This window comes from Diceros bicornis, chromosome 11, assembly GCF_020826845.1.
Source record: "Diceros bicornis minor isolate mBicDic1 chromosome 11, mDicBic1.mat.cur, whole genome shotgun sequence".
In the NCBI taxonomy this organism is placed as follows: Eukaryota; Metazoa; Chordata; class Mammalia; order Perissodactyla; family Rhinocerotidae; genus Diceros; species Diceros bicornis.
The window spans coordinates 74,857,907-74,929,995 of NC_080750.1; the positions used below are offsets into that span (position 1 = coordinate 74,857,907).

The 72,089-nt window shown below is 42.7% G+C and overlaps 1 protein-coding gene across 8 annotated transcripts; it reads left to right on the forward strand.

Moving 5' to 3' along the window:
- Window positions 1–21,683: 21,683 nt before the first annotated feature.
- LOC131411579 (ral guanine nucleotide dissociation stimulator-like) lies at window positions 21,684–56,316 on the forward strand. Of its 8 annotated transcripts, none has more exons than XR_009221579.1 (8): window positions 21,688–21,803; window positions 22,573–22,752; window positions 23,163–23,265; window positions 24,198–24,322; window positions 25,602–25,673; window positions 26,758–26,939; window positions 27,481–27,571; window positions 56,026–56,316. XR_009221579.1 is itself a non-coding variant. In XM_058550600.1 (7 exons), the coding sequence occupies exons 1-7, from the start codon at window positions 21,753–21,755 to the stop codon at window positions 27,509–27,511; spliced, it is 744 nt and encodes a 247-aa protein (XP_058406583.1). In that variant the 5' UTR covers window positions 21,689–21,752; the 3' UTR covers window positions 27,512–27,776. The 8 variants fall into 8 exon arrangements, 4 of the variants coding, with proteins under 4 accessions (XP_058406584.1, XP_058406582.1, XP_058406583.1 ...); XR_009221581.1 differs by lacking the exon at window positions 56,026–56,316 and adding an exon at window positions 40,620–41,088; XR_009221580.1 differs by lacking the exon at window positions 56,026–56,316 and adding an exon at window positions 28,214–28,250.
- Window positions 56,317–72,089: the final 15,773 nt, after the last annotated feature.

Below are 72,089 nucleotides of genomic sequence, written 5' to 3' on the forward strand. Positions count from 1 at the left end.
GTGTGTAATCTCCTCCACTGTTTCCTGTGCTTTACCTACATATTTCTCCACCTGTACAAATAGGTTGGATATATTTTTGGTGTGTTTCTTTGCTATGTTTCTGATTTTCCTGCTCTCTTACAGTTTAGTAGTTGTAAACATTGGTTTCTCGATATTCCTTACATATTGAGGGTACCATCTTTTCCCTGTTATACATCCATGGAAAACATTTTCCTACCACATTGCTCATTTAATCTGGATCAGTGCTTGTCTTCCCAGATGTCAGTAACACTTCAAGAGGGAAACGGGTCTATGTGACAGGCTATTCAGGATCTCCGGGACCCCTGGGGCAACAACCAGTAGGACAACCCAAAACAAGAAACAAAACCCATCCCGCATGTTTCCAGATGCATCCTATGGGAAGGACGGCTCCAGTTGAGGACCACTGATGTCCTGGTCAGAGTTATCCACTATGTTCTCCTATCACGTTAAAGCTGTTTCTGTAGTTTCTCGTACCTGATGGTACAATTTGGTGCCTTTGTCTGTTCCTCTTGGTGCCTTTGTCTGTTCTTCTTGGTCAGACTGCCCAAGGTTTCTCACTGTTACAGGTCTTTCCAGACAGCCAGCCCTTGACTCCATTGCTCAGGTCTATGTTGTTGTTCCTGTCTGGTGAATTCTCCCTTCATTCTGCTGTCATTGGTTTTATTGTGGTGTTGTTCTGGCTCTTGGAGGGAAGTGCTCAGCTTGCTGTACAGGTGATATTCCCTGATACCTGCAGTGGAGGCTGTGTCCCTTCTTCCGTCCCCTTGTCCCCACGTCATGGATTTGCCTCATGCTGCTCTCATTGCTGTTCATTTCTAAAGAGTTTCTCCTGTCTGTCTGGATTCCCTCTTTAACCTGAGAGATTTAGAAGGGTGTGGACAGATTTTCAAGTGGCTATGTTGGGGGAGGGGAGCCAATATTTTGTGATTATTTTTTACTTTTATTGCTTTAAGTTCCAGTAATATAGTCACTTATAGATTTCTGCTTTTTGGACTCTTTAGAGATTTCATTGTGGCTTAGCACACAGTCCATTGTGGTGACTGTTTCATCGTGGTTTGAGGAGAATGTTCGCTCTCCACTAGATGCTTACGTTGTCCCTGGGGCTGAGGCTAGATCTAGCTTTTTTGTGTTTGTCAGCAGATCTGTTTCCTAACTTACTGTATCACTTGACCTGTGGCTTTTTAAGAGAGGTAAGGTAGGTTTCCCTGTGGAAAGGGAAGGCACCTCCCTTGGGGTGCCTGTGTCTTCTTGTTTGTCCAGTTTTGCTTTATGTTTCAAGACCATATTGTTAGGTGCATAAGTGTCCCTGACAGTTATCAACACAGAGAACCCCTTTTTGTCCCATTTAAAGTCTTATTTCTTTATCTCCTTATTTTCAACCATATTATATCCCTTTATTTTATAACAATATTTTAACTCAACTTGAGAACCTTCATGTTTTTATAGAGCAATTTGATCTATTTACAATTGTGATTATTGATAAATTGGAATGTGAGTCTACCATTTAATTTAATTTTTAATTTATTAGGTTTTCTCATGATTTTTCTATTCCTTTAGTGGGTGTCTTTCAGCTTTTAGGAACAACCATTTCTGCCTCTCTTTCTGTAAATGCTTAGAGTTGATCAGTTCCTGTGTTTTACACTCCCAACTCATCACCTTCCGGTCCCCGGCTTGAGAATATCTGATCTTAGTTCTGTGTTCTTATTTTCCCCATCAAGCAACCAGGATTGGATGTAAGTATACGTTTTATTGGTTACTTTGTTCACAACTGTTTATTGTATCCAAATTTTTCCTCCTTTTGGAAAGATTTGATGCTATTTTGGAACTCATATGACAGTGAAATTTTGAGACGAATCGAGTCTGAGATAGTCCTTAGGTACTGATGCTGGGGAGCTAGCACCTAACCTCTTAAAGTTGCATTGGTGTGTCAGCAGAGTCGGGATGAGGTCAGAGATATTTAAAAACGTGGAATTGAATGAGGTTTCCTGGAGACACTGTAGCTGTGGAAGGGCCCTGGGCCCAGCCTAGGAGCAGGCAGTGTTTGCAGAGGTGTAGCTGAAGAGGGTCCAGGAAAGGGGCCTGAAATGGTGGAGCATGAAGTTGCAGGAACCATGAGGGGAAAGGGTATTGCAGAAAGGAAGGGTGCTCAGCTGGATGGGATACAGCTCTGATCAGAATGGAGAAAAGATGGCTGGACTCGGCCACATGGGATCACTGGTGACCTCAGTCTCCTTGAGAGGGTGAGAATAAAGCTGGGTCTAGAGTGGGGGAAGGGAAGCCATGGGAGGGCAGTAGGTATGAGGCACTTTATTTAAGAGGTTTAGCCATGAAGGGGAGTTGGGAAAGTGGACAATAACCAAAAGGGAGCATGGGTCCAAGGGAGAGTTTTGTTTGTAAGGCGGAGATTAGCTACAAGGTGTCTGTGCTGCAGGTAGGACCAGATAGGGAGGAGGAGTCTGCTGGGCCCTGAAGAGGTGCCGGGCTGGACTCCTGTTATGAGAGGTTTGGGGATTCGATTGGAGAGGTAAAAGAAACTTTCCACTCCAAACAAATGGACTGAAGGTATATTTTATTATAGAGAGGATGGTAAAGGTGATAGTCCGCAAACAGATCTGAATAGGTCAAATAATAAGAGGGAAAAAACACCAGCTCGACTGGAAAGGGAAAACATCCCCATCGGCTGAGATAGCAGCACATTTGAATAGGTCATATAATAAGAGGGAAAAACATCAGATCTATCGGATAAGGAAACACCAGATCGACTGAAGTGAAATGACACAAATCAACCAGAAAGAGAAACACCAGGTTGACTGAAAAGAGAACACATCAGATCAATTACTTCACAATAAATCAATTACTCACAACATCCATGCCCCACTGCTGGGAGAGTCCTGTCAATTGACACTGCTGGGCGGGAATCACAGTCCTGGGCAAGGCGTCTCTTCCACAGGTGGAACTCTCACCGTGTCTCAGACTCCAGCAGTTTATATAAGCAGTTACAGAGTTTACAGAGAGAGCATTCAATGTTCCCATGCACAAATGGTTATCAGTGGCGTACTAGCACTGAGCCCCACCCTCTGGCTATTGTCCCAGCCCAGTAGTTGTGTACGTGCATTGTTTACCCTGCTTATCCTCCCAGCCCAGCTCAGATGGCCAGTCTGCCCCAGGCTGCGGCGCTTGAGGGGCCTTGAATTTTTTACACATTGCAACCATCTCCATGGGAGAAGGGCCAGTTCCCACCATGCAGAAAGCAGCTTTTATATTTCTTTTTGTGCTGGTGGCTGTAGGTCAATGGAGCGGCCAAACATGGCTGTACTAATGTCAAGAGAGCTCCGCTGCCTGGTGACGGGCAGAGAGCAAGAGGACAGATGTGGTCGTGGAAAGGGCGCCCTGTGCCTCTGCTCCTGTATTCCTGGAGCGTGAGGTGGGCAGTGGTTGGGAGTGGAGGGGCGATGCAGAAGGTGTTAGGTGAACGGCAGGGGGAGGAGGGAGAGGGAGAGAGGACACTGTGGCTTGGTCTTCATGGCTCACATGGAGCTCCCCACTGGGATCTCCGATCACCAACTGTTGACTCTCTTTGATGTTTTCATCAAAATGTCGGCTCTCTTGATGGTTCCCAAGGCTATTATGAATTTGTTCATCAATGAAGGAATCTTTGGGTCATTTTTAAGGGATTCTATGTCAAAGGGGCTCTACATGTGTTTATTCAGTCCATCATCTGTACCCAATCCCTTTGTTTTTGGACAGATTCCATACAACAGAGCAGCCGAGCCAGTGGCCTGCAGGTTCCAGGGTTAGGGAGATTTGCCCTCCAGAAAGCCGATGCTGGTTGGTATTCTCACAGGACGTGGTGCTCTGTCCCTGAGCCCGCTCTAATTCTGGGTGTCATGACATTATAAATCCTGGGGCAGTTCTGTCAGGGCCCATGGTTGGCATTTCTGTGATTAGTGAGGGCAAACATTTTTCTGTGATCATTATCTGTCACTTCCCTGACTGTGCTGTCACCTGCCTTGCTCACTGAGCTCTGAACTTTCCTGGTAGAACCAGGACGTTCACTCTCTATCCAGTGTGATTGCACGTTCCCTCAGTGTACTTGCTTCAAAAATATCTGTTTTCTTCACATTCTTTGATTCCTTGTACATATAATCTAGATTTAATCTGGAGCTTTAAAAATGTTTTATTGTGGAAAACCTTGAACATACACAAATTAAACAGAAAAGTGTGATAGCCCCCCATGTTTCTATTACCCATCTTCAACATTTATTAATATTCTGATATTCCTGTTTCGTCTATATTTCTACCCACTCCCTACCTTCCATTGATTATTTTTTAATTAATAGATTGTTTTTTAGGAAAGTTTTAGATGGACAGAGAAATTCAGCAGAGAGTGCAGAGCATTTCTCCCTCCTCCCCCACAGTTTCCCCTACGGTTAACATCTTGCTTGACCACCTGTGTTAGTGCAGTCCATTCCTTACAAGTGAGGAGCTGATGCTCATAGAGCGTTCATAACCAAGTCCGTAGTTTACATTAAAGTTCATTGTCTTGCTGTCATGTACTTGGATTTTGACAAATGCATAATCTCATGTATCCACCATGACAGTATCCTACGGAAGAGTTGGATTGCCCTAAAATCCCTGTGCTTTACCTCTTCGTCCCTTGCCCCCCAACTCCTGGCAACACTGATCTTTATACTGTTTCTCTAGTTTTGCCTTTTCTGGAATGTCGTGTAATTGGAATATATGAAAACTATGGAACAGTGTATATAGCCTTTTCCGGTTGGCTTCTTTCACTTAGCAGTATGTATTTAAGTGTCCACTATGTCTTTTTGTGACTTGATAGCTCATTTCTTTTTTTTTCCTTTTTGTATATTGAGTCAAAATATATATAACAAAAAGTGTTTCATCTTAACCATTTTTAAGTGTATACTTCAATGGCGTTAAATACATTTCCACAGTTGTACAGTCACCACCACTATTCATCCACATAACTCTTGTAAATCTGAAACTCTATACCTATTAAACAATAACCCTCCCTTCTCCCCTCCCCCAGCCCTTGGCAGCCACCATTCTACTTACTCTCTCTATGATTTGACTACTCTCAGTTCATACAGTATTTGTCTTTTTGTGACTGGCTTATTTCAGTTAGCATAATGTCTCCAAGGTTAATCCATGTATAGCATATTGGAGAATTTGCTTCCTTTTTAAGACTGAATAATATTCCATTGTATGGATATACTACATTTTGTGTATCCACTCATGTGTCAATAAACACTTGGGTTGCTTCCACGTTTTAGCTATTGTAAATAATACTGCTATGAACATGGGTGTACAAATATCTCTTCAAGGCTCTGCTTTCAAGTCTTTTGGGTGTATATGCAGAAGTGGAATTGCTGGATCACATGATAATTCTATGTTCAATTTTTTGGAGGAACATCCACACTGTTTTCCATAGCAGCTGCACCATTTTACATTCCTATCAACAGTGTACAAGTGTTCCCATTTTGCCGCATCTTGGCCAACACTTGCTGTTTTGTCTTTTCGATAGCACTCAACTTAGTGGGTGTGAGGTGGTGTCTCATTGTGGTTTTGATGTGCATTTCCCTAATGATTAGTGGTGTTGAGCATCTTTTCATGTGCTTATATGCCATTTCTAAGTCTTCTTTCGCAACGGAGTCTTCAAATCCATGCCCATTTTTGAATTGGCTTGTTTTTTATTTGTTTAATTTAGGACTTCTCTGTATATTCTGGATACCAGTCTCTTGTCAGAAATATGATTTGCGAATATTTTGTCCCACTCTGTGGGTGCCTCTTGATGTACCAACTTATAAAATTTTCATGGAGTTCAATTTTTCCATTGTTTTTCTTTTGTTACCTGTGCCTTTGGTGTCATATCCAAGAAATCATTGCCAAGTCTGGTGTCATGAAGATTTAATCTCATGTTTTCTTCTAAGAATTTTCTTGTTTGAGGTCTTACATTTATGTCCTTGATCCATTTTGAGTTAATTTTTGTATCTAGTGTTGGATGGGGTCCAGCTTCAAGATTTTGCATGGGGATATCCAGTTTTCCCAGCACCATTTGTTGAAAAGAAACCTTTCTCCATTCCATGGTCTTGGCACCCTTGTCAAAAATCACTTGACCATATATGTGAGGGTTTGTTTCTGGGCTTGCTATTCTATGCCATTGATCTCTATGTTTGTCTTTATGACAATACCATACTATTGATTACTGTAGCTTTGTAGTAAGTTTTGAAATCAGGAAGTGTGAGTCCTCCAGTTTTGTTCTTCTTTTGCAAGATTGTTGTTGGCTGTTCTGAGTCCCTTGAGATTCCATGTGAATTTTAGGACGGGTTTTTCTATTTCTGCAAAAAATATCATTAGGATTTGGATAGGGAATACATTGAATCTGTAGATTGCTTTGGGTAATACTGACACTTTAACAATAGTAAGCCTTCCAATCCATGAACATGGGATGTGTGTCCATTTATGAACGTCTTCTTTAATTTCTTTCTGAAATGTTTTGTAGTTTTTATGGTGTAAGCCTTTCACCTCCTTGGTTAAGTTAATTCCTAAGCATGTTATTCTTTCTGATACTATTATAAATGAATTGTTTTTGTAATTTCCTTTCCAGAGAGCTCATGGTTCGTGTATAGAAATGCTGCCGATTTTTGTGTGTTGACTTTGTATCCTGCTACTTTTCTGAATTCATTTGTTAGATCAAACGGCTTTTTTGTGGAGTCTTTTGGATTTTTCTACATACGACATGATATCATCTTCAAACAGAGACCATTTTACTTATTTCTTTCCAATTTAGATGCCTTTTATTTATTTATTTATTTTTATTGCCTCATGGTTCTGGCTTGAACTTTCAATACTGTGTTGAATAGAAGTGGTGCAAGTGAGCATCCTTGCCTTGTTCCTGATCTTAGAGGAAAAGCTTTCAGTCTTCCATCATTCAGTAATATGTTTGCTGTGTGTTTTTCATATATGGCTTATGTTATGTTGAGGCACTTTCCTTCTATTCCTAGTTTGTTGAGTGTTTTATCATGAAAGGGCGTTGAATTTTGCCAATTGGTTTTCTGCATCAATTGAGTTGGTCATTTTTTTCCCCTTCATTTTCTGGATGTGGCTTATTACATTGATCGATTTTTGTATACCAGGAATAAATTTCACTTGGTGGTAGTGTATAACTCTTTTAATATGCTATTGAATTCATTTTTAATTGGCTAGTATTTTGTTGAGGATTTTTGCATCTATGTTCATCAGGGATAATGGTCTGTAATTTTATTTTCTTTTAGTGTCCTTGTCTAGTGTTGGTATCAGGGTAATGCTGGCCTCGTAAAGTGAGCTTGGAAGTGTTCCCTCTTTTTCAATATTTGACAGAGTGTAAGAAATCTTGTTTTTAATACTTCTTTAAATGTTTTGGTAGAATTCACCAGTGCAGTCATCTGGTCCTGGGTTTTACTTTGTTGAGAGATTTTTTTTTAGATTTCTTTAAATATTAGTGACATATAACATATGTAAGTTTTAGGTGTTCAAGATGGTGATTTGTGAAAGGATTACCACAATACCCTGAGTTAACACCTCCATTCCCTCACATAATTAACTTGTTTTTTCTAGTGATCACTTTCAAGATCTACTCTCTTAACAAATTTCAAGTCTATAATATAGTATTGTTAATTATGATCACCATGCTGTACATTAGATCCCCAAAACTTGTTCATTTTACAGCTAGAAATTTGTGCAATTTGACTCACATCTCCCCATTTCCCCTAACCCCGGGACCCTGGGAAACCCATTCTTGTCTCTATTCCTTTGAGTTGGGCTTTTTTCGATTTCACATATGAGTGAGAATATATAGTATTTGTCTTTCTCCGTCTGACTTATATCACTTAGCGCAATGCCTCAAGGTCCATCCATGGTATCTCAAAATGCAGGATTTCATTCTCCTGCATGGCTGAATAATATCCCATTATATATTACATGTATACATATATCTCACATTTTCTTTATCTATTTATCCATTGAGGGACACCTGGATTGTGTCCATGTTCTCTGTTTGTGAATAATGTTGAAATGAACATGGGGGTGCAGATATCTCTTCAGAATAGTGACTTCATTTCCTTTGGATATACAAGCAGAAGTGGAATTGCTCATTTATATATATTTCTATTTTTATTTTTTTGAGAAAATTCCATATTTTTTCCATAGTGACTGTAGCAATTTACATTCATACCATCAGTGCACAGGGTTCTCTCTTCTATACAGCCTCGCCAACACTTGTTGTCTGTTGTCTCTTTGAGAATAACCATTCTAGCAGGTGTGAGGTGATATCTCATTGTAGTTTTGATTTCATTTCCCTGATGATGAGTGATTACGAGCATCTTTTCATGTACCTGTTGACCATTTTTATGTCTTCTTTGGAAAAGTATCTATTCAGGTCCTTTGACCATTTTCATATTGTTTTGTTGGTTTCTTTGCTGTTGAGTTGTAAGAGTTTCTTATATACTGTGGATATTAACCCCTTTAGTTTGCCGATTTTTTCATTTGCTATGCAGAAGCTTTTTAGATTGATGTCATCCCACTTGTTAAGTTTTGCATTTGTTGCTTGCACTTTTGATATTATATCCAAAAAACTCGATGTCAAGACCAGTTTCATGGGGCTTTTTTCTCTATATTTTCTTCTAGTTGTTTTATATTTGGTGTCTTACCTTTAAGTCTTTAATTCAATTTGGGATCATTTTTAGAGTGGTGTAAAATAGGGGTCCAATTTCAGTTTTCTGCATGTGGTTATCCAGTTTTCCCAACAGCATTTGTTGTAGAAACTATCCATTCCCCATGGAGTCTTCTTAGCTGACTTGTCAACTGTTAGCAAACTGTATGTGTGTGGTTTTATTTCTGGGTCCTTGATTCTGTTCTATTGGTCTAGGTGTCTCATTTTATACCTGTATCATACTGTTTTTATTACTATAGATTTGTAATAAAATTTGAAATCAGAAATTGTGATGCCTTCAGCTTTTTCTTTCTCGGGGTTCCTTTGGTTATTGGAGGTCTTTTGTGGATCCACATGAATATTAGGATTATCTGTTCTATTTCTCTGAAAAATGCCATGGGAATTTTAATAGGAATTGCAGAGAATCTTGAGATGGCATTGAATAGCATGAACATTTTAACAATACTAATTCTTCTGATCCATGAGCATAAGATATCTTTTCATTTCTTTGTGTCTTTGATTTCTTTCCTCTGTGTCTTATAGTTGTTAGTTTCTAGATCTTTCACCTTCTTGGTTAAATTTATTCATGAGTATTTTACTATTTTTGATGGCATTGTAAATAGGATTTTTTTCTTTATATCATTTTTTTTAATAATTTTTATTTATTTATTTGTTCCCCCAAAGCCCCAGTAGATAGTTGTATGTCATAGCTCCACGTCCTTCTAGTTGCTGTATGTGGGACTCGGCCTCAGCATGGCCGGAGACGTGGTGCGTCAGTGCGCGCCCAGGATCCGAACCCCGGCCGCCAGCAGTGGAGCTCGCACACTTTACCGCTAAGCCACGGGGCCGGCCCTTTATATCATTTTTAAATAGTTCATTGTTAGTGTAGAGAAAGGCAAGAGATTTCTATATGTTGATTTTGTCTCCTGCAGCTTGAGTGAATTTGTTTATTAGTCCTAACAGTTTGGGGAGGAGTCTTTAAGTATTTCTCTACATAAAATCATATCTGCAAACAGAGACCACTTTGTTTCTTCATTTCCAATTTAGATGCTTTATATTTCTTTCTCTGGCCAAATGTCTCTGGTTAAGACTTGCAGCAGTATGTTGAAGAGTGGTGTTGAGACTGGGCTCCCTTGTCTTGTTCTTTGTCTTAGCAAGAAAGCTTTCAACCTTTCACTGTTCAATATGATGTTAGCTGTGGGTTTGTCATGTAAACCTTTTATTATGTTTAGGTATGTTCCTTCTGTAACCCTTTCTTGAGAGTTTTTATCATGAAGGGGCGTTGAATTTGTCAAACTGCTTTTTCTGATTTGAGAGATTATTTTAGGATTTTTATCTTTCATTCTATCAATGTGGTGCATCACATTCATTGATTTGCATCATGTTGAACTTGATCATGTTGTTTGATCCTTTTTTTGAGTTTAGATAGTTTTGTTACAATGTGTCTTGGAGAAGAATGTTTTAGTTTGAAATTTTAGGGTGACTGATCGGCTTCAGGACCTTGGATGTCTACATCTCTCCCCAGATTTGGGAAGGTGTCAGCTGCTACTTTTTTAAGTCAACTTTCTTTTCCTTTCTCCCTGTCTTCTCCTCTGGTATTTTAATAATGCTTATCTATTTCTTTTCAAGGTATCCCATAATTCACACTGCCTTTCCCCAATCTTATCTGTTCCTTTTTATTCTTTTTGCTCCTTTGACTCGATGATTTCAGATGACACATCTTCTAGTGCACTAATTATTTCTTGTACATGGTTGAATCTGATTTAGAAGGTCTCTATTGAATTCTTCAGTTCAGTCATTGTGTTCTTCAACTCTAGGATTTCTGTTTATTTTTCCTTAACGATTTCTGTTTCTATGTTGAACTTCTCACTTGTTCATGCACTATTTCCTTATTTTATTTAGTAGTCTATCTTTGTTTCCTTAGAGTTTTATGAATTTCTCAAAGAGCATTGTTCTGAAGTCTTTGTCACATAGTTCCTATATCTCCATTTCTTTGTCGGTCATTGGAGTTTTATTCTTTTTCTTTGGTGGTGTCATGGATCTTTGATTATTCATGATCCTTGTGACCTTCCATTGGTGTCTGCAAATTTGAGGAAGTAGGCATTTCTTCCACTTATTACAGACTGGCTTTAGTAAACCAAAGCCTTCACATTCAGCCCATCTAGGGGTCCTGGGTAGGCCATCTGGTGGTGTCCAGGGGCAGGCTTGTTGCTGGAGTCCTTGAGCAGCCTGGTACTGGGGTGAGTGGAAAGCTTGGGTCCACGGTATTGTGTCTGGCCCTGGGCACAGCTGGGACCCTGAGTTCACGAGTAACCCCACTGGACCCTGGTTTGGCAGGTCCTCATTGAGAGCCTGTGACCACAGGAGTCATCCAGGGCCATGAGAGTTGGCCAGAGCTGGGATGATCTGAGAGTCTTGGCTCACGGGAGCCTGCCAGAAGCCTGTGCCATGAGAGACAGTTTGTGCTGGTGTGGGCCAGAAGTCTGGATTCCTGGTAGCCTGGGGCCACAGGAGCTACCTGAGATTGCAGGAGCCAGCAGGCGCTGGGTCAAGATGGAAGACTGGGTTCATGGGAACCTGCCAGTGCCTGGTGCCATGGGAGCTGCCTGGGGCCGCCTGAGTCAGCAAGCACCTGGGTGGGCTGGGGGCTTGGTTCTGCAGAAGCCTGTCAGAAGCCTGGTTCCATGAGAGCTGTCTATGGCTGCTGGAACTGGCAGGTGGTGTGCTAAGCCACAGGCCTGAGTTCCTAGTAGCCCCCGGGGAGCCTGGAGCCATGGAATCTACCTGGGGTAGATCTCTTAGAACTCAATTATAAAAAACAAAGAAGTTTGAAATGAAACTTCATTCAAAGAAATTTGAAATGAAACCATTTTCATTGGTTACCCAATGAAAATGGGTAACTAGCTGCAATGGACATGTCTCCAGGTGAAACACAGATGGCCAATAAGCACTAGATAGATGCTCAGTATCATAAATCATTAAGAAAATGCAAATTCAAAGCATAGTGTGATACTATTTCACACTCAAAATGAAGGCTATACTCCACATAATGGAAAGTAACAAGTGTTAGTAAAGATATGGAGAATGGGAAACCCACATACATTACTGGTGGGAAAGTAATTTGATGCATCCACTGCAGAAAACAGTTTGCCATTTTTAAAAATCTTAAACCTAGAATTACCATGGACCAGGAGAGTCACAAGGTTGGTATGTCCAAAAGACCATTGGAAACATATGTTCAAAGAAAAACTTTTCCATGGATATTCAAAGCAACATTATTCACAGTGGTCCAAAAGTGGAACAAACCCAAATTTCTATCCAGTTATGACTGCATAAACCAAATGTGCCCTATTCATAATATAAGACATTATGGAGCCATAAAAAGGAATAAGCTACTGCTACATGCTCGGCCATGGATGAACCTTGAAACATGTGTGCTCACTGAAGTCGTCCACAAAGGCCACAGATAGCATGATGCCATTTGAATGAACTGTCCAGAATAGGCAAATCAATAGGGAGAGAAAACAGATGAGTTGTTTTCATGGGCTTGGGTTAGGAGAAAATAGTGTGAATGAGTATGGGTTTGTTTGGGGGTGTTGAAAATGTTCTGGAATAAGTTAGTGGTGATAACCACACGACATAATCATTGTACTAAATGGCACTGAACTGTATACTTTAAATGCTTACAACAGTGTATTCTGTGTTAAGTAGATTCTCCATAAAAATTTTGAATTTTTTAAATTAATCAGGGTATTGATTAATTTTAATTTAGTTAATTTAAAGTTGGTTGGGATAGTTAATAAGGGTAATTAATAGAGTTATTAGGGATAGGGCACATTGTAGCCAAGAGAGTAAATATCCGATGATGGCTATAGTAACAGATCCTAAAATTGTACAAGCAACAGTCTAAAATCCAGTCTGTTTCCATTGTCGCCAACTTGGAAAGACCAGCCATGAAAATAGGTCAGTGATCTCGGGGGCCTTGGGTATCTTTTAAAAGATTTAGGTAACATTACGCAATATTTTAACCTCTTGGGCCATCTGGTGGAGGTAGGTTTGAACTTGTGTGTTGATGTACATTCAGCAAGTGGTTCTAAGAAAGGCAAAAACCCCTCCTTCGTTGGTTGGTATAGACAATCTAGGGCCAGGCCATTCTCTAAAACCATTTAGGCAAGAGACTCATGAGACTGTTCCACAAGGGCTAGGATAGGGTCTTATGGAGTTGTTGTCGATGTTGGGTTAAGGTTTTTGATACTTCTTGGTTGCCTCAGTTACCTGATTTTGCGTGGGTAGGGCCACCGCACCTGTGTCCAGTCCAGTCAGTCAGTCCTAGTAGAACTGAACACCCAGTCCTATAGGACTGACAGTGTCTCTATGGGTTGGTGGTAGCCAGTCAGGGCAGGAACCTCAGGGGACCTGCAACCTGAGGGAAGCAGGCTGAGATAGAAACAATGATGTATTGCAGAATATAGCTTGGAGAAATCTGCTCAGAGGGCTGGGGAAGAGAGAGCCTCACTGTGTGAGAGCCTTGTGATATCAGCCTACAGTAAAACCCAAAAGTGGATGTTCCTGGTGTGAAATATTCATTACGGCCTTTGGAAGTAAAACCAGTAATTTGCACCCATTCACTAGTTACCTATGCTATATGATTTCAGGGGGTATGGTTAAAGTGTTTGTCGGCCAAGATCTGTTTGGGCCTGAGCACAAAATCACCAAGGTGGTCTCGAAGGCTACCCCAAAATGACTCCTCAAGGAGCAGTTGGGGCAGAAAGTGGGTGGAGCATTTTGAAGGAAGCCTGGGGCAAAGATGTTGTGCGATTGAGTTGGGTAAAACTGAGTGTCTCCGCAGGGTAAGCCCTTCAGCTGGGGTACAATAGGTGATTGGAGGCCAAGTGACAGACCCTGCGGCTCCTGATTCCCAGTGCACGGGCAGGCCTCTCAGCCCATTGGACATAAATGGTGGTGGTGTTTGTGAAGCATCTTGATGGCAGTGTGGAAAGTATAGGCGACGTGTGGTGGGAGACGTCATGATAGTGTCGGGAGGAGCTGTGTGTGAGATTACGGTGTTGAAGGGGAAGGACTGGAGGCAGGTGCAGTGGGTGTGTGACCAACAATGGTCAGTGAAGGGACAGCCGGGGGGTAACTGGGGAAAGCAGGGACCAGCAGAAGTCATGTGTTTAAAACAAGACACCAGACCCAAATGGAGCCGCTTAGGCTATGCCTCACATAAACAAGTCGAGACTTAATTAGACTTTTGGCCCAGGAATAGAATCTTAAACCAGTCAATCAGGAATCACCTCATGCGCAGCAGGTAGGTCATCTTCCTGATAGAACCCTGCCATCCTCTAAAGGAAAGTAACCTTGCAGTAACCAACCCGCTTTTTTATCTAGTGTAACTTCCTTGTTCTTGCTCCCTTCTGCCTATAAATTCCTTCATTTTGTAGAACTCCTTGGAGGTCCTTTCTCTCTGCTAGACTGGATGCTGCCTGATTCATGAACTGTTGAATAAAGCCAATAAGATGTTTAAAATTTACTGAATTTTATTTTGTTTTGTACCAGTTTGGTGGCAGCAGTGGGATCCAAAGGAGACGCCTGATGGCTTCGAGGATGAGAAACAGTCATTGGTACCAGCAAAACCTTTGAGTTCTCCATCTTTTTCACTGTTTCTGAGGGCTGTGGGTAAGTTTCTCTTGGATCTGAGATCCACTCTGTTTGCCTTGACCTCCTGATCTACCTGGCTTTCCAGTCCAGGGTCAGTGGGTCAGTCTAGACTGACAGGATGCTCTAAGAGAGCATCAGTCTTAGCACTTGGTTAGTCAGCAGTGCCAGGCAAAGGCTTAGTGGTTCAGCTTGAGCTGCCAGATGGTTCTGCCAGGAACCCGAGTCCCTGGCCCTTAGTTAGTCCACAGTCCCCGTTTGTTGGGGTCTGCTGGGTGAGTCTGCAGTCTCCATGTGTTAGGGTCTGCTGCTTCAGTCCGTGGTTCTTGCTAATGGAGAGGAGTGGAAGAAATGTGTGCTCCATGCACATCCAATCTTTGAAAACTTCCTGCGTGCATTTTACATGCATTTTGACCTCTGTTGACTGTTGATGGGTTCTAAGGAAATGGTGAAGGCACAGTGAGGAGGAACTGTGGGTTTCTTCACGACTACCTCGAGGAGGGCCCCCCCCCACCTGAACAGCCATCCGGCACTATTAGAAATGAAAGACATCCGATCACCGTGGATTGGAACACTCCTTATTGTGACGGTGTCAACATTATCCAAAGAGATCAACAAATGCAGTGCAGTCCTTATCAAAATCCCAAGGGCATTTTGTGCTGAAATAGAAAAAAACCCATCCTAAGATTCTTATGGAATCTCAAATAAGCCCAGATACCAAAAATAATCTTGAAAGGAGATACTAAGTTGGAGGACTGATTCTTCCTGATTGAAAACTTACTATAAATCTACAGTATCAAAACAGCATTGTCATGGCATAAAGACAGCCATATTGAGCAATGGAAACAGAATTGAGAGCCCAGAAATTAACCCTCACCCATGTGATCAAATGATGTTTGACAAGGGTGCCAAGATTATTAAATGGGGAAAAGTCTTTTCAACAAGTTGTGCTGGAAATAGTGGATATCTACATGCAAAGGAATCAACTTGGACATTTACCTAACACTGTATACATAACTTGATTCCCAGTGAATCAAATACCTAAGTGTAAGAGCTAATGCTATAATACCCTTAGAAGAAAACATAAGGCAAAACTTGACAAGATAGGATTTGGTAATGATTTCATGGTTCTGACACCCAAGAGCAGCCAATAAAATAGGAAAATACATATGCTGGACTTCATGGATATTAAAAAGTTTTGTGCCTCAAAAGCCATTATCAACAGAGTAAAAGCACAACCCATAGGATGGGCGACCATATTTGCAAACCATGTATCTGACAAAGGCTTAATATCCAGAATAGTTAGAGAACTCCTAAATTCAACAACAAAAAACAAACAACTCAAATCAAATTTGAACAAAGTATATGAGTAGACATTTGCTCAAAGAAGATATGCAAATAACCAATAAGCATATGAAAAGATGCTCATCATCAGTAATCATTAGGGAAATGCAAATCAGATACACAGTGAGAGACCACCTCACATTCATTAGGATGGCATCTATCAAAAAGAAAAAAAAAAGAAGAAGAAAAAGAATAGAACCACTGTTGGCCAAGATGTGGAGAAGTTGGAACCCTTGTGTATTGTGGTGGGAATATATAGTTGCTGTAGAAATCAGTATAACAATTCCTAAAAAAAATTAAAAATATAATTATATAGGACCCAGCAATTCCTATTCTGGGTGTATACCCCACCAAGGAGTTGAAAGCATGTTCTCAAAGACATATTTCAACACTCATGTTCATGGCATCATTATTCATAATAGCTAAAACATGGAAGCCACACAAGTATTGTAATCAAGGAAGGGCTTACAGCCCAATGCACCCATTAGCCAAACAGGATACCCGCTCTTGTAGAAGGGGAAAAAGCTTTATTACGAGGTTGGCCAGCAAAGAGACGAAGGTTAAATCTTTCTCCCCAATGGGCTGTTGAAAAGGGCTTGAAAAGGGCAAAGGAGCGGGTGCAGTAAGTTTGGGAGCAGTCCTAGGCATTTTGTGCAAGCACAGATTTTCATGTTCTGTCACACATCCCACGTTCAAAAGATGGTGTCCTTAACATGATTGGCAGGGGAGTTCTTGGTCCCCCAGTTCATCCTCCAGTCACTTATTTTGTGCAAGCACAGATTTTCATGTTCTGTCACACATCCCACGTTCAAAAGACGGTGTCCTTAACATGATTGGCAGGGGAGTTCTTGGTCCCCCAGTTCATCCTCCAGTCACTTATGCAGTTGCAGTTTGAGTCTTGCAAGCCGTCTTGTTGTCTCATTGGTTCAAAGTAGTTGAAACTTGCTTAAGGAAGAGAAATGGAGTTTCTGAAAAGCAACTCTCGGCCCAAGATTAAATCCTTAGTAAATATCATATGGGATATGGCTTAAAAAAGTAGTCTCCAGGGTACTGTTGAGAAAAATCTGGCTGGGGCCCCATTTTATTTTGGGCTTGGTTGTGGGCCTTGCTATGGTATCTGTCCAGGGATGTATGGATGAGCAAAATGTGCTATATACATACAATGGTATATTATTCATCCTTGAAAAATGAAGGAAAGTCTAATATACGGCACACCATGGATGAACCTTCAAGATATTACTCTAAATGAAATAAGCTAGTCACAAAAATACAACCTTGTGTGATTTCCCTTCTAGAGCTTCCTGAAATCACCAGATTCAGAGAGACAGAAAGTAGAATGGTGTTTGCCAGTGGGTGGGAGGAGGGGGAATGGGGGATTATTCATGAATGGGTATAGAGTTTCAGTTTTGTAAAATGAGAAGTGTTCTGAAGATGGATCGTGGTGATGATTGCACAGCAATATTAATGTCTTCAATACACTTCAATACACATTAAAACATACTTAATGTATCTATGGGGCCTGATGACTTGTCCTGGCCGAGCACATGCTTGTGCTGTTGCACATCTTACCCCTCACTGTGCAGTTGGGAAACTGGCCTAGAAAGAGGCAGGTACTGTCCCAGACCACAGGAGGTCGTCAGAGTCCTGAAGACTAGAGAGAGCTCCAGCTTACTTGGCCAAGGCTCCACCTCTTCCCTCAGGTTTCCTTTGGCAATGAGTGGCTTTAAGATCCTAGAGGATTGCTGCGCACCCTTTTCCATATGGGGTCATTTTCCTCTCCTCATCATCACACCTGCACAGGCACACTCCGTCACACTTGACTTCTCATATGGAGAACACTGAGGTGCAGTCAAGAAAGAGCTGACACCGGGGATGTGACAAGAGGCAGGAGGGAGAGAGGTTGGAGGCAGCTCTCCCACGGGGCAGTAGCATCCGTTCTCCTAGATTCGTGCACAGGGGCCCAGAGATGGGAAGAGGAATCCCTAAGGTTCCTAGGTGTCTACCTGTTCCAGATCCATCCCTGGCCCAGCCTGGGGATCACAGGACTGGGGTCCTGCAGTCCACCTCTGTGGGCACCCAAAACTGTGATGAGCCCATCCTCCCTTTGTGTAGGCATTGGGAACAGGAGAGAAGATCTCAGTGAGGGTCCTCCTGTATAAAGTGGAGTGCATCCAGCGAGTGACTCCAAGTGTTCCATGCACTCACTACATGTCTGTTGGACTAGGTTCTCTGTTGATGACCTACTGTGCTCTGAAACCCTGAGAAAATGATTTCCAGCCCCTGGAGATCCTTTAGAACTGACGAGGCTAGGGGGCTTGGGTGGATGAGAACTGAGGATAAGGAAGAAGATGCCAGAGCACTGGACACCAAGTCCAGAGTCCAGGGAGAAGACTAATCCTTGTTGGACCCTTGCGGTCCTCATCTGGAAGTAGGGGAAATCATTGTCATGGCTGCAGTTAGGATGCCTTAGGAGTGAAGAGGACACCTGGTGGGGAAAAGCAAGAGAGGTGCACGGTAGGCTCCCGAGATTCCTCCCACTCCCTCGAAGCTGACAGGTCCTGCTGCTTTACCCCTGGGACCCTGGAGAGCATCTGCCTTGAGGACACCTGAAGAAAGATTCCTTTCTGTTTGGAGTTCCGGCCTGGGCAGCAGTGCTAGTTCTGGCCACGAGGGGGCGGGCAGCCTCTTGTGTCAGTGGTGGCCAGTGAGTTTTTGCTTTTATTTTTTTTCAGTTGTATTGAGGTATACTTGATATACAGCACTAAGTTAACATTGCTGTGTGGTATATTTGAAACTTGCTAAGAGAGTAGATCCTAAAAAGTCTCATCATCAGGAAACAATCTTTTTTTCTGTTTGGTGATTGATGTTAACTAAACTTATTTTGGTAACCATTACATAATATATATATATATCAAGTCATTCTGCTGTAATCCTGGAATTTACTTGGTGTCCACTGAACTATTCTTGAGCTCCTGGAGCAGCGAAGAGTCAACCAGAGGTCTTTCTGGCTGTCCCCCTGCCTCAGAAACAACTTGTACCTCCTATTACTAGTGTTCATCTCCACAATGAAAGTTGGTCAAAAGCAGGGGGCGGGGTGCAAGATCTACCCATATACTCATTCAGCAGCTGTGTCCTGAGCACTCACCCTGTGCCAGGTGCCCTGGTGGGCTGAAGTGCAGGATGAAAATGACCAAGTGGTCCCTGCCTGCCGGGAGCTCACAGTCTAGAGGGGAAATGGACAAAAGCAAAGACATGAGAAAGAAAAGAGCAAGTGCTGTAGAGAAACACATCAGGGGGCTGTGAGGGAGGGCTGGGCGTCACTGGGTAGGAGGGTCTGAAAGACCTCTCTAGGGTGACATTTTCTGGGACCGGAATGACAAGAGGGAGTCAGCCTTGCACAAGTCTGGGAGCAGTGTGTCAGGGAGATGGCACCACTGGTCCTGAGTCTCACAGGCAGAAGTGAGTTTGGCCAGAGGAGGTTAGAAAGGTGGCCAATGCAACTGGAGGGAGGCTGGGAGAAGAGAACAGGAGCTAGGGTGGAAGGTAGGGCCAGGGCCTGGTAGGCTGTGTTCGTTACCTTTCCCTCTCTGACTTCATTGCCCCTAACCTTGCATTTCAAAACAACAAATGTTGACAATCTCACAATTTGTGTGGATCAGCAATCAGGCATGTTTTAGCTGGGTGCCTCTGTCTCAGTGAGTTTAACAGATTGGGGCTGTGGCCTCAACTGAGGCTCGACTAGGGGAGGACTGGCCCACAAGTTCACTCTCAGCCTTCAGAATTCATTTTGTATTGAGAGCCTGAGTTCCTTTCTGTCTGTTGGCCCAGGCACTCCCTTGCTTCTCTCTTCAATGTGCCTCCACATTGGGCAGCCCCAAGACACCGGTATTTGATTCCTCACTTCCAGGGATTTGACAGAGTGAGAGAGAGAGAGATGGCACATGAGAGAGGGAGTAAGAGGAAGTGAGAGACATTTTTAGTTAAAATTTAGACAAGACATCCCATCACTTTGGCTCTTATTATGTTCAGAAGCCAGTTACTAACCTCTTTGTGGTTCCACGGGGAAGTGTATAACATGGGTGGGGCTTACTGGGTACCACTGTGGAGGCTGCCCACCTCATAGGCCAAGATGAGGCACTTCGGCCTCATTCTCCATAAAACAGGAAACAATTGAATGGTTTTATGCCACAGATGGCAATATCTGAATTTCCATTAGTTGCAACCCCCTCATGGTGTTGACCTGAAAATGAGGCCAAGTTGGAAGTGACTGTCCCAATATCACATTCTTGGAGCCCAGGCCTGTTTTGAGTGGTGTTCTGTACTACATCCCACCCCTCCTTGTTATTCTTCCATCTCTAAGTTTGTGCCTTAGGTACATGTGACACCAGCCCACAGGGGTAATAGATATTATCTCATATACACCGGGTGATGTCCCTAGGAAGTAGATTCTAGCTTGATTCCCATGGTGCAGGTTTAGAGACTGGGGAGGACCTGAGAGGCACAGGGACTATCCCAGGATGAAGAAATAGTAAGGAAAAGGAGGTCTGCATTCATCTCTGTCTCCTCAAAACTAGGTCCCTAGTTAGGTTTCCAGGGACCTGTGGGTAGGGCTATGTGGTCTCATTGTGTACAGTTCAAGAGATGACGTGGGGTCATAGACCTCAACAGATCTTAGAACTCTGGTAACCAGGCACCCACATTGCCCCATCCACCTCACTTGATTGGAGACAGTCAACAGGCAAAGATGTTTTGTTGTTGTTTCCCAACTTTTGGAGGATCTGGGCTCAAAAAATCCCAGAAAGAGAATCTTTTTGGTAGTTGGCGATGTTGGCTCAGCCTTAATTCTTGACGCCTCTGGGCATCTGGCAGGAGGCTGTGAAAGGTAACACGGGGCAGCCCAGGGGAGGCTAGTGCAGGCCAGGGCACAGCTGTGATCCCACCTGATCAGCCCCACACCCCTTGCCCCTCTTTGTGTGTGTGTGTGTGTGTGCATGTGTCTGTGAGGAGGAGAGAAGGCAGGACATAAGGTGCGGGTCATTCCTGAGCAGGTGCTGGTTGTTAGGTGTCGGAAACCTAACAGCTAGGTCATGTTCATACTTCAGGCCATGCCTGGCAGCATGAGAAGGTGAGCACCTCTACTCATATTGTTACCGAGCACTAGAGGATTCATCTCCTTCCCTCCCTGACCAGAGTTCTTTGCAGAGATGCCCCTCTGTGCCTGAACTGAGGAACAGATATTCTCTTGGTGGTTGGCCCCAGTGGCAGTGTGCAGGCAGCCCCTGATTTCTTCTGGCCCAGTTCCCAGGCAGTCTTTGCAGAACTCCACTCATTAGGTTGTCAAGTAACTGCCCAATGGTTTCAACTCCACAAACTCACTAGACAAGGGGCAGGTACATGAGGCCACCCACACTTTCCAGTGCTGCTCTGAGATGAGAGCAGGAGCAGAGGGTCTCCACACTCAGGAGCTTGAGATGATGAGGTTGGACTAGAACTAGGGAGGGACCAGACTCAGGCTGTCCCTTTTTGAAGCTAAAGGGGATGTACATGAATGTCACCTTGCCTGGCTAGGAGATGAGCTGCCGTGACCCTCTTACCCTTGTCCGGTGTGAGCTTCTGGAGGCCACTGAGGCAGAGCCAGATGGTAAGGGGGACTGCAGGCTGGGTATTCCTGGAAGGGAGTGGGATCTTTCTTGTGTTTAGAAGGTCACATGGAAAGTCAGCTATGTGGGTGAATCTTTGTTTTTATCCCACTCCAGCGTCAGCTGCTGAGCTCCAGCCAGCGGCAGAAGAAGAGCAGTGGGCAGTGGTGGAGGTAGAGCTGGCTCCAGCTCCGTTGACACCACCCCCTCTAGCACTGGAGCCAGTGTCCCCTCCACCAGCAGTGTTGGAGGTGGAGCAAGGGCCAACATGGGCTCCAGGAGGAGTAGGAGCTGCTTAGCTAGAGTCACCTGGACCATCATTTCTAGTGAGAAGTCCATCTCCACCTGTGGCTCTTAAGGAGCGTGAGAAGCTTAATCTCATGGCCTTCCCTCCTAAGCTGGTGGTGGAGCAGTTTACCATGATGGATGCGGTGAGCAGCTGGGCTTTCAGGGTGGTGTGGGGCAGGCCTTCCCTCTGCTATCGTTGCCCCAGACCTGATCCAGACTCCTATGATCTGGGCCCAAATCCAGGCTCCACCCTTTACCAATCATAAGACCTGGGCAACTTTCTGAACACCCAAGCCTTTGCTGTCCACCTGCAGACCGTGGAGGTGGACATTAAGAGGACCTGTTGCACAGAGTGACTGTGCCAACTCCATGAGGTAGAAGAGATGGAAAGCTGGGTGGGCCCTGGCCCATCTGTGCAGGGAAGGGCTCACTGTGTACAGCCTGGACCCTGGTGGCCCAACCGTCTGCTCAGGAGTCTCAACAGCCTCAGGACTTATTAGACGCCTGATGTGTACTCCACTACAAGGGAGACAGACAAGGCCTGTGGGTGTAGCTGCCACGCGGGGATGTGCATCAGAATGTGGAGTGGGACCAGAGGGGGGATCAGGGTATTGGAAGATGCCCCCTTGGGATGAGCCTAGTTGAGCCACCATCTGGAGCTTGGAGTTAGCCAGCACGGGCTGGGTTCAAATGCCCCTCTCCCTTCCCTGCCAGTATTGGGTCCTGGGTCATCCTGTGCTGGGTGTCCTCAGTGGACAGAGAAGAAAAGCCAGGGACTGTCACAAGGCTCAGGCCACATCCTGAGCTTTCTGAGCTCCAGCTCTAAACTGTGACTCCTGTGTGGGACTTTGGGGGCTGTAGGCACAGACCTGGGGTGTGGCAGGGCTCGGTGACACTCCCCCTGTTCTCCAGGAGCTCTTCCAGAAGGTGGTGTCCTCTCCGTGTCTGGGCTCCACCTGGGGCAAGAGGAACAAGCCCGGCAATGAGCACCAGACACCCAACGTCCAGGCCACCGTCGACCACGTCAGAAGGGTGGCCAGCTTCGTCATCATCCGCTGCCTCGGGGACCCGAGCAAGACAGCCCAGGACAGGGTGAGGGTGGTGGAGCGCTGGATCCAGGTGGCCCAGGTATGCTGTGGGAGGCCCAGTGGAGCCCCTCTCTGAAGCCTTGGGAACTGCCTCTCCACATTTATCAGCTCCCAGGATTGCAGTGTGTGGTCTAAGCCCCTGCACAGTCCCTAGGACCTTCCTGCCAGGGGCCCGCTGACTTTAACTCCAGGTCCCAGTGAGAGGATGCTCACTTCCTACCTGGCTCCTTCCCTGGGTTGAGCTAAAATCCTGCTCCCTGTGAGTGTTACTCTTTGGGTCCTAAATGTGCCCTTCTGGGACTCCCTGAGCATCTGTCTCATCCAGGAGGGGAGATTTAAATAGAAGGGTACTGAAGCTAGAGCAAGCTGGGCTACAGTGCCCCACCTCACAGCTCATTCTCTTCCCTTCCCCAGGAGTTCGAGATCCTGAAGAACTTCTTCTCGTCCTGCACTGTCAACTCTGCTCTGCAGAAAACCTTCACAAGCCACCTGAAGAACACACGGGGGAAGTTTCCCGGTGGGTAGGCCTCTCTCCATAGGAGGACCAGGGTGGATGGGGGATCTCTTGTATGTCTGCCATTGGCCCCTCAGTCAGCTGGGAACTCCTGGGAGGCAGCAAATGCTGGGGACAGGGCCTGGGCCTCGGCAGGGGGTCTCTAAACCTTCCGGGGTCCTTAATGCACCAGTTCTGCTTTAGGACTCGGCTTCCCTAAGTGTCAGGTACTAAGTTGAGCCAAATTGGAGATTTTCAAGTGTTTATAGCAACAGAACCCCATGCCCAGTTGAAACTCAAAGCAGTCAAAACAGAGCTGTTCTGTAGAACTGGGGAGTGGAGACCCCAGTGACCAACAGGAGAGCCCCCTCCCAGTACCATGAGACCTTAGCGCTCAGAGGAGCCCAGTGAGAACACTCCTTCAGGCAGTTTGAATCTCTTGGGTTTGCAAAGAAAAGGGATTTGCATTCAGACCCCTCACATTATTCCTAAATTTATCCCTCGTTCTTTCCCCTCCCCTGAGAGAGAGCCCTGAAAATCTTAAGGAACTCAATAGTCAAGACAAGTCCTTGAGCAGAGAACTGATGATCAAGGTAGAGTGGAGGCTGGGGGTCTGGAAAGAGAGGAAGGGTGCGGAGGAGGGGCACTGGGCAGGCTGTGGTTTTGATAGTTTCTCCCTTGAACTTTATCTGAAACATTCCCGTCTATCTCATCCAGATTAACAAGCAGAGGGATCTGTTCTGCCCATGGGCAGGTGGGGTGCCATTTGTGGGCGGGAGGCCCTGGTCATGAGACACAATGGTGTTGGCTGGGCTGTTCCAGGAGGAGTTGCCGAGCTGGCGCCATCAACAGGTCTCTGGCTTCCATGTATGTCCATCCTGCTGGATGTAGCTTCTTCCAGGCTGTTGGGTGGTTGGGGTGGGTTTAGCCCTCAGCCTAAACCTATCCTCAGGAAGCCAGGACCCTGCTGCTCCTTCTATCTTCACCACATCTCCAAGGGGCTGCATCCTGCCTGCCCCAGGGATGTGCGTGGCAGAGGATTCCCATGGCCCAGGTGGAAAAACAGGCTGCTCATCCTCAGGTGAGAGATGTGTGTGCATTCTGGGACTCCCCACTGGACCCCTAGAGCAGTCACTTCACTTGAATCAACCACAGGAGTCTAACCTGAGTGCCTGGTTGGCAATGACATATGCCCCCAGTGGCTTATGAGAAGCGTCTAGGCAACTGATGGATTCTTAGTGGATCCTGCTGAAAGGACCTTAGGAGCTTCATGTAAACGGGGAATCAAAATGTCCTCTCATCCCCTTCTCTGTTGATCAGAGGTGGCACCTTGGAGGTCCAGTTCTTGAGTGGATAAAGAAAGAGTTCAGGGGCCGTCCCTGTGGCGCAAGCGGTTAAGTGCGCGCACTCCGCTGCGGCGGCTCAGGGTTCGCCGGTTCGGATCCCGGGTGCGCACCGACGCACCGCTTGTCGACCTATGATGTGGCAACGTCCCATATAAAGTGGAGGAAGATGGGCATGAATGTTAGCCCAGGGCCAGTCTTCCTCAGCAAAAAAAGAGGAGGATTGGCAGATGTTAGCACAAGGCTGATCTCCTCACAAAAAAAAAAAAAAGGATTCAGTGCAGGGGAATGTCCTGAGGCGTTCCTTGGGGAGGAGAAGGCTTTGGCTTGGCCTCTGGCCCAGCCTGGGGCCCAGACACTCCACGGGACTGGGGCAGGCAGGAGCCACTCAACCAGACTCCCAAGACACCCCGTCCTCTCCATCCATGACTCAGCCCAGGACCAAGCTTTGAGAGCTCAAGGGACAGGACTCTTGTCAGTGGTGGGGCTGGGGGTTAGGCAAGGATGTTGGAACAGGGCCTCTGACTGAGAGGGGCAAGCGGCCTCTCTTCTGTGGGCCCCTGAGCAACACACTGCCTATGTTTGGGTCTCTGTCTCCTCATCAGGGAAATGGAGGGATGGTGATTGTGTGGTGCAGGCCTCACAGGGTGGTGTTGAGGTAAGAGGGAGGAAAGGAATGTGGGAGCTTTCTGCCTACTCCACCTGGAGGGGTGAGGGCCAGAACAATGATGACAGTCTTGTGACACTGAGTCCTCATGAGAACCTGTGTGGTAGCCGGAGTTCTCACACTTTCCAGATGAGGAAACAGGCTCAAGGAGGCCAGGCCACAAGCCCAAGCTCACACCCAGAGTGAGAGTTGGAGCTGGGCTTGTTCTGGAATCACAAGACCTTGGAGGATGGAATGACATTGGTACCAGTTGACTCAAGTCAGATGTCCAGTGTCGGAGGCCAGTGGTGCTGGAGAGAAATGGGGTGAGGGGAGTATGGCCTCACTGACACTGTCCTCGACCCTGGCAGGAGGGGCCCTCCACGTTTGCTCCCCCAGAGAGCAACCCCCAGAGAGTGCAGGAGAAGCAGCAGCAGCGGCAGGTTAGTGTGCCTGTGGGGGAGGGGCTCTGTGCTCCCAGCTGGAGGCCTGAAATCAAAAGATGAGGGCCCTTCATCTTGGTGCCAGAGTGTCTGAATCCCCCAGTAGAAGTGACCAAGAGGAGGGCCTGGAAGAGCTGGTGCAGGATGAGTGTGTTTTGGGGAGGGCAAGGGACTGCACACCCTGTGATTTGCCAGAAGCCGGCCCTGGGAGGTGAGGAGGAGGAGTGTGGTGTTCTTGGGGTGTGAAGGGAGTAGGAATTGACGGGAGGCTGCTGAGGGTCCTAGGCTGCTCCTCGTGGGAACCCTGGGGTGGGCCAGGTGGCTGAGTGTGGGGACTTTTCAGGAGAGGGTCTACATGGGGTCGACTTGAGAGCAAAGGTTCATCCCACCCACACCCCGATGTCACAAGGTGTTGTCCCCTATCTTGGAACTCTGCTCAGTGACCTGCTGATGCTGCACCTGGTGATGGGTGACTATTTCGAGGTGGGTGCACCTGAGGTCTAGGCAGGAAGGACCAGGATTCTGAGCCTTGGGATGCGGGAGCCCCCGAACTGAGCTCTGAGTTCTCAGCACTTGGCACATCTCCTCTCATGAAAGCCTTGCAGCCACCGCTGGCAGCTGGGGCACCAGGCCTATTTTAGCGATGAGTGAACAGAGTTTCTGCCAGAGAAACCCATTCCAGTTACCCAGGCTGGGGAAGCTCAGAGTTGCCTGATGGCAGAGCTGCGTGAGGTTTTATCTGAGCTGGACTCAGCCTGTAACTCCCATGTTGCCCATGAAGGGAGAAAGAAGTCGGCCCCCCCCAAGTCAGGAAGCACATAAGTGCCTGAGCAGTCCCCTCTGCCTGAAGCCTCAGCCTCCAAGTCTGTCATCAGAGAGAGTTGTGCTGCCAGGTCCCTCAGTTACACCCCCATGTCCTCCTCCTCTGGAGCCCAGAGGCAAGCCTAGGTCCAAGTCCTGTTTTCTCTGCATGCCTGGCCCCCTCTGGGGATCTGGCCGTAGTGCAACATGAGAAGGGGTGGGCATAGGGAGCTAGTCAGGCTAGGGGTCTTTGTCTGATGTACTCTGGCTGTCTACCTTCCAGGGGAATGGGATCAACCTTGAGAAGAGTACTGAGGAGCAGCTGTGGCACTCCCTGCAGGGGAGAGGAAGGAGGTGGAAATCAGAGACCTTCTGGGCAGAACAGTCCTTGGCTTCACCCGCTGTATCTTACATTGAGTGGAAGAGTTTGATACCAGAGAAGTGGGAGACCCATCCAATTGGCGGGTGGGTTGAGGGGAGGATGGCATCAAGGAAATCTTCCTGGAGGAGGGGCTGATTATTCCCATTCTGAGAACTGGTAGATCCTGGATGGAACTGGAGGGAAGGATGGTTTCCAGGACTGGTCCCCTGCCCCACTCCTCACCTCCAACAAGACCCCTGCAGCATCCCCCACCCAGGCCCTGTCTGCATCCTCTCCTTCCCTCTGGTCCCAGGAATACCGAGTCATGAGGGAGATCCTGCTGCTCCAGGAGGCTGCAAAGAATTACAAGCTAGAGCCCGAGGGAGCCATTTGGGGCCTCGTTCCAGGACATGGAGTTGCTCAACGAGAATGAGAGGTGAGGCTGGGCAGGAGTTGGGTGAGGGCAGGGGTGGACTCTCCCTGTTGGCCAGTCCAGAGAGCCTGTCTCCATGGTGCCCCACTCATCCCCCGGCCTGATTACATGGTGATCTCTGGGACACCCAGACTCCAGCTGCTGGGCAGGCAGTGGGGGGACCCCTGAGGTGTGGTTCCTGGTAGGCTCACAGGTGCCTCTCTGTCCTGTAGCTACACCTTGTCCTGCCAGCCAGAGCGCTAGACCTAGTTGGCCTGCAGAGTACGCAAGGCCAAGAAGAACCGGCCATCATCAAGGTCAGGGGTGAGTGAGTGTCTGGGCCGGGGTGACTGACTCCTAGGGGTTCAGTAAGGCTTTGGGCTAAGCGTGGCCTTGGGGAGTCGGATAGCTGGCACTGGGATCCCAGCTCCACTATTGACCAGTCCTGTGACTGGGGTGACTCTCTTCAGCTTCCTGAGACTCCGTTTCCCCCTCTGTGAAATAGGTAATACTAAATGATCGCTCACGTGGCAGGGACAAATGGGGTACTGGTGGCTGACAGCACTGAGCACAGGGTCTGGAGCACCCAGTGCAGTGGGGACATGGTGGGGGGCCATGATTCTGAGGGAGGCCACGCAAGATAACCCGACTCTTCTACTCAGCCCCCAGGCCCCAACCCCGAACCCCATACCAGTGGCCGATCACAGCCCCATCCTCAGCAGCGGGGACACAGCTGGGATGCTTGCGATGCACAGGGTCAGCTCCTCCCATTTGATGGGAAGGGGAGCATTGTAAGCTGATTCCTGGGGTCCCCTGAAGCCCAAGAGAGAAGGGATGACCCCATCCCAGCTCCCTGACATCTCTACCTCAGCACCTACTCACCCATTGGGGAGAGACAGTGGTTATTTGTTGTAAATAATAAATGACATATTTGAATATTATATTAAAGTCCTGTTCCCTTTACAGCTTGGGAGTTGTGGTGTGGTTCTGTCGCTTTCTGTAGGCATGTGAGTGAGACACAGAATCTCACATTTCTCCTTGAATCAAGAACTCTTCTGGGCCGGCCCCGTGGCTTAGTGTTTAAGTGCGCACGCTCCGCTGCTGCCGGCCTGGGTTTGGATCCCGGGCGCACACCGATGCACCGCTTCTCCGGCCATGCTGAGGCCACGTCCCACATACAGCAACTAGAAGGATATGCAACTATGACATACAACTATCTACTGGGGCTTTGGGGGAAAAAAATAAATAAATAAAATTATAAAAAAAAAAAAGAACTCTTCTGAGTCATCAACTTATTGTATGTTGGAGAAGGGAGAAAGGCCAGCCCCCTTTTTGGCTAGTGACATCACTCCCAATTCCCCCTAACTCCGAGAACAAGTTCATTTCAGTATCATTCAGCCGCTCCAGGGGCGGACACGGTCCCCGGCCCGTTCTCCTGGGATTTAAAGGTTAATGGTACTTTCACAGGCAAAGCAACAACCACTGAAATGTGGATGTCTTTAAAACAGCACTACCCAGGACCAGGTCGTGCCACAGGCAGGGGATGCCTTTCTACATTCTGGAGGAAGAAGGAATGTTTTCTGCTTCTCCTGTTGAGGTTTCTTTTGACCAAATTTTAGGAACTTGTAGTTTTCTAGTTCAATCTCTGGAATTGCATCAGCTGTAAGTGGGGAAAACAATGTAAAAAGATCAAAACATGCATGTGGAGAGGACAAGGCCCGCAAAGGTGATTTGCAAATGGACTAAAGGCAGACAGGACTTTCCCTCCTGATACCCCTCTAGTGCCTCCATGTTCACCACTGACCTAGAATTGAATCCTGCTGGGGTCCATGTCCAGGACTGTGAAATCTGTTTCCTGCTGTTTTGTATCCAATGGGAAAGATCTGTGACGCAGCTTTAAGTCTACCACTGGGCCTCATTCCATAAACACGACCGACCGCTCTCTGTGAACCAGGATTTCCAGCACAACTGCCTTCCTTATGCCATTCACTTTAGGGCAGAAATTCCCTAGAAGGCTCCCAGCCTCCTCCCTGGCTTGGTCTGATGGATCCCGGGTGAGCTCTGCTTTACCAGGATAAGGACCATAATCCTGGCCAGTGAGTGACCCCACACTGTCCCTTGCTGTCCAGGTGACATCTGAGGCCGTGTCATTCTGAGGTCCATGGTCTTGGACAGTCCTCCAGTTTACATACTCAGTGTTGATGTTGCCAACTTGTCCAAATGGGGCAATTTGGCCCGAACCATTAAAGTGTGTCACCCTTGGGTGGTTGTGTTTTTTTCCCCTGTCTTGCGCTGTGGTTACATTACAACCACCTGATGGGTTGTGAACCCTGTTTGGAGCTTTGAAAGATGAGGCATGACAGGGGTGTGGGGTGGTCCAGCAGGAAATGCCACGGAACAGATGATCCATGGTCGTGCATGAACACAGACTTAGCAATTAAAATACTGAAATGCTTCCCATCTGGTGGTGAATAGACACTGCTCTGACCACACACCGAGAACCCACCCCGTGACCAGGAGCTTTCAAGGGGTTACCAAGTGGCATTTTGAACCTCATCCCTTGGAAACACCCTGTAAGACAAGAGCCAGATGAATCGCTTGGCACTTGTGAGTTATCGCCTCCTTTCTGATGGCTGCAAGTGTCACCCAGACACACAGGCTGGACTCTGCCAGGGAAGCCTTCTCAGGACAGGCAGAAGCTGAGGATGAATCCTGGTTCCCGGCATCCCAGGCCCTTCCTGACAGGGCACAGCCACCCAGGAAAGTGGTTTGGTAATGGAAAGACTATGAAGGCAATACTTCCCCTCCAAAGAGAAAGAGAAGTACCAATAGTGAAAGCTTGATTCCTCAAATAGTCAATTAAATCTCAACAAGCAGTGAGTTCTTGTCAGATTACTGATGCCGAAAAATGGTCTCTTGATAATAGCATAATCCCCCAGCTGCCATGTCCATCTTCATGAATCAAATTTCCAACACATATGGATCTAAAAAACTGAGGGAAATCTGGTATTTCCTTAGATGCAACTCTGAAGTAGCATGCAAGAAGGAACACAAAAATGGAGACCTAGAAGTAAATATCTAATTTGAGAACATAGACATCGAAGTGCTTTGGAAATAATATTTTGGAATCTATTGGAATATTACACAAAAAGAATAATCCACTTTAAGTAGGTTTTACTGTGACTGTATGGGGAAAAACTGAATCATCCTGTGACGTTGATAACTCGCTGCTGACTTGAAAGTACAAATAAATAAAGTACATAGTAAAGGAAAATGAGAGAACAGCATGAAAAAGGAAGATCTTTCTCTCCTCACCTGCAACTCAACCTCTCACCTCAGAAAGAAACCACTGTCTATATTTTCTATTTCACGCAGCAGAGTTTAATAAAAGAAACGTATTGTTATATTTCAAAGTTTCAAGAGCTCAAAGCACAAAAACATTTGGGATGCTACCAAGAGACCTCACTGAGGTGCCTGCTCCATTTCATCTGCTGTCAAGACGGCCTTCTTGGCCCCTCACTTTCTCTGCCTCACTAGCAAGTCTGTCCGCCATCAGTGCTATCACCAGTCTCTCTCCTGTGCTCTTCACTGCCCTTTCCTCCTTCCTGATACCTTCCTCAGTCGCCAGAAATTGTTGGCAGTGGAGCTGTGGAATGCCCAGATCAGCTCCTGGAATCATCCCTGCCAAATCTGAAGACCGGCAGGAGTGGGCATGGGACCTGGAGTGCAGACCACCTGCGAGCACACCTGGCAGGGATTCACCTGTGTGACTAGGTGCTAGGTTTTGCAACCCTTTGGCAAGCTTGAAAGGAGTTACCAGTTGTCCTGCATTGCTGCAGGCCTGGAGTCCTTGCAGTCTCTCTGGCCAGCAGACCTGGTGGGGCTGGTCCAAGGTGTACTCCCAGAGACCCTTCATTGCCAGGATGGGATGGAATTCTAGTACCCAGCCTCTTGAATATGTCACTGGACATCCTTATAGGGATGGAGATGTTTAAACCAGGCTTTGGTTTGGACTGGATCCCACAGTTATGCTGCTTCCTCTGTGAAGACGTGGCTATCATCCTTCTTTTCCTCTTACCCTACAAAAGTAAATCATGAAATTGAGACAAATGATAAAGGAAGCCTGCCTTTTTAGGACAATTATCCTGGCTGTTTTGTACTTCCACCCTCCCTCTATCCTCTGGGAATAGATCTGACCTGTGTCCCGGGATGTCATCAGGCAGATTTGCATCAAGAACAGAAAGCTCAAGGTCAAAACTCAAGGCTACTCCAGATCATTTCTCCTCCCCCATCCTGTTAACACCCCCTCCTTGTTTGAGTGTGTTTCTATTCTTTTCTTGTCCTTGTCACTCTCAACCTCATAAGTCCTGGCACTCTCTCTCAGGACAGTCGGTCCCCAGTCCTTTACTAAATCCCAAATCCTACCATTTCTGTGTTTTCTGATTACTCATTTGCTTAATCCATTGACCACTTGGTGTTCATAGAAGTTAAATCAATAGTGATATTATCAACCACCCCCTGTTAACGACTTACTCCCATATCCCAGATGTTCACATAATCCAAATGGTTATGTTCAAAAGTAAATAATTCAGAAAACATATTCACCCACCACAAATTCCTGATCTCTAATATTTTTATTCAAACACTCATACAGTAGATACCTGTGCCTCATGATCAGAAGTAGTGCCAGATCACCGATCCTCACCTTAATTTCCTCCTACACCTATCAATCCTGAATTCCACGGACTATGATCTCAATAATTTCCTTGGAATAATAAAAAATTCCTTACCACTCATTTATGTTGTAAACCTCCAAACCCAGAAGATCCCAATTATCTGCCATGCCGCAGCTACTGCTGGTCTTATAACAAGCTGAAGAAAAAGCATGAAACATGATCTTTTGGTACCACTGTAAATACAAAACCATCTGTATCAACTGGGAAGCATCCATAATGCCTGGAAATCTTGTTCTCTTTTTTCGTGTTGGCTCAATAACAAGACGATAAATCAATTTAAAAAATGGGCAAAGGACCAGAGTAGACTTTTCCTAATGAAGACATACAAGTGGCCAACAGGTGTATGAAAAGGTGTTCAGCATCACTAATCATCAGGGAATGCAAATCAAAACCACAATGAGCTATCACTTCACACCTGTTAAGACTGCGATTATCAAAAAAACTAAAGATGGCAAATGTTTTTGAGAATGTGGAGAAAAGGAACCCTTGTGGGAATGTAAACTAGTAAAACCATTATGGAAAACAGTATGGAGCTTACTCCAAAAATGAAAACTAGCATATGATCCAGCAATCCCACTTCTGGTATATGCCCACAGGATTGAACTCAGGGTCTCAAAGAAATACCTGCACTCTAATGTTCATTGTAGCTAATTCACGATAGCCAAGATATGGAAGTAACCTAAATGTCACTGACGGATGAATGGATAAAGAAATGGAATATTAGTCAACCTTGAAAAAAGAAGGAGTTCCTGCCATTTTTGACAACATGGATGGACCTAGAAGACGTTATGCTAAGTGAAATAAGGCAGACAGACAAAGGCAAATACTCATTTATATGTGGAATCTTAAATAGTCAAACTTATACAAGCAGAGGTTAGAATGGTGGTTGCCAGGGGTTAAGGGGATGGAGAAATGGGGAGCTGATGATCAAAGGATACAGAGTTTCAGTAATCAAGATAAATAAGTTCTGGAGATCTAGGATATGGCATAGTGCTTACAGCTAACGAGACTGTATTGCGTACATCACATTTGCTAATAGTGTAGATACTAAGAGTTCTTACTACACAATAATAGTAATAAAGGAGGTGAGAGAAAACTTTGGGAGGTGATGGATATGTTTGTGGCCTTGATGGTGGTGACAGTCTCAAGGGTGTATACTTATGTCCAAATTCATCAAGTTGTATATGGAAAAGTATGACATCATCATTGATTCTTCTGCACCTTGAAGTACGCCGTGTCCTCATCACAAGAGAAAAAAATTTGTAACTATGTATGGGGACATATGTTAACTGGACTTATTGTGGTGATCATTTCAACATTTATACAAACACTGAATTATTGTGTTGTACCGCTGAAACTAATTTAATGTTGTATGTTAACTTTACCTCAATAAAAAAAAAAAAACAACAGAAAAAACCATTTTAATATTGTAAATGAGTTCAGTGAATCCCTGAAACTGCCTCATTCCCATATGAGAGTTACAGGAAGCAGAGAGGATGAAGTAAGATGGAAGAAAGTTGTACAAAACACTATTCAAATCAAAATCATTTAAGTTGATATCAACTCCTTGTGGCAAAGTTCTGTGAGCACCGATCTTCTTTCACATTTTTCCTGGAAAAGCATACCTTCAGATCCAACCCATAATAGTTTCCTCATTTGCTCTAATAAGAAAATTTTAACTTAATAAATAAAACCAAAAGCAACCCTTATGTATGAATAAAGTTAGTGAACTTTACAGAGAAAAAAGCATATTTGGACAATCTCAATAAAGGTAACAGAAGAACGGAATGATGATGAAGTCTCATTCAAGCTTACCTTTGAAAGCCAGTAAAACCAGGTTATCTTTTCAAGAATGTGTGTAGAGCTGACAACCTTGGAAGATAGAAATAGTGGCCTCCTCTGGAGCAAAAGGCAGGCTTGCTTACTCCCCAGTATAATAAAAATAACACCCTTCCCCAAACCAAAGGTCAGCAGATTTCCTGCCTCTTATTGAAGATTTGAGTTCCTTAAGCTCTGAGTTCTTGCAACCCTCTGCATGTCTCCTGACCCACTGTGTATCATCCTGCAGGAAGTGGGATTTAGTGAACCAGTGCAAATGTTGATACTCTGACCACTGCCATTGCTGTGTCATTAAGTCCTGTGTCTCTGACCCATGGGTCTCGTATCTTTTGCCAGCATCTGTAAGACCATGGTAGCTAACTTATTCGTTTGCAGGTAAGGTAAAATATCAGACCATTGACAGTTCCAGACAAGCCCTTAAAGTAGCTAGTAGTCTTAGGAACAGAGAGCTATCCAGAACAATATGCATGGATGGTCTTCATTGAAGACTTCATACAACCAAAACTTTAATAAGTCTCTCTGACCTCTTTTATTTCTACCTCAATTAGAAGGAGAGGCACCAAGCTTTATAGACCTAGGGCTTGTGCAAGCCACCTGGAGACCTAGTGACCAGAAACTTCCCATGGGGAGCAAAGACAGATGGGCATATTTCCAAAATGGACCCATATGCCTCCCGATCATCCAAAAGACAGTACATTATCTTAATTTATGATGATTTGATTCATTAAAATCTTGTGATGGGCCAAAGATACACTTCTAAGAGGAATGAGGCACATGGCAGTTGTAAGCAGATTAACACATTTGGTGAATATCAAACTCTGAATTAACTTTAGTGTTCTAATCAATCAAAAGGTACAACAAATTTAATTAGGTAGATTAAATGATATTTAATGGTATGCCTGATTATTACTCTGCAGTAATGAACAAGCAGCTCATGTAAATAACTATAATTGGTCTTTAAAATATGATAGTCAGGACTGTTTGAGATAAGCTGGAGAGAAGGAAGGGGAGAAATAGATAAAAGCTAGCTGCTCTGACACCACTCTCAAGACCCCTGGATCTACATGTAACCCAGGAGATCTAGGCAGATGGCTGTGTGCCTAGATCCTCCTGCACTGTGGTTCTCAGGGATGTCACAGGGCTGAAGCAGCTTCCTGAATCTTGTTTACACGTCCACGTGTACAATACCCTTGACCATGGGGATGAACCACCATTCATTCATACCTTACACCCCTCTAATTAAAAATTAGATTTCAGAATCATTGTACCATTACATGATAATTTATTCCTCAAACTTGTAGGATGGCGAGCTAAAAGAAAATCAAATTTCAATGGCTTCTTTTCTTTGAAGGACCAAGATGTTCTTTCACACTTAGAATCTGGATTAGAGGATAAATCCATAAAGTCAATGGAAACAACTTAAGAAATGGACAGAGGGATACTTCATTCATGTATACACAGTAATCACAGAGACTTGAGGATATCAAAGGAAATTCTTTATTAAGAACCAAAGTTATGGATTCCTATCTTGGGTTCATTACTTTGAATTTTTGACCCAAATCATATACATTTATTGGACCATGTTCAATTCTATGATCTTTAGAAGATGCAGCCTACAGCTGAAGAGAAACAGATACAACACCAATATCTTACCCTCTCTGAAGCACAACTGAGAGCCCCTGGAGTCAGATGTTTTCTAGACAAGAAAAAGTCATTCTTCCTCTGAACAGAGAGAGTAGTGGCTATTCAAACATTCAACTTTAAATTGTTAACATGACTTGTTAGATTGTGATGGAGCAAGCCTCATACCTTCTAAGTTTCATGATTTTTCTCCAGAATACTGAGATGGATGACCTTAAAGTCCAGTTTCCCCATAAATGTCTTTATTCAGTGATAAAATTAAATTCCCTATAAAATAATTCCCATAGGGCTGGCTCCGTGGCTTAGTGGTTAAGTGTTCTGCTACTGGTGGCCCGGGTTCAGATCCGGCATGCACTAACACGTCGCTTCTCCGGCCATGCTGAAGCCACATCCCACATACAGCAACTAGAAGGATGTGCATCTATGACGTACAACTATTTACTGGGGCTTTGGGGGAAAAAAAGGAGAAGGATTGGCAACAGATGTTAACTCAGAGCCAGTCTTTCTCAGCAAAAAGAGGAGGATTGGCATGGATGTTACCTCAGGGCTGATCTTCCTCACACACAAAAAATAATAATAATAATAACAATAATAATTCCCATAAAATTGTTAAAAATATATCATAGTCTCTGACCAAGAGGAAACAAGGAAAATTGAGCAGTTGAATAGCAGTGTAATAAACTCCATGCAAGGATCTTACTGTAGCATTATGTATAATAGTGAAACTGGACATAATCCCATCTCTATCAAAGAAGAGATAAACAGATCATGGTATTCCTGTTCTTTGGAGTACCTCTAAAACTTCTAAAAAACTAAGTTAGAGTGGCGAGCACTGATAAGGAGAGACATCTATGATATATGGTTTGGGAAACAACAAATTGCAAAATGATGTAGTTATGTCATTTATGTTAAAAAAACTTTATGTGTATTTATAAATTCATAGGAAATGCCCAGAAGAATAAGCTGCAAACTCTTAACAATAGTTCCTTCTGAGTAGGGGAGTGAGTTTGCAGGGAAAGGGATGGATGGGGGAGGTTTCACTTTGCTCTACACAGATCTGGGTAATTTCACTTTTTTTACAGTATGTAACTCTTTCATAATTAGAAAAATGAGTAATGTGACCGTTTGGTGCAGGGCAACAACATTATGTTCCCCAGTCTCTGTACTGTATGTTACTGCACAGCACGGACTGTAAGAGAAAGCCCAGAGAAGCAATGAAGACAAAGAAGACATGACACCTGCAAAAAGTCAGTGGAGTATTTCTACATAACAAACCTTCCAGGTGAGTGATGGTCAGTATCTTCCACTGCTCCAGCTCTCCCAAGAAACCTAGAACCTCCCCAGGGTAAGCTGGAGGACCATGCCCGACTAATCCACTCCCTGCATGGGGCCGGTTTGTGCAGGGTGACTGCCATCAAGCAGAAAATGGACTCAGGATGGGGCGTGTGCCTTTGGAGAGGCTGGCAGAGAGGCACAAAGTGGAACACCAGCTAAGTGCACACACCTGAGAGGCGGAGTTCCAGGTGGAGACTCAAAATGTACCAAGAAACTGTGTGAAGTGAAGGAAGCTACTCAACCTCTCTGAGCCTCAGTGTCCCCCCCCTGTAAAATGGGGATCACAGGCCTACTTCACAGAGCTGTTGGGGAAGATACATAAAAGTGTCTGTTAGAATCAGTGTCACATTATTAACAAAGTCGTCTCTGACTTCAGAAAATCGATGAAAAGAATAATGTTGATGACCAAAGATGAGATGCCCAGCTTCGTAAGCAGCCCCAGCAGCATGAGAATGAGAGGAGCTCCGACTAAGCAGGGTTCTTCACAGCTCCACTGGAGAGGATAAACATGGGCTACACCAGGATAAGGGGCTGTTGTACAGTGACTTGTGTAGTGAGAGTGGGTCCCTAAAGACACTGTGAAATAGAGTTACACACAGTGGCTCCTAGGAAACAACTACAAAGCAATCAACACAGCGGATAGGCGTGGGAATGGGGCAAGCAGAGGAGGGTCAGAGCGACAAAATCTGATGGAAGACACTGAACCACGATGAGTTCCCAGCTCTGTCAACAGCTGCTGTGGTTGCGCCAGGAGATCAAACGCCTGAGACTGCTATTGTGGGGACTGCTGGGAGCACAGTGGTCACTGCGGCCATACCCCAACAGCAGTGCATCAGAGCACACACACCCTGAGACTTTCCTCTCCATTAATCCTTGTTTTAAGATGATGAATATTCTCATGTTACAATGTCTCCTTCCAACACTTGTGGACCAGTGTCATCAGAACCCCCTGAAGAGGGCACAGGCCAGAGTAGGATGGAACACTGGGGGCTGGGGGAGCGGCGCTGCACCTGACTACACGGACTATCACCTGGGCCTATTGAACACGAGAGAAGAACCCGAGGATGTGGTCTAACAAGACTTCCCTATCTTACCACATTCAGAGACACTACACACTCTCATTCTTTCTTTACAAAACTGTTAAAGAATTCATGTGTCATTAATTCATAAAGAGGCAAATTCTTGACAAAGTGACAGGGTCCAGTTTCCATGACCAGGTTTTTCAGTTGTTTTGATAATATCCCACATTCAGGAATCAGAAATGTAACCTATTGGGATGTGTAATATAAACAGGGAGTTTTTTTCATGTAGATCAACGCCCAGATTTTTAGGGACGACATAAATCATGAAAGCTGCTAACCATTCCTCCACAGGTTTCAATAAGACATTTAAGTTAATTTACCAATCTCAGGAAAAGAGAATTTGGCAATTCAAGTTTTTTGTTTCTGCATTCAAACATACAGTACAGCTAAGAGAATGAGCAGAAAAAAATTAACAGGAAGGTCTTGCTTGCATTTTATCTTTTGCAAATAAGCAAGATATTTTATGCTCTGTTCCTTTCACAACTCTAATCAATTTTTAAAGAATATGGTACCTCTGACTATCCCTAGGCATGTTTATGTGGGAACCTTGCCAGAATCCAAAGCAGAGATGTTAAAGGTGACGGGTTTCAAATGCTGCCCAAGTGCTGTCTACCTTGAACATCCCTCTCCCAAAGCTGGATGACTAGTCTCTTCCTGAGTGATCAGAGTCGCCATTCGTGTCCCTGAGAGACTGGCCACTCAGGCCTGAGCTGAGATTAGGTGATCAATCTAAAGGGCAAAATGATTAAGCTATTCTCGTCTTAAGGTTGCTGCTTTGGAGGCCACTGCCCTGGAATGCGTTGGTGAAAATGGCCTACTAGATACTTGCCTGGGAATTGGGTTGTTCTCCTCTGCTCTTAGCGGATCCTGGGGAAACCAGTGATTAACCTCACAGATGCCTTAACTTCCACACCTGTGAAAAAGGCAAGAAAGAGCCAGTGTTACCACCCAGCAAAGCTCTTAAGTTGTACTTGCAAGACCAGCCACAAGGGGGAATCTCTCTCAAAAGCTGATGAAAGGATGGCACTTTGGCTGGAGAAGGCAGAGGGCAGCAGGCAAAGTGGAAAGTTTCTGGGATGTCAAACCAGTTCCCATAAGCATTTTAGAGAAGCACCTGGCCCTGGACTTGGTAGGGGGCTGTGGAAAGACCCACAGGCACGCAGGTGGGAGGAGGAATCAAACAACGGAGGAAGGCGGTGTGGAAGAGGCACGAGTCCGACTTCTATTTTGGACAAAACCAGTTGCACGCTGCAGGCCCTTGGCTGCCCATGCAGCCGCCACATCCTCCTAACTCCCTGGTCCCGCTAGTCCCGTCGCATCCCTCTGGGATTCAGTCCACGTGCAGCGGGTGCAGGACCAGAGTCCTGAGTCAAGGGCGGTGTGTCCCTCGGCCAAGCGCACACAGCCCTGTTCCTCCCCCCAGGGTTAGGCACCGCCCCATGCTCACAGCCTCCTGGGATTTGTAGTCCTGCGGTCCTGCAAGCTCCCAGCTGGGAGCGTTTAAGAGACAAAAGCTCCCAGCATACACAGCTAGGGGCCCCAACTCCTACCTTGTCCCCCCGCCCCTGGTCCCCATCCCTCTGCTTCTCCACCCCACTCTCTATTCCGCCTCTTCTCTATACCATGACCACTCTCTATGCCCTGCCCACCCCCCAGAGTATGCGCAGTGTGGTTGGGCTACATCCCTTGAGGCCAGCACTCAGGTAGGGGTGGGGCTCACCAGCCTGGCTATTGCTGAGGATGCTTGCAGCCCTCCTGGAAACTTCCTGGCCAGTATTTGAAGGGTAAATTCTATATCTAAAATGGAAATATTGGGTGCCTGGGATTCTGGAATTTGCCTTTACAAGGCCACCTGTCCTATCATCCCCTCCATCCCTCCAGGTTGCCATGATCCTCCCTCTGGTTCCCGTGGTCAAGGTCGCTGCAGAGATCTTTCCCTTGGACCTCGCCCACCTGAAGGGCCCATACCCATCATAAAAACTCAAAGCCATGCCACTTGCCAAATTGAGGCAAAAATGGAAAGACCCAGGGGGACACGCAAGGATGAGGGCATTAATAGATCCATCTGATGATGTCATGAGTGAACGTGTTCCACTTTAAAACAAAACATTGCTGTTATTCTGAGATATTGAGTTAGGATCTTTGTGCAAATATGAAGGATTTAAAATGTTTATTGATGTATAACATGAGTACAGAAATATATGCAGAAATCATCCATGTAAACCTCAAAGAATTATTACAAAGCGAGCACACTTGTGTGACCAAGAACTAGCACCAGCTTCATTCCAGCGCCAACAATCCATTTCTCCCTCCTTCCTCCCAAAAGGTAAGCGATATCTTACCAGCAAACACTGTATATCGAGTTTGTCTTCTTATACGAGTTTTTTATTACAGAACAATTTAAACAATATACAAAATAAACAAAATAGCATAGTAGGCCCGTCACCCAGCTTCAACAACTACTAACTGTCAGCCAATTTTGTTTCATCCACATTCCATCTCATTCCCACCTCACTTTATTATTCTTTTAGTCCTTTGTGTGTGGGGGGTGTAAGATGTACGCACACTGAAAGACACAACTCTCAACTGTACAGTTTTGGCAAATAAACATGCCCATATAACCTTCACCCCTTTAAGAATAGAATAGTTCCATCACCCCCAGAAAACTCCTTCCTGTTCCTTCCCAGGCAATTTTTTCTTTCCCCCGAGGCAACCACTGCTCTGGTTTTTTCATCATAGGTTCATCTTGGCTGAAATCATCCCAAGTGTTTTGTTTTCTGTCCAGCTTGCCTCCCTCAACACGAGGTTGATGAGACTCACCCAGCATGTGTGTGTCAGCGTTTGCTCCTTGGCATGGCTGAGGGCGTTCTGCTCTGTGGTTGCCCTACAGTGCGCTCGTCTTGCAGGTCATCTCCTGTGAACATTCTTGTACAAACGCTTTTTTTTGCTTCTTAATTCCTTTATTAGCATTTAAGTGACACACCTTTGCATTTTTTAGTGGTTGGTCCAGATTACAATATGCATCTTTAACATATCACTGCCTACCTAGACTTAATAGTGCACCAGTTTAATCAATGTAAAATATGGAAGCCTTGCTACAGAACAGTTCCATTTACCTATGTCTGTCCATTATGTTATTGTTGTCATAAATTTTACATCTACCCATGTTGTAAATCCCACAATACAATGTTATAATTTTTGCTTTAAATAGTCATAGGTCTTTTAAAGAAATTAAGAGAAAAAATTTAAGTATTTGGAGGGAGATGCTTTGAGGCTCTGCAAATGTACTGTTTCTTCTTTAAGTTTCACCCACAGTTTTTGCATTCTTCAGTCAGTCTTGCTCACAGTAATTATTACTGTGGTGTTCTAGTGGCAATTTTCTATTTCATGCTATCCAGCCACGTTTTTATTTGGAATTCTGTGAGGAAGATTCCCCCCCTACTTCTCCCTTCCTTCTTCCTCTCTTTCTCTCTTTCTCTCATTCTTTTTTTTTTTCTCTTTCTTTCTTCCTTTCTTATTTAATCTATTTCATATCAGTATAGACTCATGGATATTTATTTTGTTCTCTGGGTAATAATCCAATGCTACCATTATTTATTTTGTTGCTCACAATTTTCCAGCTTGAGCCATTGGGAAGTCTTTCAGATTGATTCCTTTTGACACATCTCATCATTTTCTGTGTTTTTTTTAAAGCACTTTCCTACTTTCTGGCATTACAAGGTGTTCCAGGTTCATCTTGTATTTTCCATCTCCAGCCCTAGAATTAGCCACTTCTCCAAGAAAACCTGCTTCTTTTTATTGGAGAATGATATAAATGCAGATCTGGGAGCTAGGTGTGCTCATTGATACTAGAGTGTAACTGCTTCTAGACCCACTCAGCAGAGCTTGGAAATGTATGTATGAATATAAACTCAGGTATACACATCTATCTGTTGATCTATCCATCTATCTATCAATCTAACTATCTATCTGGATAGAGATATTAAAAGAGACATGGATTTATACTGATACTTCCAACTCCAATCCAGCACCACAGATTTTATTCTAGCATTCTCCTTTTGTTTATATGTAACTTCTTTTACCAACAGTGAGAAACTTAACTCCAGTTATCTACAATATATTTACTAATGTGTCAACTAGTTTCAGAATTGCTAATCCATACCCTTATGAGAAACACATTTATCACCTAGTGTACAGTGTTTTTGTCCAGTACTTTAGATTTACAGTATCCCGTCAAAGCACTGTCTTCCAAAGTTACTTAGGTCAGGACCTTTCACCCCCACCCCTTCTGTGTGGTTATGTCAGGTGCTTGTAATACAGTGAGATTCATTTGTTGCTGCATTCCATCTGAGTTCCCCAGCATCCTGATTGATTTTTAAAATTTGCAGAGTAAAATTCACTCTTTGCGGTGTACAGTTCTACGGGTTTTGACAACTTTATGGTCGTGTATCCATCTCTACAGTACCATACAGAGCTGTTTTTTTCACCCCCAAAATTCTCTCATACTGTCTCTTTGTAGTCAACCGCTTCCCCCACTCCATCCCTTGGCAACCACTGATCACTTTCCATCTCTGTAATTCTGCCTTTTCTAGAAAGTCATGTAAATGGAATCATATACCATATAGCCTTTTGCATCTGGCTTCCTTCACTTAGAGAAATGCCTCCAAGATTCATCCATGTTGTTGTGTGAATCAAGAGTTTATCCTTTTTATTGCCAAGTACTATTCTAATGTCCCGATGCACCACAGCTTCTTTCTCGACTCACCTGATGAAGGACACTTAGTTTATTTCCAGCTTTTGGCAATTATGAATAAAATGGCTATAAAGATTCACACAAAGGTTTTTGTTTAAACATTAGTTTTTAATTTGTTTCAGTAAATACCTAGGAGGGGGATATCTGAGTCATATAATAAATGTATGTTTAACTTTATAAGAACCTGCTAAACTGTTTTCCAAATGCAACTATCATGTTGCATTCCTAGTTCTAGTTGCTCCTAGTCCGCACCAGCACTTGGTATTTGCAATTTGATTTTTTATTCTAGCTATCTAATATGTGTGCGGTCTCTTATTGTGGCTTCTGCTTCCTTTATGAAAGTGAGTTCTGCTAAATATAGAATCCTGTGTTGACTTTTGGGTTTTCATTTTGCACTTGAAGGATGTCATTTTGTTATTGATTTGTCTCTTTTGTGTTTGATAATGTATCATCCATCATTCACATTATTTCTCCCTGTATGTAATGTCTTCCCATGTATATATGTAGTTCCTTGACTGCTTTCAAGATTTTCCTTTATCTTTGGATTTTAGCAGCTTGACTATCACGTGCCTAGGTATGGTTTTAATTTGTGCTTTATTTTGTGGGTTTCCTGACTTTCTTGGATCTAAAATTTTAGATTTTCCACCAAATTTTGAAAGTTATGCTATTACTTATTGATTTACCTTTCTGCCTCATTTAATTTTTCTGTCTCTCCCCTCTGCTGGAGACTAAATCATCTCACAGGTTGTAAGGCTCTCTTCATTTTTCTTCAAAATTTTTACATTCTTTTCTTCAGGCTAGATAATTTCTATTGCTCTATCTTCATGTTTCTTCTACTGTTTCTCATCTACCGGTAAACTCAAAAGTATTTTTTTATTTCATCTTCTTATTTGGTACTTTTTTGTAATTTCCATTTCTCTGCTGAGTTTCAACATCTGTTCATTCATTATGAGAATATTTTTCTTTACCACCATGATCATCTTTATAATAGTTACTCTCTTATCCTTGTTTGCTAATTGCAACACCTTGAGGATAGCTTCTACTGCCTGCTTTTGCTCATATATGGATTACATTTTCCTATTTCTTCAAATCTCATGATTTTTCAAAATTGTGTACTGGAAACCATGAATGATAGTTATAGAGACTCTGGATTCTATTGTATTCCTTTGAAGAGTGTTGTTGTTTTTCTAGCAGAGAGTTAACTTGGCTGGACTGAAACTCCAATCCTGTCTCCTTTACAGTGAGCATAGCTGAAATCCTCATTCAGGTCTTTCATCTTCCAACTGTTGTTTACACAAGGCCCTCTGGGGCCTACCGTGCATGTGTGTTGTTCAAAGATCTGCCAATTTGGTGTGTGTTGGGGGGAGACATTCATACATATTTTGAGATTTTCCTCTTTGTGTGTCCCTCCCTTCCAGAATTTCTCCCCTAACTTTCCAGCTACTCTGCCAGCCCCAAAATATGTCCTGTAGCATTACAAGTAAGACTGTAGTTTTTCCCCTGTCTGGGCCATGTACAGATTTTGGAATGCTTTGAGGCAAAAGACTCAAGCTTGCAAATATCTCCTGGTGCAATTCCCATCACTTAAGGGAAGACGCTGTCTCAGTTCTGCTTGCTTTGGAAGAGATTTATACATACACACACATACACATTTATTATATGTATATTACATATAGATAAATGATTCTCTATAAATATATATAATATTTTATGCAGATTTTATCATTGTTATCTGTGAGAGTGTTAGTTCAACAAGCTACTCCACCATTACTGGAAGCCAGACCTTGTCTTTTTTGGATTTTATATAAATTGAATTATAAAATATATTGCCTTTTGAATATAATTTCTTTTATGCCGCATTATGATTGTGATAGTTATCTATGCTATTGCATGTAGCTAGTGTTTGTTTATTTGTTGGAAATAATTAATTTTTTTAAATGGTCATAAAATATGCATAACATAAAATTGACCATTTTAACCATTTTTAAGTGTACAGTTCAGTGACATTCAGTACATTCACATTATTGTGTAGCTATAACCTCCAACCATCCACAGAACTATTTTTACCTTGCAGTGAAACTCTGTGCACATTAAGCAACAACTCCCTGTTGTCTCTCCCTCTTGCCCCTGGGAACCACCATTTTCCTTTCTATTCCTATGAATTTGACTACTCTAAGTACCTTATATGAGTAGAATCATACACTATTTTACTTTTGTGGCTGGCTTTATTTCACTTAGCATAAAGTCTTTAAGGTTGATCCATGCCATAGCATGTGTCAGAATTCCTTCCTTTTTAAGGGTGAATGGTATTCCACTGTGTGTATCCAGCACATTTTTTTTGTCAATTCATCCGTTGATGGACACTTGGCTTGCTTCCAGCTTCTGGCTATTTTGAATAACACTGTTAATGACAGGGGTGTATGTATATGTCTTTTTACCTCTGCATTCAGTTCTTTAGGGTGTATACCCATAAATGGTGTTCTGAGATTCATTTTCTCCCATGTGGGAGGGTTCCCCAGACCTCCAACAAGCAATTCTTGGAATGTCAGCTGGTCGTCAGATAATTCAACTCAATTTGATGCTGTCAACACAGAGATACATCCGATTCCACAGGTTGAGGGCTCAGTCCTATAAGACTGCACACCCACCCAACCTCACTTCAACTTCATATGCTAGTTAGAAGCCCAGGTTGTTTCCTGTACTTCTGACTGACTGGCTGTAAACCAGAGCTTCCCACAACCTCCTCCTTGGGTTTGATTAATTTGCTAGAGTGGCTCACAAAACTCAGAGAAACATTTACTAGATCACCAGTTTATTATACAAGGATATAACTCAAGAACAGCCTGATGGAAGTGGCGCATAGGGAAAGGTATGTGAGAAAGAGCACAGAGCTTTTATGCCATCTCCAGGTGCACCACTCTCCAGTCACTCCTTGTCATTGGCAACCTGGAAGCTCTCTGAACCTCCTTCTATTGGGATTTTTACTGAGGCTCCCTCATGTAGGCATGATCAATTATTAACTCAGTTTCCAGCCCCTCTCCCCTGTCTGGAGGATAAGGAGTAGGGCTAAATATTCCAAGCTTCTAATCAGGGCTTGGTCTGTCTGGTGACCAGCCCCCATCCAGGAGCCATCCAGGAGCCCACCCAGAGTTGCCTCAATAGAACAAAAGATTCTCCTAGTGTTCTTATCACTTAGGAAATTACAAGGGTTTTAGGAGCTCTGTGTCAGGGATGGAGTCAAAGACAAATATTAGAACAAGAGATGCTCCTAGTGCTCTTATCATTTAGGAAATTACAAGGGTTTTAGGAGCTCTGTGTCAGGAACTAGAGGCAGAGACCAATAAATATATTTTCTATTATTTCAGAACCCATAAGTGGAAATGCTAGATGATATGGTAATTCTATTTTTAATTTTTGAAGGAACTACCATACTGTTTTCCACAGTTTTATATTCTCACCATCAGAGCACAAGGGTTCCAATTTCTCAACATTCTTGCCAACATGTTATTTTCTGATTTTGTGATAGTAACTATCCTAATGGGTATGAAGATGTATCTCATTGTGGTTTTATTTTGCATTTTCCTGATTCTTAGTGATGTTGAGCATCTTTTCATGTGTGTACTGGCCATTTTTTATCTTGTTTGGAGAAATGTCTATTCGAGTCCTTTGTGCATGTTTAAATTGGGTGTTTTTTTAATTGTTGAGTTGTGAGAGTTCTTTATATATTCTAGATATTAAGCCCTTATCCGATATGTGATTTGCAAATATTCTCAACCATTCTGTGGGTGGCCTTTTTACTTTGTTGATAGTATCTTGTGATACAGAAAACTTTTGCATTTTGATGAAGTCCAATTTGTTATTTTTTTGTTGCTTATGTCTTTAGTGTCATATTAAAGAAATCATTGTTGGCAATGGCATTTGGACTCAATGACACACAGCTTTTACCCTGTGTTTTCTTCTAAGGATTTTATAGCTTCAACTCTAACATTTACATCTTTGATCTATTTTGACTTAATTTTTGTATATGGTGTAAGGTAAGCATCCAACCTCATTCTTTTGCATGTGGGTATCCAGTTTTCCCAGCACCATTTGTTGAAAAACTTATCCTTTCTCCAATGAATGGTCTTTGCACCCTTGTCAAAAATCATTTGACTGTATAAGCAAAGGTTTATTTCTGGGCTCTCTATACTATTTCATTAGTATATTGTGTGTATTTATGCCAGTACCACACTGTTTTGATTACTTTGTAGTAAGTTTTGAAATCAGGAAGTATGAGTTCTCTAACTTTGTTCTTCTTCTTCTAGATTGTTTTGGCTATTCAGGGTCCCTTGAGGGTCCATATGCATTTTAGGACATATTTTTATATTTTTGCAAAAAACATCATTGGAACTTTTACCTCTTTGAATAAGTTGAGTCTTAAGTATTTTATTCTTTTTGATGATATTGTAAATAAAAATGTAATGTCTCTAGATTTCTTTTTCAGATTACTTATTATTAATGTATAGAAGAACAACTAATTTTTGCATGTTGATTTTGTGTCCCACTACTCTGCAGAATTTATTAGTTCTAAAAATTTTTTTCTGGAATTTTTAGGGGTTTCAACATATAAGATAATATTTGTAAACAAATATAATATTACTTCTTCCTTTCCAATTTGGATGCTATTTCTTTCTTTTTCTTGCCTAATTGCTTTGTCTAGAACTTCTAATACCATGTTGAATAGAAGTGGTGAATGTGGGCCTTCTTGCCGTGTTCCTGATCTTCGAGGAAAAGTTTTCAGTCTTTCACCCATGAATATGGTGTTCTGTGTGAATTTCTATATACGGCTTTTATTATGTTGAAGTAGCTTCCTTATATCTGAGGGTTTTTAACATGAAAGCATGTTCAGTTTTGTCAAATGCTTTTTCTGCATCCATTAAGATGATCTTTTTATTTTTTCCTTCATTTTGTTAATGTAGTTTATTACATTGATTTATTTTCATATATTGAAACATCCTTGCATTCCAGGAATAAATCCCACCTAAAAATGATGTATAATCCTTTTAATATGCTGCTGAATTTGGTTTGTTACTATTTTATTGAGGATTTTTGTATCAATATTCATCAAAGATATTATACTTTTCTACAATAGAAATTGTACTTTTCTCTTCTATTGTATTCTATTATAGTTTTCTATTTCTGTAGTTTCAAACACCTGTCATTTTATTTTCTCTTAGTGTCTTTGGCTCTGATATCAGCATACTGCTAACCCCACAGGAGGACTTTAGAAATAGTCTCTCCTCTTCAACTTTTTGAAAGAGTTTGAAAAGAATTGGTGTTATTTAATTTAAAAAAAAGGCTTTGTGCCCAGGAATAAATTCAGCATAAAATAAATACAAATATTTTTTAAAAATGTGAAAAAGTTGTTTTCCTAAAAGAAATTAAAAATGAAGCAAGTACATTACTTACCACTTTACTACTTAAAATTTTTTTAACCTAATAATAGGCATGAAAAAATTGTTAGAATTAAAATGACTCAAGTGTTCATTTTCTTCATTACAAATTTTCTGACAGAAGTATATGATACCATCATGTATGACATCTTTTATCAAAAAATGGTCATTTTTTGTAGTATTTGAGAACATTACGAATTTTCCCAGTAGCCTCTGACAATACTCTGATATGCAAAGTTATCTTTTCAACATATATGTCTTATCATCATCCTTACCAAATTAACAAACTCTGTCAGGTGCTAATTAATTAACTACTTTTCCTATGATTCAGGTTCTCCGCCATTGATTTCCCTAACCATCAGGAAATTCTACAACTTCTGCAAGATTAACAATTTTACCTTACACTGTATTTCTCTCATGTGGTCTAAAACATCCAAAAATCATTGATAAACTGACCCTGCCCAAACTAAAGCATGGTGAATTATAAAAGATGGTCTCTGTTAAGTGGGGAAGGATTTCAGGTTGAACTTAATTTTACAAGTGGTCAGTTTATTACAGTGTATTGTTCTGTTATGTATTTCACTTCTTTTTTTAAAAAAGTGATAGTTGAGGGCACTTAGATAATAAAAAGTTGAGAAAATAAGGAACTGATATACTTTGTAAGCTTCAAATGTTTTCAAGCATAAAATACAATAAGAACTAAAGCCAAGAAATGGCAGAGGAAATAGAGATAAGAGGATGAAATTGCAAAACCGAATCTATACTAATATCTCAATGGCTAGCGTTGTGGTGCCAAGAAGGTGGTGAAGTCAAAGAATTCGTAAAGATGATAATAAATAGACTGCAAAGAAAAAAGACTGAAATTTTTATAGAGAGAATTTTTACAGCGATATTACAGATCGAGAAGAGGGAAGAGAAGTTGGAGTGAGAGACTATCTGCTTGTTAAATTACTCCCACTGTAGAGAACAAAAATCCAATTTGCTGAAATATTTGTTTCCCTCTATGACCCTATCTTTATCTGCAAAATGTCAGCTCTGAATCAATGTCACAATCCAGCTTTTCCATCCCTGGGGAACAGAGCTCATCTGAAACCTCATCTGCCCAGCCTGTGAAATAAGGCCGGCCATCCATTCTCACAGAGGAGCCAACTGGAGGTAGGATTTTTGGTTCTGAATTCAGCTAAACATCTTCAAAGAATTGTATCTGGCCTTCCTCATCCAAAGCTATCAGTGAAGGGCTGGCTGGCTTTCAGAGAAGACCAATTCACAGTCAGCTGTGACATTTTCTGTTGAGCTTTCTAGAGAAGGCTGTGGGGCTTGTCAGTAAGAGTTGATTTCTGTACGGGTTATATTTTTTTATTTTATTCAGAGATTTATAAAGAAATTTATATGGTAAGTATTACTTATTATCAAGAAAAAATGTTGTCTATTCTTTGGTCATTTAAGCAAAATCCTCCTCTCAGGGCCCACCCATGGACAAAGACCAGATTTAATCTCCAAGCGTCTGCCAGGCACACTGTGGTCAGTGGGAAGGACTCAAGTTGGGAGCCTGTTCTCTTGTGTCCTGTGCTGGTACTTAATCTTCCATCTCTTCAGTGTACTACTAGACAGAGGCTCAAAGGACTTGACATTGGAGAAATGTACTTTTCATTGTCTTTAGACTTTTACACTTTTCAAAAAGACTCTCAGCATTTCCAGTAATTGTGCAGCAGTTTACCCAATACTAAGCTTCTCACTATTAAAAATTAAAATAAATAAACTTTGAAAAGGAAAAAAGTGATCTTTGCAATTTTGTACAGAATCTATATAATGGGTGCATCCTTATAAATGGAGGAAAGGTAACAAATTTAACTCTTTTGGTTAGTTAACACAGTATTATATTTTATATATTACCAATTTTGAGATTATTTGTATTTAAAAATACTGCTTCAAACCCCTAAATCATTGTAAGTGGTAGAGTCTGCCATCTGCCTTGGCTGAACAATTATATACAGTGTCAGCCAAAATTCTTCCATTCCTGTATAATCTTATATATGGGTGGTAATGGTGGGTTATTATAGATTGTTTAAACACGTGCGTATCACAAAATACAAGTGGCCATTAAAAATTAAAATATTCACCAAATACAAGGTTATCTGATTCCTAGAAAAAGAAAACAATACTGTAACATTAAGGCTAAAACTGTCAAAAAGGAAGCCAAGATAGACTCAAGTCAAGCTTTTGCTGAAAAGTTATTTGGCTCATCTTTGAAACTTTATCTTGTTTATTATGTAAGCAAGATACTTTCAGAGACTGGAATATGGAAAGTGCTTATTGGTAAGTTAACATTGTGATCATTTATTTTGTAAATGTTAATACGAGAGAAGTAATTCACTTTTGGGCCGGCCCCGTGGCTTAGCAGTTAAGTGCACGCGCTCTGCTGCTGGTGGCCAGGGTTCGGATCCCGGGAGCGCACTGACGCACCGCTTCTCTGGCCATGCTGAGGCTGTGTCCCACATACAGCAACCAGAAGGATGTGCAGCTATGACATACAAATATCTACTGGGGCTTTGAGGGGAAAAAATAAATAAATAAAATCTTAAAAAAAAAAAAGAAGTAATTCACTTCCTACTATATTAGGATTTTCAAGTTCTGCTAAATCTAAGGCCACATTACTGGCAAGTTGGGATACCTCTAGACATCTGAAAAATATGAGTCCTACAGAGAAACATATAAATTCTCTCTTCATCTTGTTCTAAATTCTAAAACATTCTAAGGTTTTGGAACAAACCAATGACATTCCAAATTTACAGTAAGGCTGCATGTGCCGTACATGATCCTATAAGAAGAGAAATCCGAATTTTAAATAGAGGAGATTGTGTACAAAAATAAAGTACATTTTCACGTCTGAAAGGGTATTTCAAGAAAGAAGGGATTCTCAGAACATGTGGTAAATGGTAAATAACTTACCAGGGGCTCTCTAAAGGAAAACATATTGTGGAAAAAAGATCTTAAATGCAGAGAGCTAAAAGATCTTAAATGCTGGAATCCTTATGATGAAACAGACGTTGAACTACTTTTTCTTAAAGTTTAAAATGCATCTTATCTTCCAAACAAATACCACCTCTCTGCCTTGTCGCTTACCTGGGCATGGTGACGTGTTTGAATCATTTTTCTAATTCATTGGCTCTTAAACTTGATGGGCAGCAGAAGCACCTGGAGGCCTTGTTGAAACCCAGATTGCCAGGCCCCACCCCAGAGTTTCCAGTTCAGCAGGTGTGCAGCAGCACCTGAGAATTTGCATTTCTACCCGGTTCCCAGGTTATGCTGATGCTGCTGGTCCAGGGACCCCACTTTGAGAACCACAGCCTAACTTACACCCTATATATGGTTACCAAATCCATTATTTCATCATTTGTCTGCTACTTTTCTTTTATCACATCAGCACCTTAGCTCCGAATCTCCTCATCTAGCATTGGCAATACTTGGAGAGTTTAACAACTGGTCCTCCTTTCTGGCTCAATTCTCCCTCTTCCTCTTGATACTACATTCTCTTGCTAGGTAATTCTTCCTTAAACATCAGTTCATCATAGATCTTCCTTGCTCAAAATCTCATGGCTCTTATGCTGAGCACAAGACATTTTAAATTCTCTACTTGGCTCATAAGGTCTGGAATAGCCTGTAGAATGTGGACAACCTATTCCCTACCCTGCCTACTATAAAGGAGTATGTGAGGATTACATAAGATATGCACAATGATGGTTGTTATGCACAGTGTGACATTCTATAAAGTCACTGTGAACACTGAGTCAGTGAATATGACCCACTGCTCCTACGAGAAATGCAGGGTTAGGTTGCTGCAAGCCTTAGTCACATTTTCTTCAACTGATCAATACGTAGCCTTATTCTCTGTGTGTTTCTCTTTAAAGTCACCTTATTTAAAATATATTGTTGATATATTAACATTGAACTCACACCAACAGCACTGTACCTTATGTCTGAAAGAAGCTTGTCGAACACACATACTTTCTCTGTAAAGGCATGTCACAATCTCTTGCCCTGAGGAACACCAGGCAGCATTGCAGCGCTACACATGGGGGACATATTGAACAGCAAAGTCACCAACACAAGGCACAAAAAGATGAGAAATGAGGCACTAAATAGACTGCAAGAAGGACACTTGTTTACAGCATGGGCTGAAACAAGAGGGCAGAGCGTCACCTTGTTCCCCTCAGCTGGGAACGTGCATGTCGAGTGACTCAAGTTTTTCACCACTTTGTGCATATCTGCAAATGGACATGAAAGCCCTGTGAGTGTTTATTTGGAGGCTGTCAGTACATTTTAGCTAGTGTGCAAGTGTGCAAACACGGAATCCACAAATAATGAGGATCAACTATACTATGAAAGCATCTTTTCAAAACCAGAGTATTGCTTATATATAAGAGCAATAATGATAACATAACAGCTAACATTTTAGTGCCTACTATGCGCCAGGAGCTCTTCTAAGCACTTTACATAAGTTAATGCATTTCAGTCTCACTGAAACCCTATGAGACAGGAGTTCTCAGTAGCCTCATTTTATAGATGAGAAAACTAAATCTCAGAGAGTAAATACTTTGCACAGGTTCCCCAGTTAAAAGTGGAATAACTGGGATTGGTGCCCAGACAAACTGGTCCAAAGCACACAGCCTCAACCACTGTGGTAGGAATGTGAGCGAATTTTCTAGCACGCCCCGAAAAGCCTCTTCTTCTCCAGTCAGTGTGGTCTCTCACATACATATTCAATCATCAAACATTTTCTGAGTGCCCCAAAGGTGTCAGGTACTGTGTTTAGATACTGGAGGGACAAATAGAATGTTGACACAAATAATCCATGACCAATCTATAAATCAAAATTGGGTTGAGTTTATGATGAGCCAACATTTGAGGGCCATATAGCCGGGGAGAGTCCTTTCACTAAGAAATGGAGCACTCCAAAGAAGTGGGGTGTACAGAGTGGTTATATACCATCAAAGAGCATGTTTCACATGTGATTGCAATGTTCCTTTCATAATAGCCGTGACATTGACCTTTCAGCACGTTGATTGATGGACACAGTAGGTATCAGGTCTGCTGTCTCCATGGATGTGGCTGTTGTCTCGAGTTGGGTGGTCACAGGATGAGCACAGCAATCAAATCCTAGCCTAGGGAGAAATGCTTATCCTTAAGGAAATGCCAATGTGGGAGAAGTTGCATTTATCACATCAGCACCTTAGGTCATTGTTTTTGTCTTTGGGACATGTTAATTGCTTAAAGCTGATATACAATGGATGAACAGAGGCTACAGGCCCCTTTTGGGGGGGAAAAAAAAACAAGGTCAAGCCTAATTAGTTTTACACCAAATGGCTTCCTCATATGCTCCAATATATCCTATTGCTTGCCATTTATTTATGAAGAAGAAGGATAGTCTCAGCTTTAAGGAGCTCACTGTCAATGAGACATGAAAAAAACAACAGTTAAGAAAAAGTAGATAAGTACAAGGTCCCCGAGTGGCGACATCAAAAGGGGTCTCTAAATGGAGACCTCCCAGGAAAAGTGTCCAAGAGGAAGGAACATTTGACATGAGTTTAGATTGAGAAATAGGAATTAAGTTGATCAAAAAAGAGGGTAGGAAGACAGAAGAAACACATATAAAAAGACAGATATAAAGGATGCTAAGGATTTCAGAGTATGGGGGTATTTTTAAGGCTGGAAAAAAGCAAACATGTAGGAAACAGTGGGTGATGAGGCTAAAGATGAGGACAGCAAGAGAAAGCCTGCGTGTCCAGCTCAGGAGTCTGAATGTTCTCTCGGATGCTCTGAGCAGTCATTGTAGCAGTCTAAGCAGATATCAGATTTAAGCAAATTTAGATTCTAGAAGGTAACTCTGGAGGTATTGTGGAGGAAAGATTAGAAGAAATTAAGACTGGAAGTAGAGGGACCTGTTGGGAGACTGGGCAGCGATCCAGATAAATAGGCCTTGGTTCAGGCCGGGGGTCTGCAGGTGGAGGAGGCAAGGAGGTGGGAAGCAGTGCTGGGCTCCTGGAGGAGGAAACTGAGCTGCCTCTCAGTCACAGGAAGACTGTGCCTGTCATGGCCTCCCCACCCCCATGCCCAAACGCCATGTTCCTTTCTACGTCTGTACCTTTCCCCTCTTCTTCCATTTGAAATCCTCATTCTTTCTTCCCTCCACCTGCCCAAAAGTGATCCATTTGAGGACTTGATCTAGTCTACCTCTCCTAAGGAGCTGTCCTTAATTACATTTTCTGAATAACATTCCCAATTTTTTTAGGTTCTGTAATACAACATACACTAAATACCTTGGCAGAACCTAATTACATCTTGCAAACAGTTTCATGTATGTGGAGGAGCTTGGAACCTTATAATTCTTTGTATTTTCTTCAATACCTACCACAAATATCTTGCACATATAGGTCAATGGATGTCCAGTAAAGTTCAATAAAGAAGAAGCACCTTTTATAAGCTAAGAACTTTTATGAGCTCAGTTATTCCTTTAGATCAGCTGCTGGAACCATTTGTCTTTCTCCACAGGTCAACAGTGTTGCCCAGCACAAATGAATTTTACACCTTCTCAAACTCAATAGAGCAAAGATGGAACTTCATTCCCCCTGCAAGCCCTACTGCCCCAGAGAAAAGCAAAAACAACGTGTGACATCTAATTCTTTCTTCACATTCTCATGTCAAATTGCAACTGTTTTCCAGATGCTAACTGGTTTTCATTCTTAAAACTGACAGAAAAGATTCTCATTATTTCTTTCTTTCCTTTTTTTTGGGGGGAGGAAGGTCAGCCTTGAGCTAACTTCTGATGTCAATCCTCCTCTTTTTGCTGAGCAATATTGGCCCTGGGCTAACATCTGTGCCCATCTTCTTCTACTGTATATGGGATTCCGCCACACCATGGCTTGACAAGAGGTGCATTGGTGCGCGCCTGGGATCTGAACCTGTGAACCCGGGGCTACCACAGCAGAGTGTGCGCAATTAACTGCTGTGCCACCGAGCCGACCCCTCTGTTTATTTCTAAAGCTGAAATGTCTAAATCGTTCTCCAGGCTAGTTGGAGTTTCCATAAAATGAAAATGTACATTCTAGAAAAATCCTTAACTTTCCAGAATAATCCTTAATATATTATGGTAAACACCTTGGCAAAATGTCACTGATTTTCAATGTCAGTGCCTCCACAAGGGTATCCTTGCATTGTGGTCCCTCCCAACCACCTCTCACTTTGCCCCTCCCCAGGCTCATGGGCTCAAAGTGTTTACTGAGCACTAAGAATGATCAGAGTCTGAGGGAGACTTCAAGGATTGTCTGTTTTCTGACCCCAACCATCTCTCTCCATCTCTCCTTTAACCTCTATTTTTCTTACTCTGGTTTCTACTTTAGTTCTTTACTTGTCTTGTGAATTTTTGTTTTGTGGCTTATAATTACCATGTAAATTCATATTACTTTTTGCCTTAGAGTTTAGAAAGAACTTACATTAAACAAGGTTTTTTTCCCAGCTCTTTGATGTGTCTAATACCTTCCAACGCAATTCAAGTGGCTTCTTGTTCTTATATCTCCATCATTATTCCTTCAGAATTATGTTCACCCCACACTTTTGATCTGACCAATGATGCTTTACTCTTTAAACTTTTCTATGCCAAGACTCCCATGAGGAATCCCTCAAGCACCATCAGCTAGGCAACCCCACATTCCTCACATCTGTTTCTGATACCAGCCCTGATATCTGTTCCCCAGCATTGAACCCACCATATATGGGGTTAAATCAAAAAGCACTCATTCCCCCTTCTCTGCTTCTCTAAGTTATATTCACATGTAGATATGGGTTGTTTTACCCTTTGTGTTCCTGAATTCCACAAGACAAATGGAGGTAATAAATTGTTGAAAGCCCAGGTGTCTACAAACTGAAACTCTGACTAATTACCAGTTCTTGTGGTTTGTTACAGGGAGACTGAGATCTCAAAATTATCAAGAAGCTGAAGCTCCCCAACTCCCGCTTCCTGGCGCCGAATCCACCATTCATCACAGGGACAGACAAACAGAGGACACCTGCAGCTCCCCTAACTCAGCTAAACGCAGGCTGATGGGAGGACGCCGAACTGCAAAGCCGCAGCTCCCCTCCCCCACCTAAAACCTTGTAAACTGTAATCGTTAATTGGCAGCAGTTGCCGTCCACACCCCAAGGCCAAATTTCTGGTGATGAGAGAAGATTGGTTGATGGAGCCCTAGATCTCCCGCTGTAGACAGAGATGACAGCGGCTTGGCGCCAGAAGACTGGGATCACTCCTCCAACAAATAATCAGTCACCAAGGATATATTATTTCCCACAGACTTTCCTTTAAAAGCCTCAACTCCTAATGCCTCAGGAGGACTGTGGATTTTGGGGCATGTGCCCACTACAGCCTCATTTTGCTGGCAAAATTAAACCACTTTTCTTTTCCTCGGTCCCTGGTCATTGCGTTCATTGATTCGGCTACGGTGACAGGGTCCTGGGTTTTTCTGGCTACATTTCCTTGATTTGTTCCTAAATAAAGATGTTTCTGAAACTAATAATAAATTGTACCAACTGGTCATTGTATAAAAATCACTATCACAGATATTTTAAAGAGAACAAATGGAAAAGAATATTAAATTCTTCAGATAACTTTGCAATCAAATGAGGCATTGAGGGGAGCAGGGGGCACTGATTAGACCAGGATCCTAAGAGAAGAATTTTAAGTCAATTTCAAATGAGGTTAAAACTGGAATGAGCAAGTATATTACCAGTTATCTGAAATCATAAGCATTTCTCTGACCTTTGAGAATTTATTTGCATATAAACTGTACCACATGTGGGGTAAGAGTGCTGATATTGTTTAATTTCTTTTTATTATTCAGCACTTGGTAATAGATGTGGCTATTCACAATTAATAAATATAATGTGGAGAGACTCAACTTTCAACTGCCTGATATTATCAATTCTTACATAAAGCTAGAGTTTTAAAGATCAAATTTCATTCTAGTTACCTCTCAACTAGTCCACTTATGTCAGAAAGATGTTGAGTTTTAGGAAAATACTTCAAAACACAAATTTTATATGTAATTTCAAAAGCAAAAAATTAGTTAAAAACTGGGTGGTAACCAGTTTTGCTACCATATATTAATATTTAGCATGGGAGCAAACATTTTTAGAGAATATAATTGATATTTGCCTGTTTGTATATTGTAGAATGTTAAAGGAGTTACAGTTTTAATAGTATTTCAAATACCAGAGAATAAAAAACAGAATTGTGTCAGTTTTATGAAATAGTTTTTTAGACATAGCAGATTTTCAGAGCACATTATTTGAAAATAAAACAATCAGTTAGTGAGGTTTAAGCAATGTGGTTTTATTTTAAACTTGCTCATTCTATAGGAGCATCAATAAAAGCCCTCCAGGAGTAGGTGACCCTCTTTCTTCCTCATGAGCACCAGCTGTATTTTCTTTAAGCATCAAACTCTCTGGCAACACCACAACCCTCAACTCCGTTTAGTTGAGAAAATTCTTTATGAGTCATGTGTTTTTTCTAGGGGTATGGAGCTCCCAGACTTATTAACTACAGAGAGAGTAAGAGTCAGAACACATTCAACAAACTCCATTGTACTCAGGTGAGAGGGCAGGTGACTGAACGCACATCTGAAGAAGAACTTAGAGGATGCTTTCTGACTCTGCTTCGTGCCTCTGACTAAGCTGTCCTAGACATCCCCGTTACGGCCACGGAAAAACACAGGCAGCCTTGATGGACCAGAAATCCTCCTATGGCCATCATTTGTACAGAGTAAACTGGCTTAAGACCTCTCGTTTCCTGCTGCAGTGGTAATTTACAGACATACAGAACTGCCATCTAGTGACTAAGAAGAAAACAGCAAGGTGCTTTACAAGAAAAGTGAAATTGTGAGTTTTTTAAAGAAGAACAGTGAAGCACTAAAGTTGGTAAAGTTGACACAAGGTGGCACACGAAAGTTATAGTGAACCTGAAAAATGTGTAGGTGAACTAATCAGTTGCTCTCTCTGCCTCTAAAACATGTCTTGACATCTGACTCATAAATAATATAGTTTAAATATAGTAGAATAACTTTGGAAATAAACTTCTCATCTCATCTCATCCAATGCTGTTGGCAGGACCTGGTATTAAATAGCCAGACGGTGAGTACCCATGTTGAAGTACCATTTTTATCACGGTGGAGAGAATATGAGGCATAAAACCCAACAGACTGATGTTCAGATCTTCCCTCTTATCCTTGATCAATTTTGTAAACATGGTTTTCTTTATCAGTTAAATATGAATTATAATAGTTACTTTAAAAGATTACTGTAAGAATTGCATGAGATAATACAATAAAGGAACCGGTGCACAGTAGATTGACAGTTAATTCTCCTTCTTTGTCTCTCTTCTATGACACATACACAAATCATCTAAGAAGAGAACCCGCCTATACAATAAACTCATAACAAAGAGTCAATAGCTCCAGAAGTAAGGAACATCATTGTCGAGTGCTTAACCTCAACTGCTTCCAAATACTGTTAACTCTCAATTAGTTTTATGTGTTTTCTGTCTTCCAGACACTTCACTGGCTACAAAGAAAGGAGAAGCTGTGAAATTTAAATTCATCCATTTCACCCTCGAATGGCCAAGCTGTAATATCAGGTGTTTTAAATCACCTAGTTCATCAGGTTTTCTGCTTATTACTGTATATTTTACCACGGTTCATAGCCCGAGAAAAATAGAAAATCATCACAATTTTACACACGTGAATATATATCTTGACTATTACAGCTGGAATCTTAATATATAATAATAAATATAAAATTATATAATTATATATATAAATTATATAAAATATAATAAATAATATAATAATAATAAATTAACATGTTGTACATGTTTTGTCCTTGTTGATAATATAGAATACTTTTGTCCAGATTTTCTTTGGCATTTTCATATATAATGAAGAACTCAGTAATATATGCCCTGGAGATAAGGATTCAGAAAAATCTAACATACTATCCTAGTCATGCCTCAAAAAAAAAAAAAAAGCTATAAAAATAATGAGAGGATATTTTGAAGGCACTATTATTCTTATTTCCAGCTTTGTTTCCCTTTACCTCTTTTTAATCTTTCTCCATCTTATTCGCTATTTGCTAATCATCTCACAGTAATTAAGTAACCCTCAGCTGAGTCCACCATGCCTCTTCAAGTGCCCCAGCCTGATGTAGGTCTCAGCTTTGACAAAAAGAAGCTGGGAAAACCTGTTTTGTGGCACTATTCTTAAGAGTATCTTTACTCTTACAATAATAGCTATAGTTTTGAGAGGCACCAATGGATTACAAAATGAAGTACTCGACCAATGTTGTATCCTCATTTTCCCTCCAGGGGAGCACAACTTTCATGTGAAATGCAGGGCTGCTGGTTTATTGTTTTTTCCTTTCAAGATATTTTATTACTTGTAAAACATAATAGGGTTAATAGTGATATGTGAGTAACAATATAAACTTACAAACTGGAAAAACCTGCTATTTTAGTGTCATAATTTTATATACTGTAATAAGCAGTAATACTTTCATAATGTAGTATCTTGATTGATCATAAATTTTTTCCTGGATCATTTTTATGCTAATTCATTTATTAGATTCCTAAATTTATACTTTTATGATCTTTATTTTCAATAAATATAATTAAAGGGACATCAGTTGTTCTTGACAAGTGAAAGGTCACAAAACATTTTTGATAATTTTTAAGTTTAAGGAGGATATGTCTGCTTCTTTTTAAAAGAGAAGTCATTTAATATTTGGAAAAGTTTTCAAAAATCATCAAATTCTTTAATTTTACAGAAAGGAATACTACATTCCAGAGAGCCTAAGTACATTTTCACACACTACCCAGAAACAGACCTGGGCCTAGAACTCATGTCTCAGTCGCCTGACTTCTACTGGACCACACTCAAGAGAGCACACCCTCTTCTTACTGGTAATTTCTAATACTAAGTTATTTTCAAAAGCCGAGTTGGGAGAAAGTATAAATAAATTAAACAGATAGTTTTATATAAAAAGTAGCAACTGCTATCCACAATTTCTATCCCATATGAGTGTTTCCTTTCTTGCAGGTTTCCTTTTTTTAATAGTGAGTCCATTTTGGTACAAGAAAAAAAGACATAAAATGTGGCTTCTTTAGTAACAGAAAAAAAAGCTGTGAAAATTAAAAAGACACTAACTAATGTTTCATCTACTAAAGCAACTTAAGAATATTATTTGATTTTAGAAAAGCTCTGAGAGATTTTGTTAAAAATCATATCCTTGTCATTATTAGTCCAACCAAGCACATTTCCACATGACATCGCCTAGAGTGGCCAGTTTTCTGCTGGATCCAGTTGTTGTCAGGTCCAATGTTCTGGCTGGGTAGAGAATGATGCAGCTTCTGAAAAGCATGTGCTCAGTTCCACTTCAAGGTTGATTTCCTCTGCAAAGTCTAAGTGGAAGAAAACATCCCCTTCCACCTGATTGGATTCCCCTGCAGGCTTAGAGAAACAAGGTGGCCTAGCCAGCTGGGCAGACAGGAAGATAAATCAGAGTTTGTCACAATTTTATGACAAATAAGAGAGAAAAGGATTCCACATCCTAACAAGATCTTCTTACTTGTTGAACAACATCTGAACATTTTTTTCGGAGTTTCCAAAATAGCAGATTGAGATTCTATGTTGGAAAGGAAGAAGATAGTCAGTATACTAAAAAATAAATTTTCTCATTTTCTCAATCAGAAAATAGAACTAAATAAAATATATCTTTAGCTATAAGTACCAAAAACATCCAGTTTATCTTCCAGTTATACTTCTGTGTTATGAGAACATGACTGCTTTTCAATATATTTAATATGTACAGTGACTAACACTCATGCAGTTAATTACTTTTGGAATTAGAATAGCCCTATGCCCTTATTGACAGACATCAATCATAATTACTTTTCTCAATTCCTAGTTTCTATTTTGTGCCAGAAAGTACCTGCTGAGACATTCACTTTTTATATTATTCACTTATCGTAAGTCTGTACAATGATAGATGACAACTCAGCCATCTTGAAGGATGGGGTCTCAAATGCCACATCTCACTATTGACAAATCACCTTCTGGTTTGAATGAGAGATGATGAGCACTGTCACCAGAGACATTCGGGAGAAAGGGATTGTGCTCCTTTAGTCTGTCCTTTAGGAGTCTGTGAGACTGCAAATTCTTCATACTGGAAAACCTGAGGGATAACCAAGTCTAGGAATCTTTTTAAAGCTAGGGGACACTTTCTTCTACGTGAAGCTTGCAGCGATGTTTACAAACATAAGAAGAAAAACAAAAAGCCTTCAGGAATCCCCAGTGCTCCATGGATCGGAGTCTGAAAACCACTCGTCTTTTCCATCCTCCACGTTTTACAGATGAGACATAACACAAGCAGTTGGTGGCAACCTGAAGACTAGACTTCATCTCCTGACTGTCACGTCACTCCCACCTCCGACTGCTGTGCAGACTAGACACCTGACAAGATACAGCAGTCACTCCTGGGGATAATTTAGACATTCCCAATTTAGCAACATTTTAGTTGATGTACGTGACAAGGCTATAGAAAAACAAAAGGTATTTACTACCTAAATTGTATAACGTATAGTTAAATGACATTGAAAGTTTTCATTTCACTTACAGCACAATTTTGATGGGCCCAGGGGCCTTCTTTCATCTGCTCACCCTCCCTGACACCTCAAACCTTCTCTGCATTTCTGCTCTTGCTCACTGTGCTCCAGCCACACTGGCTTCTTGCTGCCCACTGACATCCGAGTCACAGTCCCTCCACAGCATCTCTGCATCCCTGGGACATCTGCATGTCCTCCTGCCCTGTCTCTTCCCTCTGGGCCTTGCTCCAGCCTCCCTGGGCTCTCTAAAGTAGCAACCCACTCATTCCCTAGCTCTCCCCATTGCCTGTCACTTACCTTCTTCATGAAACAGATCATCACATGATAGACTATGTAATTCACTTGTCTGCCTACTTAGCCATTATCTCTCTTACCCAACAAAAACAAACTCTGTGAAGACAGAGATTTTGTAGAAAATTTTTTCCTTAGTGTATCCCAAGCCTGGCATAGAGTAGGTGTTTAAATATTTGTTGAGTAATTGTAGGAGGGAATGAAAGGAGTAATCAGAAGAATGAGCACAGCATGGAAGTAGGTGAAACCATGAAGAGTGGGCATCCTGGGAAGGGAAAGAGGGAGGAAAGATTTTATATCTGGCAACACAGATACCACTGTGCCTTTACTACTTCCTGCATGTCAGCTTGTCGATGTAAATAATCCATAATCAAACTATAAATCAAAATTGGGGTGAGTTTATTATGAGCCAACTTTTGAGGACCGTGGCCCGGGGCCTTCCTTCCCTAAGGAAGGAAGGGCAACAAAGAAGTGGGGTGTACAGAGCAGTTACATACTGTCAAAGAGAAAGTATCACATATGATTGCAATGTCTCTTTTACTATAACAAGATCCGCCCTGCCAGGTTGCCCTGCCAGAATAGATATAGATGGACACAGCGGGGAGCAGGTCTGCTGTCTCGATGGGCTTGGCTGGTGTCAGGTCTGTTGTCTGGAGCTGGGTGGTCACAGGATGACTGCAGCAATCAAATCCTAGATTAGGGAGAAATGCTTATCCTTAAGGCAATGCCAGTGGCGGGGAAGTTGCATCCTTATCTTAAAGGCATTTACTCTTCTCTTTGGGACATGGCAAAGCAGTTACACAATGCAGGCCACAGGCCTTTTTGGAAAAACAAATTCAGGCCGAATTAGCTTTACCCCAAATGGCTTCCTCATATACTCCAATATATCCTATTGCTTGCCATTTATTTATCAAGCTCAAGGTGTGTCTTTCAAACAGAAATGATTAAGAATAACATGAAGTAGTCACTTACCAACAGATGTCACTGTGGCAACAGAATATTAACAAGTGGCCTTCAAATATAACCATTTTCCCAAATACTATATTTCACTGAGTTAATCAAAAAGGGATTCTTCTCTCTTATACTGACAAATCTCCACTCTGAACTTAGCACTAGAGGTAGTCAATTTTGAATAAAGACCTTTAACATCAAAGCCAGCCAATAGATCCTATTAAAGCAAATCCAAACTCTGGAACACTTGTGTTTTCAGTCACATGCAAATCCTCTCAAACTCAAGATAGGGTCCCGGCTTTGTGCAGATTGAGAAAAGCTTCTCTTCCTCTGTTTCTATTCAGATAGTGCAGGGAAGAGCCCAAAGGGTCTCCTGGTGGAACACGAACAGCTCTTTACATTAGAAATGCAGGCAGTGTTTCCTAGAGTCTTTTCTATAGGCCAAGACATGCTGACTTGCCCAGAGGAGCAAACTTCTGGGCTCCAACAGTAAATAAGACTGTGTGCAGTTTACCACACCAATGAACTACAAAGATGTATCAGGAAATATTTTGAACACCCACACCTAAGCTCTCAGTTTCCCTCTGTCTTATTTCATGACTACCTGAACTGAATTCATTCTCCATCCCCATCCCTTTCGTGATAGTTTTTATTTCCCTGAATCAGCATGTTATAACATCTAAGAGAAATTTATCAAAATACTCTCTTCAAAATAGCTAGCTGAAGTATAGGAGTTGTAGAGGGTCAAGATTTTAAGATGAAAGTGATGTACAGAGTAACTGTACTACAAAATAAAAAGAAAATGAATGAGAACAATGAGAGAAGAAGAAAAAAATGATAAGGAGAAAGAATATAAGATAGAGTAAAAGTAAGAAAGAGAGAAAAAAGAAGAAAGAAGGTGTAGGAAAGAGAAAGAGTTAGGGGAAGCATGAGAAATGGCAAAAAGGGGCACGAGCAGAGAGAACACACTGTGGGAAATCAAAATTGACCACCCTGAAATATATCACGTTACTTTGATTATTTTCTCTGGCGGACATTTGACCTTCCCCACTAACTGCCTAAGGGAATTTAACTCTGGGTATGGACAGCCTGGCAGGGTCCTCAATAAGGCCATTCTTTTCAATGTTCTGTTTACCAAATATTTACATTTGTAAAGGTATCTCCCTCCATGTACTGGGAAGGGGGGGTATGGCCTTGTCTCTGGAAACTCTTATCAGTACAGAAGGAGAGGTCTTAAATGTACATACTTTTTTTGTGTGTGTGAGGAAGATCAGCCCTGAGCTAACATCGATGTTAATCCTCCTCTTTTTGCTGAGGAAGACCGGCTCTGAGCTAACATCTATTGTCAATCCTCCTCCTTTTTTCCCCCAAAGCCTCAGTAGATAGTTATATGTCATAGTTGCACATCCTTCTAGTTGCTGTATGTGGGACGCGGCCGCAGCATGGCTGGACAAGTGGTGCATCGGTGCGCACCTGGGTTCTGAACCTGGGCCGCCAGTAGCGAAGTGCATGCACTTAACCGCTAAGCCACGGGGCCGGCCTTATATACTCTTGATTACTGTGATTTCTGTCTCTCTAACCACATTCTCTATAGGCAGCCCTGTAAAGAATTTTCTGACAAATATTTACATTGCCCTTTCCTTGTGAATTGCATTCTTCCCCTCTGAAATCCGAAAACACTACCTACACCAACATCCTCCTTTGTCTTTAGCTGAAGATGGTATTTAAGATGAGAATCGCTGCCATTGTGTTGAGAAACTCAGTTTCCCTGGTTTCTCCCATGTATACGTGTTATTATACTTGGTATTATTTTCTCCTGCTAACCTGTCTTTTAATTATTTGGCCAGCCCGAAGAACCTTAAGGAAAAGGGAAGAGGGGCTCCTCCCTCTTCCCTGACAACACCATGCTCAGAGCAAATGACAACTCAACTGGCTTCTGAACAGGGCTCAGGTCTAGAGTCCCTGGGCTGCATTTGAGAACTCCACTCAGTTCTAACATCTTGAGAATGACCACGCTTCATCCAAGCTCTGATGGCACTGCTTATCAGTGCTCTCCTCTCCCAGTACCTGCTGGAGCTTTAGGAACTGCCTCTCTCATCTCTGGGACTGACAGAGTCCCCATTAAATATTCATCAACTGGGATGGTTGCTTTGAAAGAGTAACTCAGAGAGAGCTCTCTCAAGGGTACATTTAAACCTGCCAAATCCTTCACTCACCCTTCTGAAGAATTAAGAAACTAAACAGTTTTTTTTTTTTAATTACTGTGAAGCAAAGTAGGAGAAAACTTTCCTGGCAAAACTTTAAATGTTCCATTTTTTTTGAAGTTACATCACAAAATTCTGAGCATAATCTAAAATTCTGGGCTCCCCACAGTTCTAAATATGTTTCAGAAATGATCTCTGTATCATCACAAAGTAAGCCTATGCCTTAAAAAACAAAATAAACTTGGATGAGTTTTATCTTGTAGAGAGAGGGCAGCAAGAAAAAGACTAGGATGTGCCTCTCTGCTATGAAGGAAAATAAATAAAATCACACCAAAATATACAAAATACACCTCTAAAACTGAATGAAGCTGTCTCTAAAGAGTTTTACATTTTAAGTAAAAATGCACCTATATGAAATTATACATCAGGTTGACTAAAGTCTAGTCAACTTAATAGAAGAAGAATTCATTAAATTTCATTTAAATAACATGATTTATGATTAACTACATAATAAATGGTAGATATTTTAATTCTGGTATACCATGTCCTCCACCAATGAAGGTGGGGTTGAACCTGTAATTTTCCTGAAAGGGCCCAACCGTATGTTCTGCCTATTTGATCATTTAATAGCATGGATCTGCTCCTCATTGCCAACAAAGGATGTCTACACTCAGGCTTTAGCTTGCATATGTAAGGGGAAATGTGGGCTGAGTTTACAAAAAGAAAAATTGAAGATGGAGCATTATCTTTAGGAGACATGGTCATTCTGTTCAAGAACATTTTCTCCCTTCAAGTGAGAAGCTGAGAGAGGGAATGCTGTCAGCCTCTTCCTTGGCCCCTTATAGAATTCTGCATTGCCTCAACCGAACGTGTCCTAAAGTGTTTGAACTAAACTTGAAAATGAGCTGATGACACTGTATTTGCATTACGTCACACAGAATCTCTTTCATTAGGCACCATTCAAAACACTTTTTTGGGACATTAGAGGCCAGAAAAGTTTTGCTTCTCTGAGAGACTGTTGCTTTTAATCTCATGGACATGAGATGATAGAGAATTGTTCCCATTTCCCTTTCTACTTTAAACCTGAGGGATACATTTCCAACTACTTTTAAAAACTGCAGGTCCTCGGGCCAGCCCCATGGCTTAGTGGTTAAGTGCCCAAGCTCTGCTACTGTCAGCCTGGGTTCGGATCCCAGGCACGCACCGACGAACTGCTTCTCTGGCCAAGCTGAGGCTGCATCCCACATAAAGCAACTAGAAAGATGTGCAACTATGACATACAACTATCTGCTGGGGCTTTGGCGGAAAAAAAGGAAGAGGATTGGTGACGGATGTTAGCTCAGGGCCAGTCTTCCTCAGCAAAAAAAGGAGGAGAGGTATGGATTTTAGCTCAGTGTTGATCTTCCTCACACACACACACACAAAAAAAAAATTAAAACATTAAAAAAAAAACTGCAGGTCCTTCTGAAACACATTTCAGTGCACTGGCTTATTTCAGCTTCATTTCATTGTTCCATCCTAAATTCCTTTAGGTTTGATCTATTTTCCATTGTAATCCTTTTGTATACCTAGATATTTAAAAGCTGCTCAAATCTATATTGGAGAAAAGTTGGATTACAATTCTTTCAGCCAGCATGTAAACACAATTTTTAGGGTTTCTACACAAAAAGTTTCTGCCATGTTTCTACCAGCTCTCCTTCCATATATTTTCCTCCAGGATTTCCTGTGACAAAATAGCCTTTCTAAAAGCCAGTCCTCTGTTCACTCTCTTGGCCAGTCACATGTTCATAGAAAGATAAAGCACTGGATTTTTCAAAGATGCAACAAGAATGATCAAGTCCTGAGTCACACCTAGATATCCTGCTCCTGTTCTCCATGAATTTTAAAACTGAAGTTAATTATCTCTTTCATTTTATCTAAATCTATTGAGTAACCTTGGCACTGAGCCCCTAAACTTGTCCACAGCCTGCTTCAGCAGACACAAAACTCTCTCTCAAATGCTTGCATTCGTGTGCTGGGTAGGTATTTTATTTATTTAGATCTTATTCCACAAAAGATCTTCATTGATTCACTCAAATACTTAAGTATATACTATGTGCCCAAAGGTCTTGAAATGTTGGGGGTCTGCAAGGAAGACAGATATGTATAAACAGATAAATTACATTACAGAAATAATTTGAACTAAAGAGATATGTATAAAATGCAAGGGGACTCTAGGAAAAAGAACCACCAGGGGTTGAACCACAACCAAGATATACAGCTAAGTACTGGGGATTTGAGGGAAAAAAAAACCGCCATGGGGGGTGGACAGGGTTTGTACCATATAAGTAAAGGAAAACAAAGAGCGAGAAGATAAAGACAAAAGAAGATAAATGCAAAGGTTTTCTTCTTCTTAATGTTTCTGCCACCAACTTTAGGAACACACTGCTTGTTGGTGTCCTTTCTAGCCAGTCTCATCCTTCAGCCAGCTCCTATAGACTTCAAAAATTCCATTGTAACAAGCTGGGCTCCTCCATGGAGACAATGCCAACTATGTAGAGAGCCAGGAGGGGAGAAAAAGATTCACAGGAATCTGCAGCCCTTCTGCCACTCACTGGTGGGGAGGGGCACTGAGGCTTCACTTTGGCCTCTGTCTCCAAGTTCACATAAAGGAGGGTCAGTTCCTTCCTTGATATATGAAGGTGGAGAGAAACCTCTCTCACAGACGGGATTATGAAAAAATTAAAGTGAGAACCATGAAAAAGGCAGAGGAGGTAGCACCATGAATCTGAAGTAACTGGACATGTGAATTAATAAGCAATATAAAGAGCTGAAGAGAAAAACGAAGGCAAAAAACAAGTTCTCAATTTTCTGAGATGGAAATGCAATTCTTTCTTCTTCAAAAAGAGAAAGATTATTGAACCTTTTCCTTTAAAATAAAATTGAAATGGGCCACATGTTGCAAAGAATGGTTTTAACCATGATGTCACTACACAGTAATGTGTAGCAATCAGTTCTTAAGTGCACTGCAAATAGTTCCTTACTTAACAATTATGTTATCAAAGTTTGCAATTGATATATATATATTTTAGTAAATATTAGACTGTGTGCAAATTTGTCACTATATTATTGACAATGTCACTGTTACAACTGAAAGCCTGACTAAGAGGGAGAAGATAGTGTGATCCCAGATTGCTCGATTCACAGCAAGAAAATTTATGTGCCATCAGGTCATTTGGACAAAAGAATGCTATATGGCTGTTGGGTTTATAACAGATCCATTAGAGAAAAACAAGTCACTACAGTAAATTATTTTCTACTTACTTCCATCACCCTCTCCAGGAACACATATTTTAAAATGAGACTCTTTATTATATTAAAAATGACCAGCTCTGGCACTTTGAAAACTACATCAAATAATGAAGAAAAACTAGGTTACAAACATCCTGGTATTAATTCCAACTACCATCTTTTACCAAACTAAATCTCGAATTATCACTAATTAACTTGCAATCTAGTGCTATTCCAATATACAAAATCAACAACATTAATTTAATACAAATTAAAATGTTTCAGAACTTTTTAAAAATTTCTCTAAAATTTTAGAGGATAATATAAATATATCTCTTGGAAAAGTTGAGAAAGATAGAGACACCAGGAAAGGAAAAGGTGAAAATATTACCCTAATCAAAGATGTAAAACACAAGATATGAACAATTGTTAAATAATTCTCTATGAAATTCTTCAATTCTACTATCTCTACACCTGGCTATTTCCTATCAATAATTTGATACATAAACAAATAGAATAGTGTATTTAATGGGATCAATTCTTTTAGTTGTGTGCTTTTCCTTTTAAAACTACTTATGCTTTTATGTGCTTGTTTTATTTTCAGGTGGTGTCACATTAGAACACACTCATCTCTGAAGATTTTTGCATTAAGGAACACTACTTTGGTCCTTGATCAACTGTAATCTGTGTTATGATAAACTCAGAGTCCTACATGTAACGATTCCTACATCCTATCTTCTGTACGTTGTTCATGTGAGGGAGTATAATCCACCAGGTAAACAGTAATAAGTGTTTCAAAAGCATCGGATATTAAAAGAACATGCAGGGTTGGGTGTGGGCCCCCAATTCAGCACCTTAGTGCAAAGAAGAAAGGAATAAATGTATCCCTACAAGGACTGGGATAAAAACAGGAGATTAAGAGCACAAGGCACCAACTGCAGGCCTTTAAGCAGGGACCAGGAAGAAAACTGTTGACACTGTGGATAATGGTTGGTTTTACAGGCAACTGACGAGGATGATAAGGACGTGAAATAATGATAATTATGATAATAGCATCAAACAGTTCTTCTGAGCCAGGGACTACACTCTGAATGTTAATTCTGCGCTTGAACATACATTAACGCACATAACACTCAAAATATCCAGATGTAGTAGATGTTTTTCTTCTCACAATTTATAGATGAAGAGACTGGGTACACAGGCTAGGAAACTCACCCAGGTTACAAATGGCAGAGCCCAAGCCCAATGTTCTTATGTTAGGCTCTTTTACTACAAGTCCAAGTTAAGTCTCTAATGACTACCTACACTCGCAACTGCCAAGACCGTCGTGCTCCCTCGATGAAGGTAGGCATGGGTGGGGCAGGGACCCAGGTGTGGGAGACTGCCAGATCTCATGTCTGGCACACAGGTTGCCAGACTGCTTCCACCTGTGACGGGGCCCAGCACACGCCCCAGAAAACTTGGCGGCAGGCCCCAGGGCTCTTTGCTCCGGAACTTGTCCCCTTGAAAGGGGCCTGGCAAATGTGGCTGGTTCGGCTGGTTCGGCTGGTTGGCCAGCCTCCTTTGGACAAAGCAGGCGAGCCAAGCCAGCGTTGCAGTCTGCCCTGGGTGTGGCACCTGGGCCCTCAGACACAGGGTCTCACAGGTGCCCTCCATCGTGCATTTCTCCCTGGAGCTGTGGCCTGGGCACTAGGAAGGCCAGGCCTTGCCAACTCAAGAGAAGAGACTAGGACCTGTCGCTGGAAGGGATTCCCCAGCATGGACCTGGCTCCCTAGTCCTGTAGCCTGCTGGGGCCACACTCACTGCTTTGCTGTATGCCTGTCTCAGCCCTTCTGACTCCACAGAGCCTTTCCTCTATCTGGTTGGAGTCAAAAAGTGCGTGCGTGGGGTGAGGCCATGGTTCTGTCTTTCCAGGAAGAAATGAGGCCTGGGTCGAAGCAGCTGGCCAAGGCAGAACCTTGACCTCGCACCCCAGTCCACCTTTGGCCATCAGGGCCAGACCACCGCTTCCAAAGAAGGGAAGCAGCCTGCGAGCTGAGTGGAAGTGGGGGATGGGAGAGAGACAACACCTGAAGCCAAGTCAAGAATGGCTGTGCACCTTCTTCACCTGCACCTGGCAGGCATGAGGGAATGCCCAAGCTGGTCAGAGTCTCGCAGATGGGGGGAGCCTTCACTAAGGACCCCCAAGGCCCACCATAGGCCCCAGTGGCCACGCATGCACCCTTGGCCTGACAGGTTGAACCCAAGCACACAGGGCCCCAGGAGGGGCCAGAGAAAGAAAGGCCCATGGGAGAGGTAGGCAAGGTGTGCAGGGCATGCCCCCCTCCTCTTGTCAGGTCCCTGAGACAGACAGAGAGAGAGAGACACAGAGAGAGAGAAACACAGAGAGAGAGAGATAGAGAGAGAGAAATCCCAGACCATTAGTCTCTGCCGCCACCGCTGGTGACATCTCATATACCATACCACTTCCCCCACCACCCCCACGCCCTCACCCATTCCAACCCCACCACAGAGAGGCCGGTTCCTGATTCTCTCCATTCTGGCCCTTCTGGACCTGACCCCAGTGCTGGGCAAAGGGTTCAGAGAAACATTTACATGTCACTCTCCATGGGAATTGTCTTCTTCCCCTCTCAAATCCCAAAACCTAACCCCCAACATCCTCCTTTGTCTTTAGTGGAAAATAGGATTCAACAGGACAATCTCTGCTACTGTGCTGAGAGATTCAGTTTCCTGGGATTCTCCCATGTACACAAGTTCTTAAGCTTGGTACTATTTTCTCCAGCTAACCTGACTTGTTAATGATTTGGCCAGTCATAAGAACCTTAAGGGAAAGTGCGGAGGGGGATTCTCTCTCTGCTCCCGACAGCTCTGAGCTGGCTTGGTCCCTGAGACCTGGCCAGGGGTAGCCCATCCCCAGGCGCCCTCTCCTGGGGCATCCCAGGAAATGCTCAGCACCAGCCCCACCACATTCGCCACTGCCAAGTCCGTCTTCCTCCCTTGGGAGGCCTGGGCAGGAATGGAACTCGGGTGTGGTAGGGCGCCAGATCTCAGGTCTGGCACACCGGTTGCCAGGCTGCTTCTTCCTCTGACGGGGCCCAGAACAAGCCCCAGAAAACTTGGCGGCAGGCCCCAGGGCTCTTTGCTCCAGAACTTGTCCCCTTGAAAGGGGCCTGGCACACGTGGCTGGTTCAGCTTGTTGGCCAGACTCCTTTGGACAAAGCAGACGAGCCGAGACAGCCTTGCAGTCTGCCCTGGGTATGGCACCTGGGCCCTCAGGCACAGGGATTCATGTGTGCCCTCCATCATGGATTTCTCCCCAGAGCCGTGGCCTGGGCATTAAGAAGGCCAGGCCTTGCTGACTCCAGAGAAGAGGCTGGGACCTGTCATCAGAAGGGCTTGTCTAGTGTGGCCCCGGCTCCCTAGGCCTGTAGCCTGCTGGGGCCACACTCACTGCTTTGTCCTATGCCTGTCTCGGCCTTTCTGACTCCACAGAGCATTTCCTCCACCTGGTTGGAGTTGAAAAGTTCAGGCGTGGGGTGAGGCTGTGGTTCTGTCTTTCCAGGAAGAAATGAGGCCCGGGACGAAGCAGCTGGCTGAGGCAAAAC

Coding starts and splice junctions, on each gene's coding strand:
- LOC131411579 (XM_058550599.1), top strand. CDS start 21,753: ATGGCCTTCCCTCCTAAGCTGGTGGTGGAGCAGTTTACCATGATGGAT. Junction 22,753..23,162: donor GCAAGACAGCCCAGGACAGG/GTGAGGGTGGTG, acceptor TCCCTTCCCCAG/GAGTTCGAGATCCTGAAGAA. Junction 25,674..26,757: donor AGAAGCAGCAGCAGCGGCAG/GTTAGTGTGCCT, acceptor TCTACCTTCCAG/GGGAATGGGATCAACCTTGA.